The following is a 72,089-nucleotide window of genomic DNA, read 5'->3' as shown; positions in this document are numbered from 1 at the left end:
TGTATAACAGTGCAAAAATATTGCTCATTTGTAGTCTTTCTTGAACTATTTGGAAAAAAAGATATAAAAATAATTAAGAACTTGTTGAAAAATAAACAAGTGATTCAATTATAAATAAAGATTTCTACACATAGAAGTAATCATCAACTTAAAGTGCCCTCTTTGGGGATTGTAATAGAGATCCATCTGGATTCATGAACTTAATTCTAAACATTTCTTCACAAAAAAAGAAATCTTTAACATCAATATTTATGGAACATGTCCACAAAAAATCTAGCCATCAACACTAAATATTGCATTGTTGCATTTCTTTTCACAGTTCTTTTTGACAGACATTTAAAAAAAAATCTCACGTACCCCTTGGCATACCTTCAAGTACCCCCAAGGGTATGCGTACCCCCATTTGAGAACCACTGCTCTAGTATACTCTGGACTGAAGCTGTGTGCCTTCATTGTTTTTGTAGCTGTTGTTTTGAGGCATGTTTAAAAAAAAATAATAAAAATAATAATGCACTTTGTGAAAGTCAAAGTATTTCCCATAGTTGTAGTGGGTATTAGGATTATCTCAGGGAAAGCATGTCCCAAATTCCAAGCTGCTGTTTTGAGGCATGGTAAAAAAATAAATAATGCATTTTGTGACTTCAATAATAAATATGGCAGTGCCATGTTGGCACTTTTTTTCATAACTGGAGTTGAAGTTGTTCTCTTATTTTGGAAAACCTTGTTGCATTGTTTAATGCATCCAGCGGGGCATCACAACAAAATTAAAATTAGTGTGGCAATGGAATAAGGTCAGTTTGGAAAATTTTTAAAAAAACTGCCATACTCTCGAGGTGACGTTTGCCGTTTTATTGACCATTTTTTAGCTCTCTGCAGCACTCATTTTTACTTTCTCTTCTCACTCCACGCAGAGAATCAACAGCAAGACAGCTAGATGGCGCGACCAAATTTGATAGTTGATACTGGTATGTGATTGGCTGTTTAGTGTCCCTCCCATTGCTCACGGATCACTTCCTGTTTTTCTAGCATGCTAGACCACGAGTGCTTTTGTTCATGTAGCCAACCATGCTTTATCCTTTACGATTTTATCCAACCAAAAAGAAATATATACATCAAAGGTATTTTATATTGATATTGATTATGTTTTCTATCCCAATGTATATTCATATTCTTTATTCTCCCCAATCCTATTCTGGACTGTTCATAATTGTAAGTGAATCAAATCATTATTTTCCCCACTGAATGTACCATGTGAATGCCACTGTACTTGTGATGTTTTACCTTGACAGTGGCATCCTGGTATTCAGTGGGCATCGGTGAATGAGCAATCTCTTTGTCCATCTGATCCCAGTAGTCCTCCATGTTCCAGGCAGAGTGCATACAAAGAGGGCAGCGATACGCACTACAACAACGGTGAAAGTAATACAAAGTTAGTATACACCTAATGGGGAAATGATTTTACCAGGAACAAATACACATACTTAGTCTTGACCATGTCATCAAAACAGGTCCTGCAAAAATTGAGAGACAAATCTTATTTTGATGTTTGATGATAAATGTGTACTTAATGATCCTATACACAAATACAGTACGTACCTACACACTCAAAGTTCTTACATCCACACGCACATTCACTGTACAAACATACATATACACATACATGTACATATACATTCACTGTACAAACATACATATACACATACAGTACATACACATTCACTGTACAAACATACATATACACATACATGTACATACATACACTCATGCATATAATCACGTTTCATCAAACATATATTAACGTTGTTGCCCTAGGGCAGGGGTTGGCAACCCGCGGCTGCCTCTCGCAGAAAACTCCCGGGATTAATATTGTCCGATTTTCACCCTTACATTAATAATAAGGGTGTGCCATGATGGCACGGCATTTAGCATCCTCTACAATCTGTATAAACAGCGTGCCAGCCCAGCCTCTTGTTATATGCATCTTCTGCTTGCACATGTAAGTGACAGCAAAGCATCCTTGGTCAACAGCCACACAGGTTACACTGACGGTGGCCATTTAAAACAACTTTAACACTCTTACTAATAATGCGCCACACTTTGAACCAAAACCAAACAAGAATGACAAACACATTTCGGGAGAACATCTGCACCTTAACACAACATAAACACAACAGAACAAATACCCAGAATCCCATGCAGCCCTGACTCTTCCGGGCTACATTATACACCCCTGCTACCACCAATCCCCGCCCCCGCCCCCACCCCAACCCTGCTCCCTCACACATCAAACCCCCCCCTCTGTGCGTCGGTTGAGGTGGGCGGGGTTTGGTAGCGGGGGTGTATAATGTAGCCCGGAAGAGTTAGGACTGCATGTGATTCTAGGTATTTGTTCTGTTGTGTTTATGTTGTGTTACGGTGCAGATGTTCTCCCGAAATGTGTTTGTCATTCTTGTTTGATGTGGGTTCACAGTGTGGCGCATTATTAGTAAGAGTGTTAAAGTTTTTTTATACAGCCACCATCAGTGTAACCTGTGTGGTTGTTGACCAAGTATGCATTGCTGTCACTTACGCGAGCAAGCAGAAGCCCCATACAACGTGTGGCTGGGCCGGCACGCTGATTTTAGTGGGCGCTAAATGCTGTACCATCACGGCACGTTCGAGAGAACAGTTGCCTTGACAATCGAAGTCTGCCGGAAAAATCGGGAGGGTTGACAAGTATGACGCTGTCAAGCGCCATTCATATAAAACCCGCGGGCCGCACTGACATTCAATTTTCATATTAAGGTGTGGGCCGCGTGTCCGAGACCCTTGGTTTATACATCGCACAAAGCAAGAAAAAAACCTTTGTATGCAGTGTTACTTCATTTTAAATTTCAAAAGAATTTTGTGGCTCCCATTGTTTTCTTTAATTTGTGAAACTGGTCAAAACGGCTCTTTGACTGGTAAAGGTTGCCGAACCTTGCCCTAGGGGAAACTGGGTAACACATGGCACACTGACAAAGCTTACGGTAACCTATTGTTACTATAACAATCTACAAGATTAATACAGTTCGCTTTGCCTTCTTCCTCTCCATTTATCTGTTTTCTTTTGTATTTCAAGTTATCATTACATATACCGTATTTTTCAGACTATAAGTCGCAGTTTTTTTAATAGTTTGGCCAGGGTTGCGACTTATACTCAGGAGCGAATTATGTGTGAAATTATTAACACATTACCGTAAAATATCAAATAATATTATTTATCTCATTCACGTAAGAGACTAGACGTATAAGATTTCATGGGATTTAGCGATTAGGAGTGACAGATTGTTTGGTAAACGTATAGCATGTTCTATATGTTATAGTTATTTGAATGACTCTTACCATAATATGTTACGTTAACATACCAGGCACGTTCTCAGTTGGTTATTTATGCCTCATATAATGTAGACTTATTCAGCCTGTTGTTCACTATTCTTTATTTATTTTAAATTGCCTTTCAAATGTCTATTCTTGGAGTTGGGTTTTATCAAATAAATTTCCCCAAAAAATGCAACTTATAATCCAGTGCGACCTATATGTTTTTTTCCTTCTTTATTATGCATTTTCGGCCGGTGCGACTTATACTCCGAAAAATACGGTATGTATTATTGCATTTGAAACAATTGTATTGTTGATAATAGATGTAATTATTATTATTCATTATTAATAGTGATATTTCTATTGGTATTTGTATTGCTCCATTTGTAGTGCAATAATGCTCATTGTTATTCCTGTGTTAACAATATTTATTTCACTAACTGCTTCTTTGCTATAATTTTTACTATCATATTTGTACATATCCTATTTGCTGATGCTATTCTGTTGTTGTTATTGTCTCTTTGTCTTCTTGTCCCCGCAATTTCCCCCTCTTGTCTTCTTTTTTTCCCTCTTTCTATCCCCTCCTGCACAAAATATTATACGATAAATACATTTAATAAAGTCAAATACAAATAAGGCAACAAGAAGTATCCCACACTTCTCTTTTGTAAAATAAATCTGTACAGCCGATATTGGCATCTACATCAACTATATGATTTGCCTGAGTAGCTGGACAGGACAAAAAAAAGATCCTATTGATATTGTTTATGTAATGTCACTGATGGACTGTAACAAGTTATACTTATGGAGAAGATGACCACAGGGAAGAACGTGAGCTCCAATTCGAGATGTGTGGATATCCTGTATGCACACACACACAAAATGAAAAGTGTGTAAATCAACATGAGAAGCACATATTCAACACCGCTCTCCATCCTACATCCGTTGTATAGCTTTCATTACCTCCATGCACACTGGGCAGTTCTGCCGCGAAACGTTCTCGACACACTGAAACATAGAAAAAGGTAACAAAAAGCAAGTGAATACGCAGTTCCTCGTGGCAAAAAGGGTTTTAAATATACAAAGAAATGCACACTAATCACCTTGTGGTTTCCCTGCAGATCTTGCGCTAAACATAAATTGCATTTGCTACAGTGAAAATATTTCTCTCTTGGCCCAATCCTGAATGGATCAAAATAAAACATGTATTCAGTACATGAAAGAACCCTATCACCTCCAATGTATCTTGTAGTTAATGTTACACGCCAAATATTTATGCATATGTTAATGTGTGAAATGGAATACAGTAAATATTTTGTGTGGACCCACCTGCATATTCCACAGGGATGACAGTGGTACTGTTTCTTATTCTTGTCAAACAAGTGGCAAATGTCACAATAATACTCCCCAAACTGTATGTGACACTGCTGGCAAGCCTGTTGAACCTTGATGGGTGAGAAACATACAAATTGTTATTCCTCCTGTATTACTTCATGTTACAGTCAGTACACAAATGTAGATATTGTTAAATGGAGGTGAATAAACACAACATTTATTTTGGTTCACAATTTTTAATCATCTGCTCCACAGAGGAAAAACCGGAAACACTCAATCCCCACTTCCCGCCCACAAACACTGCGCATGCGTTAACCCAGTATATGGAGAAACATGTTAACAATCTCCCTATCTTTTATAAATAAAACAATTAAATAGCACATGTTTCTTGAGAACTAATACATGTCTTTTTAAACAACAGAAACAATAAAATCAACTTAGGTAAGAACTAGAGATGTCCGATAATGGCTTTTTTGCCGATATTCCGATATTGTCCAACTTTTAATTTTCGATACCGATATCAACCGATACCGATATATACAGTCGTGGAAATAACACATTATTATGCCTAATTTTGTTGTGATGCCCCGCTGGATGCATTAAACAATGTAACAAGGTTTTCCAAAATAAATCAACTCAAGTTATGGAAAAAAATGCCAACATGGCACTACCATATTTATTATTGAAGTCACAAAGTGCATTATTTTTTTTTTAACATCCCTCAAAACAGCAGCTTGGAATTTGGGACATGCTCTCCCTGAGAGAGCATGAGGAGGTTGAGGTGGGCGGAGTTCGGGGGGTGAAGGGTGTATATTGTAGCGTACCGGAGGAGTTAGTGCTGCAAGGGGTTCTGGGTATTTGTTCTGGTGTGTTTATGTTGTGTTACGGTGCGGATGTTCTCCCGAAATGTGTTTGTCATTCTTGTTTGGTGTGGGTTCACAGTGTGGCGCATATTTGTAACAGTGTTAAAGTTGTTTATACGGCCACCCTCAGTGTGACCTGTATGGCTGTTGACCAAGTATGATGCATTCACTTGTGTGTGTGAAAAGCCGTAGATATTATGTGATTGGGCCGGCACGCAAAGGCAGTGCCTTTAAGGTTTATTGGCGCTCTGTACTTCTCCCTACGTCCGTGTACACAGCGGCGTTTTAAAAAGTCATAAATTTTACTTTTTGAAACCGATACCGATCATTTCCGATATTACATTTTAAAGCATTTATCAGCCGATATCGGCAGTCCGATATTATCGGACATCTCTAATTTTAAGGTAGATTTTTTTGGGGGCGGGGGTCTCTTTTTTTTTGGAAAATGCAATTTAGAGGGATCAGGATACTTTATACAGTCGGCAACACTCATCCCTTCTCCTGCTATGTCTTCTTATTATCTGGCAGACCAGAGGTGTGTTAAGAAGCAGAGTTTAGGGTTTCCCCCAGATTGCATATTTACTAGTGGCGTGGGGGCAAGGTCAATATGACGCTATCATATAATATGCATAATCGGCGTTGAGGCCTATTTTTTCTTAATAAAGTAAAAGCGAAACAATTTTATACATACATTTAAAACAAATCATTGTCATTGTTAATCAGTATTAACATATATATATATATATATATTTTTTTTTTTTGTATTGTTTTGCTCTACTTCTCAATTGTACAATGTCATTTGTTCAGAACATTTCGTGTTTCTAGAGACTTCACAACCCTGCGACTTTTTTAAAATGAAAAACGACTTGCAAAGAATTTTGCATCTTTTTCTAGTGTTATTGGAGACTAATTGTGTTTAGAGACTTTACTTCTGTCTCCCCATGTACGCGAAACAGCGAGAGCTGCAGCGAGCCTGATGTCACACTTGCTTTACGCTTCTGCTACAGCTGCACTTTGTATCCTTGAAAAAGCTTCACTGTTCTCTTCATATTTGCACATTGCACATTTTTTCAATCGCGGTTCGCTGGTATATTTCCGTTATATCAAAAGTACATAAACATTGTAGGCGGCAGAAAGGCTGCCTCTGCTACAGACTAGCTATGTGTAATATTTGTTTTTTACATATGCATAGACATTTGTTTAGCCTTTTCAAAGAAAACGTATGCATCATTGCAAATCAAAATGATCATGTCATGAATGATGATGTCATATCGACCAAGCCTCTTGCCACGCCCCCACATATATAGTGGCAATCTAGGGGAAACCCTGTTGTTGTCTACTTGCTTGCTTGTATCCATATATCATTCATGCCTAATTCCCTTACAAGAAATAACAGGAATATAGGAAACATCAACTGTAGTGTCCAGTATCCCGTATTTATTTTTTGCTAAAAAGTTACTGAATTGATTTAAACTCACTGATTCGTTTCGGATCTTATCGTTCTAAAAAAAAAATATCGTCCCCGAGTCGGACTGACAACCACAAATTCTGAATCTAATCGTTGTTAAAACGAATCGTTGCACCCATAGTAAACAACATACAGCATTTTACCCATTTAGTGTAGATAAGAGTAAAAGATAGATACCTGTTGCAATGTTTGACAGTCAATACACTTCACCTCTTCCACTTTAAATCGATCCATTTGATGACCCTCCTCTGCATCATGACACAGCCGACACACGTAGAGTTTGCCACAGCAAGGTGCCTACACAAAACACAGCACAATAAAAAGCAAGCAGATTAGTAATGACACTTGAATCACTGTACTGCAGTGGTTCCCAACCACTGGTACCGGTCCGTGACGCATTTGCTACAGGGCCGCAGAGAAACATTAAATAATTTTCTCCAACTTAACTTTGGCCTGTTCCACGAGACACACCAATAAGCTTGTTTATAGATGTACAATAAAACTCCTCATCGGAAGTTGCCATTTGTTATAACTTTGTGAGATGATACAATGCACATTAATGAACATGTAACATATAAATGTGCCAGATTGTAGCCAAAGGTTGATTACTACCATATGCAGTCCCTAGCAGGTTGCCAGCTGGGGATCTCATTGCAAAGAAACAAGCCCAGGGCTCCCACTAATTAAAGTTAAAGTACCACTGATAGTCTCACACCACACCTAGAAATTACCCTCTGCATTTGACCCATCCCCTTGTTCCACCCCCTGGGAGGTGAGCGGAGCAGTGAGCAGCAGCTGTGGCTGCGCTCGGGAATCATTTTGGTGATTTAATCCCCAATTCCAACCCTTGATGCTGAGTGCCAAGCAGGGAGGTAATGGGTCCCACTGTAGTGTCCAGTATCCAGTATGTATAGTGTTTGGTATGACTCGACTCATACTTGCCAACCCTCCCGGATTTTCCGGGAGACTCCTGAAATTCAGCGCCTCTCCCGAAAACCTCCCGGGACAAATTTTCTCCCGAAAATCTCCCGAAATTCAGGCGGACCCTGAGTGACGTGTCGACAGCCTGTTTTCACATCCGCTTTCCCACAATAAAACAGCGTGCCTGCCCAATCACGTTATAACTGTAGAATGATCGAGGGCGAGTTCTTGGTTTCTTATGTGGGTTTATTGTTAGGCAGTTTCATTAACGTCCTCCCAGCGCGGTAACAACACACAACAACAGCAGTCACGTTTTCGTCTAACATAAAGCAGTTCGTCTGCCGTAAACAGCAATGTTGTGACACTCTTAAACAGGACAATACTGCCATCTACTGTACATGCATATGTGACAATAACATATACGGCTTTTAAAGAGTGCACATCTGCGCACACAAGGAGACGAATCAGAATGCATCATCAGAGAGGGTGTTCAGCATGGTTAGAAAAATAGTGACGGAGAATAGAACAAGGATGGACAATTCAACCCTTAACTCAACAATGAGTAGATGAGTGTTATGTGTGTGTATATGTGTAAATAAATGAACACTGAAATTCAAGTATTTCTCTCTCTCTCTCCATATATATATATATATATATATATATATATATATATATATATACACAGCTAGAATTCACTGAAAGTCAAGTATTTCTTATATATATATACATATATGTATATATGAAATACTTGACTTGGTGAATTCTAGCTGTAATTCTACTCCTCCCCTCTTATTCACGCCCCCTCGAAATCGGAGGTCTCAAGGTTGGCAAGTATGGGGGGAGGGGGGGTGTATGGTGTGTGGTTATTAAATATGTATTCTGATATTAAATATGTATTCTGATATATATGTTCTTCACAGAAAATGAGCCAAAGTCAGTGAGTCTCAGTTTGAAAAAATAATTAATTGTATAATTTTTCTTTTAATAAAAAATTATATCGGGTCCCACAGACCCGAACACCACACAATTCTAACTACGTAGCAGGAAAAGCGCAGCACAAGTAGTGATGGGATCGGCAGTTCTTTTGACTGTACTGAATCACTAGAATCAGTTCCTTAAATTGAGTCGTTCAAAAAATTCGTTCACCGAAAATTCGGTTCAGTACGTTCACTCAAAAGATTCGTTCGTTCGAACGAATCGTTCGCGAACGACACAACATTAAGCACAAGTACAACGCAGCTCATTCAAAATGAATGCATTAGAACATGTTAAAACATTTCCCACTACTAATTATGTATTTTTTTTAACGTTTGACTACAAAAGGACGGTGGAATTGATAGAACACAATTGAATGTTTCTAACGTTATATATGCCATTTTTGTAGGCGGAAAGCGAAAATGGGAATTCAGGCGTTACTCAGTCCGACAGAACTAAGTATTGTACAATGGGTTGCTTTCGTGTAGGTCTAATACTTTTGGATACAGGCAGACATATAAAGGTAAAGAAAAAGCAATATTTTCATAACTATAACTTACTTTGAGTAAACAGCTTCGTGTGTAATGCTGACAGCCTACACCTTCCGCCATGTTTGGCTGCATACGCTTCTCCTTTTTCTTCTTCGGTGGTTTAATGGCTTCTTCTTCTTTTGTTAAATGGCGGTTGGCAAGCAACCTTCTGGTGTGCGTTTCCGCCACCTACTGAAATAGAGTGTGGACCGAGATGGAACCATAGACATCTTATAAGTAGACGCAGCATTGGCTGCTGTGACGCGAGAATTTCGGCCGCCATCTTGAAGTGGTGATGAGGAGCCGGCGAGCAGCCTAAACTGACAGTTGACAGGTAGAAAACAAAGTTCAGCGTTTTCCTGCTCAAATGAGCGGACTATTGAAAATAGGAATCGGGGGATTACTTTTCACGAGTAAGATTTAACATTAACGTACAATTGGTTGTATTTTGTGAAAATAATATTATCACAGAGTTGAGAAGGAGCAAAGATCTTCAATAGTACTGAAATCGTAGCCGCCAGCAAACAAGAGTACGACCATAATAGAATTGCTTGTCAATAAAATTAATAACATTTAAAAATGTCATACTTTAGATAAAAGTGTTTAATTGTGAGGCATCATTTTCTCGCACATTTGACCCTCTGATGTTCTGTGTACCTACACTCTGTCCTCCTCCTGTCTAGGCCTGCTGTGTGTGTGTGTTTTTGTGGTGTGTGGTACACAGAACATCAATTTTCACACTTCTATTAGCCCCGAACATCTTCTGTGTAATAGAAATGTGTAGGGCGGGTGTATGGTGTGTGGTCATTAAATATGTATTTTGATATATGTTCTTCACAGAAAATGAGCCAAATTCAGTGAGTCTCAGTTTGAAAAATTAATTAATTGTATCATTTTTCTTTAAATAAAAAATAAAAACGGGTCCCGCAGACCGTGAGTCCATGGTTCTCGCCCTGAAAAGGGTGGAGTGCCATCTCTGTGAGGAGACCCTGCCCCAAGTGGAGGAGTTCAAGTACCTAGGAGTCTTGTTCACAAGTGAGGGGAGAGTGGATCGGTGCGGCGTCTTCAGTAATGCGGACGCTGTATCGATCCGTTGTGGTGAAGAAGGAGCTGAGCCGGAAGGCAAAGCTCCCAATTTACCGGTCGATCTACGTTCCCATCCTCACCTATGGTCGTGAGCTTTGGGTTATGACCGAAAGGACAAGATAAATGATAAATGGGTTATACTTGTATAGCGCTTTTCTACCTTCAAGGTACTCAAAGCGCTTTGACAGTATTACCACATTCACCCATTCATACAACGATGGCGGGAGCTGCCATGCAAGGCGCTAACCAGCAGCCATCAGGAGCAAGGGGTGAAGTGTCTTGCCCAAGGACACAACGGACATGACTAGGATGGTAGAAGGTGGGGATTGAACCCCAGTAACCAGCAACCCTCCGAATGCTGGCACGGCCACTCTACCAACTTCGCCACACCGTCCCAGATCACGGGTACAAGCGGCCGAAATGAGTTTCCTCCGCCGGGTGGCGGGCCTCTCCCTTAGAGATAGGGTGAGAAGCTCTGCCATCCGGGGGGAGCTCAAAATAAAGCCGCTGCTCCTCCACATCGAGAGGAGCCAGATGAGGTGGTTCGGGCATCTGGTCAGGATGCCACCCGAACGCCTCCCTAGGGAGGTGTTTTGGGTACGTCCAACCGGTAGGAGGCCACGGGGAAGACCCAGGACACCTTGGGAAGACTATGTCTCCCGGCTGGCCTGGGAACGCCTCGGGATCCCCCGGGAAGAGCTGGACGAAGTGGCTGGGGAGAGGGAAGTCTGAACTTCCCGGCTTAGGCTGCTGCCCTCGCGACCCGACCTCGGATAAGAGGAAGAAGATGAATGGATGGATGGGTCCCACAGACCCGAACACTACACCACCTTTCACTGTGTTTACTAATTGACTTAAATATTTTCCAGGACAGAGCATGTTTGTACCGACGTCATTATTCTAACTGATCTTTTTTTGTAACACCGTTAATGAATGAAGTTTACTTTTGTAGTTATTTCCCCATATTTCTACACAATAACCAGTGTTGGGTTAGTTACTGAAAAACAGTAACTAGTTACAGTTACTAGTTACTTTATTTCAAAAGTAACTCAGTTACTAACTCAGTTACTTACACCAAAAAGTAATGCGTTACTGTGAAAAGTAACTATTTAGTTACTTTTTCTACTTCTTTTTTTTAAAGCTCCCATTAATGCCCTTTTAGCCTTCATTTTAGTACTGTTATTGCACTGGAGAATAATACAATCTGTTGATCAACTTGACATACATTTGCATCACTGAACTCTGCTAAGCAATGTGCTCTACATACAACACACAAAGACAAAGATATGTTTCAAAGGGCCAATTTATTTCAGGCCAGAACAAATTGACAAAACTATTTTAAATAGCTGCAACATAACATACATAAGTAACAAACAGCATAATAACACTAACACTAACCACGTTAAACCCAGATTCCGAACTAATAAAGGTCTTAACTCATTCTCTTTCTATGCCACTTCAATATGGAATGCACTCCCAACAGGTGTAAAAGAAAGGGCATCTCTATCCTCCTTCAAAACCGCACTAAAAGAACATCTCCAGGCAACTACAACCCTAAACTAACACTCTCCCTTCCACATAATACCTCTTCGGATTGTAAATAATCAAATGTACCGGTAGACACTTTTTCTTATACTTTCTGATCTCTCTCTCTGTGTCCACTACTTGCTGTACATATCCTACCAAGTCAGTCCTACACTGTTTCAATGTCCATTTCTCTGATGATGCAATTGTTGATGACTGAAGTGTTGATACCAACCAAACCTAACCCCCCCCCTCCATATCCCACACCCCGGATTGTAAATAATGTAAATAATTCAATGTATATACCCTGATGATTATCTTGTGTGATGACTGTATTATGATGTTAGTATATATTTGATAGTATATATCTGTATCTGGACCCCGACTTAAACAAGTTAAAAAACTTATTTGGGTGTTACCATTTAGTGGTCAATTGTACGGAATATGTACTGTACTGTGCAACATACTAATAAAAGTTGCAATCAATCAATCAACAACATAGCTGTAAAGCTGGCTTCACCTAAGGAAGGCACACGTGACATACACAGAGCCTAACCAGGCAGATTTGAATTGTTGTTTTGGGCAGTAGACGGGATCTTTGATCCAAGACACAACTTACATTTAACTAAAATGTTCTTTTCTTTGGGCTCGACAAAAGAAAAGAAGTGAGAATATCTCATACTTGCCAACCCTCCCGAATTTCACTGCCTCTCCCTGGGACAACCATTCTCCAAATTTCTGCCGATTTCCAGCCGGACTTAAGGCACGCCCCCTCCCGGTCTGTGCGGATCTGAGTGAGGACAGCCTGTCGTCACGTCCGCTTGGCCAACCAAAAAGTAACCACAGAACACTATACCGTATAGGCGTATAGTGTTCTGTGGTTACTTTTTTGTTGGCCAACGGTTGTATTGCGCACCCCCCTCCCCTCCCCTCCCCTCCCCTCCCCTCCCCTTCCCACACTCAGACACACAGTCACACGCACACACAGAGAGCGCAGAGGAAGAATCAGAAGCACGTCTCTGCTTCGCTGGAATAAAACACACTCAGATCCTCAGTTTCTAGCCGATACTACATAAAAAGTAACGTAAAATAACGCAGTAACGCATCATGTAGTAACGGTAACTGAGTTATTGAATATAAAAAAATAACGCGTTAGATTACTAGTTACCGCCGAAACTAACGGCGTTACAGTAACGCGTTACTTTGTAACGCATTAGTCCCAACACTGACAATAACTCAGATATGGTAACACTAGCGAGCAGTAGGGAACATGAAGTGATTTTCGGTCTAGAACAGTGGTTCTTAACCTGGGTTCGATCGAACCCTAAGGGTTCGGCGAGTCGGCCTCAGGGGTTCGGTGGAGCTTCCGCTGTGGAGGTCAGAAATAAAAACATCTCCCTATTGGCGTATTATGGTTACCCCCAAACAATGTTTCCTCTAATTTTCCATATGCGTGGACCTACTCAGTGGCCTCGTGGTTAGAGTGTCCGCCCTGAGATCGGTAGGTTGTGAGTTCAAACCCTGGCCGAGTCATACCAAAGACAAAAAAAATATGGGACCCATTACCTCAGCATCAAGGGTTGGAATTGGGGGTTAAATCACCAAAAATTCTTCCCGGGCGCGGCACCGCTGCTGCCCACTGCTCCCCTCACTTCCCAGGGGGTGAACAAGGGTTCATGCATAGGACAAATTTCACCACACCTAGTGTGTGACAATCATTGGTACTTTAACTTAGATGTGCACACTGTGGTCACACCAGCAGCACACCTGTCCCAAACCTGACTAAATACCAAGTTAAATGTTTTATTACTATAATCAAATGACAGCAGTAATTTCCATGGGATTATTTTCTAAAATAAGTGTTTTGGCCCACTTACAATGACAGTAACACAACATAATGTTTTTCATGAGCTGTGTACTAGTATTGTATGTCTGGGTGGGGGTCCTGCTTTGGAAATAATGTGTACCCCTTTCCGATATCGCATTTAGTTCCCACTAAAACATTCACATGTTGCACAATGAGATGTAAACATGAGATCATGTGTACATTCCTGTAACTTTCAGTTTGTAAAATATATCTTTATTAGTATTTCTTTAATATAATAACATCATTTCATGATTAATATTTATAAATTAAGATCGAATTAAAAAAAAAAACATTAAATTTTTTACTAAAGAAGGGTTCGGTGAATGTGCATATGAAACTGATGGGGTTCGGTACCTCCAAGAAGGTTAAGAATCACTGGTCTAAACCAGTGGTTCTCAACCTTTTTTCAGTGATGTACCCCCCGTGAACATTTTTTTAATTCAAGTACCCCCTAATCAGAGCAAAGCATTTTTGGTTGAAAAAAAGAGATAAAGAAGTAAAATACAGTCATCATTTCTGATTTATTAAATTGTATAACAGTGCAAAATATTGCTCATTTGTAGTGGTCTTTCTTGAACTATTTGGAAAAAAAGATAAACAAATAACTAAAAACGTGTTGAAAAATAAACAAGTGATTCAATTATAAATAAAGATTTCTACACATAGAAGTAATCATCAACTTAAAGCGCCCTCTTTGGGGATTGTAATAGAGATCCATCTGGATTCATGAACTTAATTCTAAACATTTCTTCACAAAAAAAGAAATCTTTAACATCAATATTTATGGAACATGTCCACAAAAAATCTAGCTGTCAACAATGAATATTGCATTGTTGCATTTCTTTTCACAGTTCATTTTGACATACATTTTAGCAGTGACGTGCGGTCACTGGAGGGGGGGCCTCACCTGCCATCATGGAAAGAAAATAAATGTAAAAAGAAAAAAAATTAATTAAATTGGTATATGTATTCAGTGATTATACTATAAAGTTATTTTCCATTATCTTCACATGTTTTAGATTATTTTTCATTCAAAATCGCTGAATTTTCACATTTGCCGTTCAAATACTGAGAAGAGACGGTGCGGTGATCAGCAGCCAGTTGAGGCACGTCACTCAATTGTGCCTCAACATGGATTGCGGACTCGGCTAACTGCTGGCCTGCTGTGCAGTGAGACCGTATTGCTATATGAATTATATTATACATTTCCATAGTTTAGTTAGCTGAGGTATATAATGTACAGTGTATTTTGTCAACAACTGTATGTGTGTAAAGTATTTCTTGTGCTGAGCAATCATAAAACTGCTGCGAAGACGCACTGTGTGAGGCTCGCAGTAATCCCGCCTCCTGGTGGCGGTTAATGCACCCCCGCTGCAGAATGCACCCCCCGACGAGAGCGCCACACCAATTAAAGCCCACACCCAAACCCTCCACGTGCAAGGCCGAATCCACCCAAAAAAAGTCACTTAACAAGAAGCCAAAAAGTGCAAAAACAAAAATGCTCGCGCCGGAGGATCCGTGAACGACTGCAGGGACACAACATTAGGTACACCTGCAGACTGCAGCACGGATTTCATATTTCATTCATTCACAACTCCTCCAACACGAACACCACTTTTCCCGCACTTATAAGTAAAGGTAAGACCATAATAACGTTTTTTTAAATAAATGTGCTTTTTTGTGTGCTACAGTTTGTATGTGTAAAGTTAAAGTTAAGTTAAAGTACCAATGATTGTCACACACACACTAGGTGTGGTGAAATTTGTCCTCTGCATTTGACCCATCCCTTGATCACCCCCTGGGAGGTGAGGGGAGCAGTGGGCAGCAGCGGCGCTGCGCCCGGAAATCATTTTTGGTGATTTAACCCCCAATTCCAAGCCTTGATGCTGAGTGCCAAGTAGGGAAGAATGCTGGTATGAGCTTTTAAACATAACCCGTTAACTGCTGCCAATCAAATGGTGAATAAGATACTCTTTAGGGTTCATATGTTTGTAAATCTGACTGAGATGAAGTCAGTGCCTCACCAGCCAGCCATCAACCTCACCACACATCACTGCATTTTAGTGAGGGTCAAACCATCATGGCATGGGGGAAACTCTGGGTTTATGGTAATGAATGGAATAGCCTACTTGATTTGATGTTCAGTTTATGAACTTACATTCATATTTTGTTGAAGTATTATTCAATAAATATATTTTTAAAGGATTTTTGAATTGTTGCTATTTTTGGAATATTTAAAAAAAAATCTCACATACCCCTTGGCATACCTTCAAGAACCCCCAGGGGTACACGTACCCCCATTTGAGAACCACTGGTCTAGACCAGTGTTTTTCAACCTTTTTTGAGCCAAGGCACATTTTTTGCATTGAAAAAATCCAGAGGCACACCACCAGCAGAAATCGTTAAAATAATAAACCCAGTTGACAGTAAGAAGTCGCTTTCGCAATTGTTGGATATGACTTTAAACCATAACCAAGCATGCATCACTATAGCTCTTGTCTCAAAGTAGGTATACTGTCACCACCTGTCACATCACGCCGTGACTTATTTTGAGTTTTTTGCCGTTTTCCTGTGTGTAGTGTTTTAGTTCTTGTCTTGCGCTCCTATTTTGGAGGCTTTTTCTCTTTTTTTGGTATTTTCCTGTAGCAGTTTCATGTCTTCCTTTAAGCAATATTTCCCGCATCTACTTTGTTTTAGCAATCAAGACTATTTCAGTTGTTTTTATCCTTCTTTGTGGGGACATTGTTGATTGTCATGTCATGTTCGGATGTACTTTGTGGACGCCGTCTGTGCTCCACAGTAAGTCTTTGCTGTCGTCCAGCATTCTGTTTTTGTTTACTTTGTAGCCAGTTCAGTTTTAGTTTCGTTCTGCATAGCCTTCCCTAAGCTTCAATGCATTTTCTTAGGGGCACTCACCTTTTGTTTGTTTTTGGTTTAAGCATTAGACACCGCTGTTTCCGACGTCTACAAAGTAATTAACTACTGGCTGCCACCTACTGATATAGAACTATTACGGCGTGTAAGTGGGATAAAACAAACAACATGTTTACTTGACCCACTTCCTGGGAAACTTATCAAGGAGCTTTTTGTATTATTAGGTCCATCAGTGCTAAATATTATAAACTTTTCACTTTCCTCTGGCACTGTTCCCCTAGCATTCAAGAAAGCGGTTATTCATCCTCTGCTCAAAAGACCTAACCTTGATCCTGACCTCATGGTAAACTACCGACCGGTGTCCCACCTTCCCTTTATTTCGAAAATCCTCGAAAAAAATTGTCTCACAGCAGCTAAATGAACACTTAGTGTCTAACAATCTCTGTGAACCTTTTCAATCCGGTTTCAGGGCAAATCACTCTACGGAGACAGCCCTCGCAAAAATGACTAATGATCTACTGCTAACGATGGATTCTGATGCGTCATCTATGTTGCTGCTTCTTGATCTTAGGGCTGCTTTTGATACCGTCGATCATAATATTTTATTAGAGCGTATCAAAACACGTATTGGTATGTCAGACTTAGCTTTGTCGTGGTTTAACTCTTATCTTACTGACAGGATGCAGTGCGTCTCCCATAATAATGTGACCTCAGACTATGTTAAGGTAACGTGCGGAGTTCCTCAGGGTTCGGTTCTTGGCCCTGCACTCTTTAGTATTTACATGCTGCCGCTAGGCGACATCATACGCAAATACGGTGTTAGTTTTCATTGTTATGCTGATGACACCCAACTCTACATGCCCCTAAAGCTGACCAACACGCCGGATTGTAGTCAACTAGAGGCGTGTCTTAATGAAATTAAACAATGGATGTCCGCTAACTTCTTGCAACTCAACGCCAAGAAAACGGAAATGCTGATTATCGGTCCTGCTAAACACCGACATTTATTTAATAATACCACCTTAACATTTGACAACCAAACAATTACACAAGGCGAATCAGTAAAGAATCTGGGTATTATCTTCGACCCAACTCTCTCGTTTGAATCACACATTAAGAGTGTTACTAAAACGGCCTTCTTCCATCTCCGTAATATTGCTAAAATTTGTTCTATTTTATCCACTAGCGACGCTGAGATCATTATTCATGCGTTCGTTACGTCTCGTCTCGACTACTGTAACGTATTATTTTCGGGTCTCCCTATGTCTAGCATTAAAAGACTACAATTGGTACAAAATGCGGCTGCTAGACTTTTGACAAGAACAAGAAAGTTTGATCATATTACGCCTATACTGGCTCACCTGCACTGGCTTCCTGTGCACTTAAGATGTGACTTTAAGGTTTTACTACTTACGTATAAAATACTACACGGTCTAGCTCCGTCCTATCTTGCCGATTGTATTGTACCATATGTCCCGGCAAGAAATCTGCGTTCAAAAAACTCTGGCTTATTAGTGATTCCCAGAGCCCAAAAAAAGTCTGCGGGCTATAGAGCGTTTTCTATTGGGGCTCCAGTACTATGGAATGCCCTCCCGGTAACAATTAGAGATGCTACCTCAGTAGAAGCATTTAAGTCCCATCTTAAAACTCATTTGTATACTCTAGCCTTTAAATAGACCCCCCTTTAGACCAGTTGATCTGCCATTTCTTTTCTTTTCTCCTCTGCTCCCCTCTTCCTTGTGGAGGGCGGGGGGCACAGGTCCGGTGGCCATGGATGAAGTGCTGGCTGTCCAGAGTCGGGACCCGGGGTGGACCGCTCGCCTATGCATCGGCTGGGAACATCTCTGCGCTGCTGAACCGTCTCCGCTCGGGATGGTGTCCTGCTGGCCCCACTATGGACTGGACTCTTACTATTATGTTGGATCCACTATGGACTAGACTCTCACAATATTATGTCAGACCCACTCGACATTCATTGCATTCGGTCACCCCTAGAGGGGGGGGGCGGTTACCCACATATGCGGTCCTCTCCAAGGTTTCTCATAGTCATTCACATCGACGTCCCACTGGGGTGAGTTTTTCCTTGCCCTTATGTGGGCTTTGTACCAAGGATGTCGTTGTGGCTTGTGCAGCCCTTTGAGACACTTGTGATTTAGGGCTATATAAATAAACATTGATTGATTGATTGATTGACTTTGTGGACGCCGTCTGTGCTCCACAGTAAGTCTTTGCTGTCGTCCAGCATTCTGTTTTTGTTTACTTTGTAGCCAGTTCAGTTTTAGTTTCGTTCTGCATAGCCTTCCCTAAGCTTCAATGCATTTTCTTAGGGGCAGTCACCTTTTGTTTGTTTTTGGTTTAAGCCATACTTGCCAACCTTGAGACCTCCGATTTCGGGAGGTGGGGGGGTGGAGGGTGGGGGGCGTGGTCGGGGTTGGGGGGCGTGGTTGGGGCGTGGTTAAGAGGGGAGGAGTATGTTGACAGCTAGAATTCACCAAGTCAAGTATTTCATACATATATATATATATATATATATATATATATATATATATATATATATATATATATATATATATATATATATATATATGCACCTGGGGATAAGTTGATTGGCAACACTAAATTGGCCCTAGTGTGTGGATGTGAGTGTGAATGTTGTCTGTCTATCTGTGTTGGCCCTGCGATGAGGTGGCGACTTGTCCAGGGTGTACCCCGCCTTCCGCCCGATTGTAGCTGAGATAGGCTCCAGCACCCCCCGCGACCCCAAAGGGAATAAGCGGTAGAAAATGGATGGATGGATGGATATATATATATATATCCTGAAAATATGCAAACAAAACTATGTTTAGATAATTGATACTTCAAACTTGCACAAATAAATCTTAAGGAATATAACATAACTTGGCTTCTGAGAGCTTCAAAATGTAATGAATAAAATGATAAAGTTGATAAACAAGCAATTATTTTAATAATTAAATATGGTCATTTTAAATGAATTATTATGATAATTTAAAATGAATTATTTCAAATATGTTTATTTTAATTCTATGGCTGGATGTAATAAGGAGTCAGAAAAAATACAAATAAAAATACAATTAATTTTGATGTTTTTAGCAAAATATAGTAAAAATGTATTTAGTTTTTTTTTTTTTTTTTTTTTTTAAATTCCATCCATCCATTTTCTACCGCTTATTCCCTTTTTGGGGTCGCGGGGGGCGCTGGAGCCTATCTCAGCTACAATCGGGCGGAAGTTAATTAATAAATATATTTATTTTTAGGTAAGATAAACATAATAATACAATTTGTCTCTAGTCTGGATGATTTAGTTCTTGTCACCCTGTTGTCCTCCCGTTGTGAAAAAAGGCTGTCCTCACTCAGGTCCGGCTGAAAATCGGGAGATTTTCGGGAGAATATTTGTCCCGGGAGGTTTTCGGGAGAGGCCCTGAATTTCGGGAGTCTCCCGGAAAATTCGGGAGGGTTGGCAAGTATGGTTTAAGCATTAGACACCGCTGTTTCCGACATCTACAAAGTAATTAGCTACTGGCTGCCACCTACTGATATAGAAGAGTATTACATGGTTACTCTGCCGAGCTCTAGACAGCACCGACACTCAACAACAACACATCATTTGCAGACTATAATTACTGGTTTGCTAAAAATATTTTTAACCCAAATAGGTGAAATTAGATAATCTCCCACGGCACACCAGACTGTATCTCACGGCACACTAGTGTGCCGCGGCACAGTGGTTGAAAAACACTGGTCTAGACCATGTTTTGCTTTATTCACTATTGACGTGTTTCTTGCTACTTTACGTTGTATATTTTTTCACGTGACATTTCCAGTTGAATTTATCACCAACCATTATACTTAGAAATGTGGTTTCATTTACTCTTTCAATTTCTATCCCGTCTATTTGTATTTGTGTTTTATATCTGCTGACGCCGTCCCTCCGGCCTCCGCCATCTTCAACGTCCCCATTGTTTGCATCAGACTGCAGCCGCGCGGCGTGGACGTGACACACACACAGACATTTTTTTTTATAGCACATATCCGTAGCCCCAAACCCCTTCCCCTGTTTTTTGGTCGCTTGAGGTCAACGCGAGACATTTTGTATGTCCTTGATTTAAAGGGTGCTCTCTGGACAGTGACCGCCAAACCTTGACGATGGACGACGACCAGCCGAGAACCTTGTGAGTACAATGGCCCCGTCTATGTCCTGGGAAGGGAAGTATTTCTGAAATGCCTCCACGTGTAATTTAAAAAAACCTAGTAACTATTATCCATGCCACGCTGACGTAAAAAAAAAACATGATATATTCTATTAATCGTGTGTGGAAAACTTTACATTCTACAGCCATATGAGGCGTTTGGAATCATGGGTTTTTAAAAACATGGTTGGCTAGCCGACGTAGTTATAACGTTTTATTTTGTACAGCGGCTGCCACATTTAAATGCGTGTTAAGTTCAACATTTTTCACATAAATAACCTCACTTAGTTATTGACTCGAAAACCAACCGAGTTCTTATGGCAGGTATTGTTTTTGTGACATTGTCGCTGTCAACTGTCGGAAGCATGAGGCCCGTTCGAGCCGGCTAAGCGAGCTGAAAGACGAGCCACGTCAACGCTGGTAGAGGCCAGTCCAGAACAGCTCAAGTAAAGAGATAATACTCTTTTTTTTATGGGGGGACTCAATAATGTCCACCCGATGTTATGAGAAACCATTATTGTGGCTTTCAAAATAGCAGCATGCGTTTGTTATTGAATTAAACTAGCCAGCTTCCTAGCCTTTGTTTAAATGCTACACTTCCTGTTTGACAAACACTTCTTACACTGCAAATACTGAAATCTAAGAAAGATTAAATATCTCAAATAAGGGTGACATTTGCTTATTTTCTGTCTAATAAGATAATTCTTCTCACTAAGCAGATTTCATGTTAAAGTGTTTTACTTGTTTTAAGTGTTGTGGTCCTAAATGATCTCCGTAAGATATTACAGCTTGTTGCTGAGATTTGATGACCTATTTTGAGTAAAACATGCTTGAAACTAGAATATCAACTGTTGCAAAGCTGTGTCATCAACACTCACAAGTATAAAACTGCTTTTTCAAAGTAATAGTTTCTTATTTCAAGCATGAAAAAACAAATCATGATTTTGACACAATTGTGTCTCATAATTAAAAGAGATGACAGCCAAATGGACTTTGCTGTTTTATTTTCAATGAAACAATAGAAAATATGTACTCATATAGTAGTACAGTTGGCACAGTACAGTAAACTCCATCCATCCATCCATTTCCTACCGCTTAATCCCTTTGGGGTCGCGGGGGGCGCTGGAGCCTTTCTCAGCTACAATCGGGCGGGAGGCGGGGTACACCCTGGACAAGTCGCCACTTCATCACAGGGCCAACACAGATAGATAGACAGACAGCATTCACACTCACATTCACACACTAGGGCCAATTTAGTGTCGTCAATCAACCTATCCCCAGGTGCATGTCTTTGGAAGTGGGAGGAAGCCGGAGTACCCGGAGGGAACCCACGCAGTCACGGGGAGAACATGCAAACTCCACACAGAAAGATCCCGGGCTGACAGTTCATATTTAAACATTTAACATGTGACATTTAAAACAATTTTGAACAGAAATAGTTCATGCACATTCAGATACATTCTTCAAAATTACAATAAAAAAATTGATTGGGGGCCAGGCTGTAAAAAAAAAAAAAAATAAAAATAAAAAAAAAAAAAAAAAATAAATAAATATATATATATATATATAAATATATATATACATATATATATTCCTTGCGCACTAGTTGACTGAAAGAGCAAGCAATTGGCGCGATGATGTCATGTTATCGCTGGGAAAATGCAAGACATGTAATGCCGAGCGCATATCATTATGTCAAGATAATGGCACTAGCAGTTACTTAATTTAAAAATATTTTTCAACGTATTGAGAAAAAAGGTCTTATTTCTTTTTTCTATCAAGAAAAGTGCACTTGTTATTGGTGAGAAAATACTTATTTTAAGGTATTTTTGGGTTCATTGAGGTTAGCTAATTTTACTTGTTTTGGAAAGTCTTGACAAGCCACATTTTCTTGCTATGTAAAGGAAAAGGGGCAGGATTAAGTAAGCTCTGCTTCGTCCTACTCATTTTTGAATCGAGAAACTGGAAATTGTGATGTATCATGTTGTATGCATGCATGTTGGAAATAAACTCAAACTCAAACTTTTGCTTGTAGGTATGTGGGGAATCTGTCCAGGGATGTTACCGAGCCCCTCATTGTGCAGGTCTTCACACAGATAGGACCCTGCAAAAGCTGTAAAATGATTGTTGATGTGAGTGGCAAGTATTTTTACAATGGGCAAAGTGCCATTACAGTGTATTGTCTGCAGCTTTTAAAGGTTTTCAAGAACAGAAGCGTTCTACTGCTGTGCACGTACAGTATAGTATTGTGAAATTAATGTAATTTGTTTTCTCTATTGACAGACATCTGGAAATGATCCATACTGCTTTGTGGAGTTCTATGACCACAGGCATGCTGCCGCCTCATTGGCAGCCATGAATGGAAGGAAAATAATGGGTAAGGTAAGCTATCGTAACTACAGGGTGAGTGGAGATGGGTGGGCTTGGGGACTCGACACGTGAATAAGCACGCACACAAACTAGACATCGACCAATATGTTTTTTTCAGGGCCAATACCGATTATTAGTCAAGATGACAACAGTATTTAGAGCTGATATACATTTGCTGTGAAATTAAGCTAAACATGATTAGTGTATGTCAGCAAGCAGCTGTACAAGGCTTTAAAATAGAGTGGAAAAACAAGTTGCCTCTATATTGAAGCTGTTCTTGTATATATTTGGTTTATGACACCAAAAGACTTCCAAAGTTTGCGAATAAATAGATATGATCAAAATAGTATCAATCTCACAGAGATTTCCGAGCCATTTGAGAGATAATGAGGAAGCCAGTCACGTTTTCGCATGACATAGTAGTAGTACCGGTAGTAGTAATCAAGCAGACTTTGTGACAGCCAACAACGACTGATTACTTTGGGAAAAATTATGATCCAGGACCTTATAATTTTGAGCCCGAACCCACATGTAGCTTTATTGTGACCCAAGCATCTGCAGCATTGCTGGGTGCTAAACATACAAACTAACTGTATTAAACCATAATAAAACAAATATTCACTGTAATATCTCCACTCTCGACAATTAGGAGAGGTCTGAATAAAGTTAAAGTTAAAGTTAAAGTACCAATGATTGTCACACACACACTAGGTGTGGCAAGATTATTCTCTGCATTTGACCCATCACCCTTGATCACCCCCTGGGAGGTGAGGGGAGCAGTGGGCAGCAGCGGTGGCCGCGCCCGGGAATCATTTTGGTGATTTAACCCCCAATTCCAACCCTTGATGCTGAGTGCCAAGCAGGGAGGTAATGGGTCCCATTTTTATAGTCTTTGGTATGACTCGGCCGGAGTTTGAACTCACAACCTACCGATCTCAGGGCGGACACTCTAACCACTAGGCCACTGAGTACTCTCAAAAATAACCATAAAGTTGCCAAGGTGGCAACACTGATCCTCATGCTCCATTTATTCTGTGGCAAACCAGGTGCGTAAAGATGTGGAGTCGCGATGCATACCGCCACTGGCTGTATGGCAATGTAACGACAAGCTACATTTACCTACAATCCCATACTGAAGTGTGTATAAACTAGGGCGAACAGGTATCACCAAAATATTTTGTCGGGTTGCAAAAAATGCAGTTGTACGCAGCGAATAAATGAATAAATAGGAAAGAAACACTGTAGTATAAGTATTAGGGATGTCCCGATCCGATATTTGGATCGGATCGGCTGCCGATATTTGCCAAAAATTGCGTATCGGCAAGGCATGGGAAAATGCCGATCCAGATCGAGTTTAAAAAAAACAACTCCGGTCCGTGTTTTCCAACGCACCTATTTAAATAATACATTCCACTTTTCTGCTGCGCCGTAATTTCCGTTCCGCATTTTCCAGCACACCTTCAATACATCCACAATTCTCACACAGTTGCTTTTAGCTGCTGGCATTACACGACAGGCTCTTCTCACTCTTTCCTGTGTCTCCCTCTCACAGACAGCGAGCGCACCTTCTTACACACGTCACATACTGTCACGTCATACGTCACATACTGTCACGTCATACTTCACATACGTATACGTCCTCTCCCAGCAGAGAGCGAGGTAGCGGCATGGCTAACGTTAGCTGTGATGCTAGCGCAGCCGCTAAGGTGCGCGCCTGCTCAAGCGTCCTCTGCGCACGGCAAATCTATGCCACGCACAAAATCAAATAAAAAAATAAGCGCATAACAATTTTCGACACACGGACACGACAGAGACAACAGTTTTCGTCATCATTGTTCAAATATTGTGACGTCTGTCGAGACGCTTATCTGCATTCGGTGCCACACGTCCAGACTCCACACCATCAAAATGGCAAAAATTTCCACATCAACACCGTATGAAAAAATTAGTGATTTTTTTAGTTGTGATTTCCTTCTCTGCATGAAAGTTTAAAAGTAGCATATATTAATGCAGTATGAAGAAGAATGTTTTAATGTAGACATGCAAGCCTTGAAAGAACATTTTTAAAATCAAGACTACATTTCCTGCAAATGGGTGCATTTCTACCCTATATTTTAACTTTAGATTTATTCTCATATCAAACTCTTTTGGCTGTCTTTTTGACACTTACATCAGGCGCCCCCCTCCACACCCTGGATTATAAATAATGTAAATAATTCAATGTGATTATCTTGTGTGATGACTGTATTATGATGATAGTATATATCTGATAGTATATATCTGTATCATGAATCAATTTAAGTGGACCCCGTCTTAAACAAGTTGAAAAACTTATTGGGGTGTTACCATTTAGTGGTCAATTGTACGGAATATGTACTTCACTGTGCAACCTACTAATAAAAGTCTCAATCAATCAATCAAAACACATAGAATCATCATACTGCTGTGATTATATGCATCAAGTGTTCATTCAAGGCTAAGGCAAAATATCGAGATATATATTGTGTATCGCAATATGGCCTTAAAATATCGCAATATTAAAAAAAGGCCATATCGCCCAGCCCTAGTTTCAATGATGCCATTTCTGTTTGTCATGTATAATTTTGTCTATTTTGTGTTTATCCTTGAATAAACAGGTCAGTTTCTTGTTACCAACCATTGTGTAATATTCACACTCCCCTAATTCAGCTGGCTAGTTGTTATCAAGAGTACTAAAACCCTTTTCAACATGATTCTGACAACTAAGTAGGCTAAATAACTTTAAACTTTAATACATGCTCGGATAGGCCAGTATCGGTCAGTATCGGTATCGGATCGGAAATGCAAAAACAATATCGGTATCGGATCGGAAGTGCAAAAACCTGGATCGGGACATCCCTAATAAGTACGTATGCAGTATAAATACCGCCTGTGTTAAGAGGACTGCTATTAATGTTGCTGTCTTAGCTATAAAATTGTGACGCCAGAACATGACCGTTGATTTAAAATTCACAATATGATGTCGTCCAAGCATGTCTACTCGTTGAATAATTCTTGTTGTAAATGGTGTAAACCTACCCCATCTGGCCTTTTCTTTGTCTGTCCATCCCTGCAGGAAGTCAAAGTCAACTGGGCCACTACGCCAACAAGCCAGAAAAAAGACACAAGTAGTAAGTACAACAGTTATCCATTGGGTGAAAGCAGGTACAAATTGGGGCATAACGGTTTACCAATTTAGGGTGTTTTAGTGCAGTGGTTTCATCGTACACAAACACTGAAGCCGTGTTTTCCAAAAGCTGGGTTTTTTAAATGACAAATTTTTTTATTTTTTTGACATGTCCACATATGCGTGGACATTCAGTACATTTCTATGCACTAAATTAGTCTGATTCCTCAAATAATTCGGTTTAAAATAAGCTTTCTTAAAACACTTTGAAACACCATAATCTGATTGTGTTTAACTTTAAAAAAATTAGATTAACACTCCTACATTGTGCAATTGGAAACCAGTTTTTCTGGCATGTAGATGTTAACAGTGCGGCAGTCTCAGTGGAGGACTACAACGCCGCTCTTTACTAAATAATTAACAAGCGAAGAACAACAAGCGGGTTAGCGCAGACCTGGGCATATTACACATGCGGCCCGTTAAGCTTTTCAATCTGGCCCGCCGGGCGTTCCCAAATAATTTTTCTAGATCTTTAAGATGGAAAGTGTAGCTGCCATTATGTTGTGCAGTGATGTTTTCTAATGACCGTAAGTCTTCAACTATACCAAGTATTTCAATGGTTGGAATCTGTACTTTTGCTCTATATACTAGTTACTATGGTAATTTAATCAGTTACTATGGTAATCTACGTCACAGCAGCTCAGACGAGGCACCAAGCAGTGTGGGTGGGGAGCGTTTCCACAGAGTGTTTCCAGAGCGGCCAGCCTGAAATGCGGGTGTCAGGGACAGATGCGTAAGGAGATTTTTACAACAAAGTTCTAAAGCTTAGTGATATATCACATATATCAGATTGTAGGTGGGGGTATTTTTACCCTTCGCGTTCATATTTTGCTGTTTGTTGCATTTTTGTTGCGTTTCGCTTGATTGTAAAATATGTCAATGGAGAGGGGGTGTCACGTTCATATGTTGTCAATATTCAGTGTTTTATCGTTCATAGAAAAGTGTAAAATTCCATTAAATGTTTTAAGGCGGTCTGTCATAACGTTTTTAGCATTCAATCAGACATTATTGAGAGGTTTTGTATTAGTGTTCCTAAAAATAGATACACCGGACCCCAGACACATTTTTTTCTCTATATTTGGCCCCCGAGTAAAAATAATTGCCCAGGCCTGGGTTAGCGAGTCGGGGAGAACTGTTTACAGCAACAAGCATACAGAGTAAATGAATAGAAGCTGAAATAAGTCAATATTTTCAAATAAATTATATAAAAACCTACCCTTTTTAATAAGTGTCATGATCTTAAACCAGCAATTAAATATAATTCACTGCGTAGTTGGTATTAACAGTAAATAGTCAAAGCAGTTCACCCAAAAATATTGATCTTTTTGTATGTCTGATCATAATAACCACAAGTGTCATTTGAACACATATGCATTACCAATAACACCAAATGGAAAGTTGTATTTATGACTTAGATCTGGAGTTTGATATCGAGTAGCTCTTCCATGTAGCATTGCCTTCTTTAATTTACATTCCCACATAGCCAAACAAGCTGATATGACCAAAATCGCCCCCTAGTGTACGAGAGGCATTAGAGGGAGAGCATGGGAACTCAATCAATCAATCAATCAATCAATCTTTATTTATATAGCCCTAAATCACAAGTGTCTCAAAGGGCTGCACAAGCCACAACCACATCCTCGGTACAAAGCCCACATGAACTGCCACTCCACGTGTTGGTGAGAAAATGGAAGAAACCGAATTATCTGAGAAATCAGACTAAGTTAGTGCATGGAAACATACTGATTGACGTAATATCCAGAAAACGTCCGTATGGACCAAGACTTTATGCTACGCTCCAATTTCCTTACATAGAGATGGAAATAAACAACTTCTTAGCGGCCCAGTTCAGAGTTTATATTTTTTCCTTTTCAGATGTTTATCCATCTTTCTAACGGTCACTTCTATCCATGCGTCACTCATTCTAAATTCACTAATTATATCGCGCGATCAACAAGATCTTAGCTACTTGCGCTCACTGACTTTTCACAAGTAGCACTTAAAATATTTTAATACAATCCATCAAATCTTTATTTTCCTTTGTTGTAAAGGGATTTAAGGACACATCCTTGAAAGTTTTGTCATGTATTACGAGTTAGTGGATGTCAATACGTCACGACCGCTGCCCATCTTGCAGGTATCTGCCGCCCTTTGCATCGGTCAAAATAATTTCGAACATTTTCAAGCCGCATTGCTGTGTCTCACTAGTCACAAGGAAATTGATATAGCCACAAAATGATATTCGTTTTTTTTGTTTTTTTAGGACAATATTTTTAAAGACTCTGCATTGATTGCTGCCTGCATGTGACCGCAAACATTATGTATTTAAAAAAATATAAATACATATTCAGTAGCAATGTGTAGAATATGTAAGATAAAATAATGGCAATGTGCAATTTGTGGGTTGCATGTCAGACTTGCGAGGGGCAAACAAGTGTAGTAGTCAAATCGACAGGTCAAGGGCCCAATATTTAATTCTAAACCTTTTATAATACTCCGACATCTTCTCAGCATGAGGTATGTGAACGCTGGCTATTTTTTAAAGTTTTCCCCCTTAAGGGAAAACCTGAAGTGAGGCGGACTGCCTCTCAGTCACGTGGTTGTAACCAAGCTATACACACCAGTTTATGGAATGGGAAAGGAGATCAAGGAAAGCACGAAACACTGTTTTAATGCAACATACTTGAAGGAAATATTTGAGTTACAAGCTCTTGTATTTTAATGAGTTGTGCAATTGTTGTATACTTCTTTAGTATTTTCTATTATTTCTATTATTGGGGACGGCGTGGCGTGGTTGTGAGAGTGGCCGTGCCCGCAACTTGAGGGTTCCTGGTTCGATCCCCACCTTCTACCAACCCCGTCACGTCCGTCGTGTCCTTGAGCAAGACACTTCACCCTTGCTCCTGATGGGTCGCGGTTAGGGCCTTGCATGGCAGCTCCCGCCATCAGTGTGTGAATGTGTGTGTGAATGGGTGAATGTGGAAATAGTGTCAAAGCGCTTTGAGTACCTTGAAGGTAGAAAAGCGCTATACAAGTATAACCCATTTACCATTTACCATTATTTCTGGACTTCTGGTTTACAAAACTATAGCTCTCTGTTACACTTGTTTATAGAAAAAAATGTGTGTTGGTAAATATAAATGATTGGACTCGCATACAAATGAAAAGAAATAAAATACTTTTTGTGACCAATATTGAGAGACGCTATGATAAATGGTATTGATGATAAACTGCAGTAAAACTCTCAAAGGTTAGCATTATCGTTTTTAAATTAAAATTAGCGTAAAAAACGTGATTTATAACCGGCGCACTGTGCTTAAACTCATTGACCAGTGACACTTTACTGGAGAATAGGTGTGTCAAAATAATAGATTCTCGAATGAATCATGATTCTTACTTACCGAATCTTAATGGATAAAAAAAAAATCAATCGATTTTTAAGGGGGGGGAAATATATATATATATATTTTTTAATCTGTCCTGTCTAACCACTCGGGCAAATCATATTGTTGATGTAGATGCCCATATCTGCTGTACAGATTTACTTTAGAAGAGTGTGTTGGATAATGTTGCCTTATTTGTATGTGACTTTATTAAATGTTTGGATGGAATTTTATTAAAGAAAAAACTAATTTCTTTTGAGTAATATATACATTTATCAGAGCTGTAATTTCTTCTATTGAGGAATGAAGTTAATAATATAACTGGCACCCTATGTTATTAAAAAATATTGACTTTGAATCGAGCATCATTTTGAATCAAGAATCGATTATGAATCGAATCGAATCGTGTGGTGCCCAAAGATTCACAGCCCTACTGCAAAATAGCGCTGGATTGCTTAAATGCTAACCTAAATACAAGATACAATAATGTATTTCCCCATTAAGGAACGTTATACCCCAATTTAAACGTGTATAAACACATTGCAGTCTGAGCTACTATGTTATTCAATTGTGTACATTGGACCTACAGGTTGTGCACACTTAGTTATCGATCTATGCTCGGAGGAGTAATGCCACGGAGGTGTCTTCAACAGGAAAAGCAATGGCGTGACGTCACATACACCGAAAGGGATGCGCACAACATCCCATTTTGCTTTTATCATAAAAAAAAACCCCACTCTAAAACCCTTACAAATCGAAATATAAGATATTTAAATACACATGTAATAATATTATGGCTCTTGGGAAGACCGAACAATAGTTAACGTTTTTTCTGCCCAGGAAAGTATGTTGTTTGTGTCATTATTTTTTTATGTATTTATTTAAAGAAAAAAATCCTTGGTTAATGTATTATTTATTGTCTGTGTGTGTAAGTATTTTTTGAGCACATTCAAACGCGATACTAATGACCTTGATATGAAATGTTCATATTGTTACATTCCCTACTAATATTGAATATCATATAAATATAATCAATATCAAACATGTGCAAGAACACGCATACTTGTGTTTTAAAATGTTGCTTTCTCCGTCTAAGATCACTTTCACGTCTTTGTCGGAGACCTCAGCCCTGAAATAACTACAGAAGATGTCAGAGCTGCCTTTGGCCCCTTTGGAAGGATATCGTAAGTAACAGTTATTAACACGATTATCACAGTAAATATCTGTTCATGGAAAAGGCCTGTGTCACAGAGATGTCATTATTTATGTCTGAGCATTATTGTTTATCTACAGTGATGCACGTGTGGTGAAAGACATGGCTACAGGGAAATCAAAAGGCTATGGCTTTGTGTCTTTCTTCAATAAATGGGTAAGTAGTGATCTTGGATCCCTGTTCCAATAATTGTTGTTAGTGCTGAATGATAGTAATTAGGGCTAGGTACTAGGGGTGTGGGATAAAATCGATTCAAATTTGAATCGCGATTCTCACGTTGTGCGATTCAGAATCGATTCTCATTTTAAAAAAATCTATTTTTTTAATTTTTTTAATTTTATTTTTATTTATTTTATTTAATTAATTAATCCAACAAAACAATACACAGCAATACCATACCAATGCAATCCAATTCCAAAACCAAACCCGACCCAGCAACACTCAGAACTGCAATAAACAGAGCAATTGAAAGGAGACACAAACACGACACAGAACAAACCAAAAGTAGTGAAACAAAAATTAATATTATCAACAACAGTATCAATATTAGTTACAATTTCAACATAGCAGTGATTAAAAATCCCTCATTGACATTATCATTAGACATTTGTAAAAAAAAGTGGCTTACACTTGCATCGCATCTCATAAGCTTGACAACACACTGTGTCCAATATTTTCACAAAGATAAAATAAGTCATATTTTTGGTTCATTTAATAGTTAAAACAAATTTACATTATTGCAATCAGTTGATAAAACATTGTCCTTTACAATTATAAAAGCTTTTTACAAAAATCTACTACTCTGCTTGCATGTCAGCAGACTGGGGTAGATCCTGCTGAAATCCTATGTATTGAATGAATAGAGAATCCTTTTGAATCAGGAAAAAAAATCGTTTTTGAATCAAGAATCGTGTTGAATTGGGGGAAAAAAAAAAATCGATTTAGAATCGAATCGTGACCCCAAGAATCGATATAGAATAGAATCGTGGGACACCCGAAGATTCACAGCCCTACTAGGTACCATGGTCAATTTCTCAAATTGATTGAATTTCAATGGAATTTAATGTCTTTGCATGCATGACCTATTCCTGAACTTTTAACTGTTGATCTTGTTCCCATAAATAAAGACTTAAATGAAAAATTTTTTTTAGAGTACCGGTAAATATAGTTAATTATCGTTTTTAAGAAGCTTTGCGGGAGCTTTCTGCTGCATTTCTAATTTTGTAGCTGTTAAGTGTATCAATGTTGGCTGTATTGTTTTATCTCTTAGCTGCTGCGAAGGCGTCTGGTTTTGCTTTTCTGATGCGTCTTTGCATCATCACATTTTGTCCATGTTAAGTTATAATTATTCGCATAAAAATATAGGTTTTGTTTAAAATGTTGAATTGGTAATTTTTAAGGCTGCAGCTAACGATTATTTTTCTATCGATTAATCTATAGATTATTTTTTCGATTAATCGGTTAATCTATAGATTATTTTTTTCGATTAATCTATAGATTATTTTTCCTTTTACCGATTATTTTTTTTATTTAAAATGAAGATGAAAAAAATAAATGTAGGCCAGTTTTTTCAAAAAGCATGGCTTTTATTTACAAAAAAAAAAGTATGGCCACTCAGTCAACATTGACAATAACATGACAAAATATTCTGTAACAATGTAAACATTTAAAACGTTTAACATTTAACAAAATTAAAAGTAGCTTATTTGCTTTTTAATGTGCAAATATAAAAATAAACATACAGTGCAAATCTTAATATTCTGCAATAGTATAAGCATTTCAAAAGTAAAAGTATTGCTTATTTTGCTTTAAAATGTGCAAAAATAAAGATAAACATCCAATACAAAAAAGTGCGTATTTACTTGAATTGGCGCCGGGTATATAGTATTCGCATGCCTCGAATTACTGCCGGGTCAAACTCGTTTCGCAAAATAATTAGCGCATGCTTGGCCTTACCGCCGGCTCAGGATTAACGCCGGATCAAACTCGTTTCGCAAAATATTAATTTTATTAGCGCATGTCTGGAATTTTCGCCGGGTCAAACTCGTTTCGCAAAATAATTAGCATATGTCTAGATCTTCCGCCGGGTCAAACTCGTCACGTCATGAGTGACACTTCACCTGTCATCATTTTCAAAATGGAGGAGGCTGATTTCAATAATTTGAGATCGCATAAAGGGAAGAAGATTAAGAGCTATTCAGTAGGATTTAAGGTCCAAGCTATTGAATATGCTAAAAAGAATAGTACCGGTAAGCAGCTATGTTTTATTAATATACAGTAGCTGCGTGTGTCAAATATGAGTCATTAAATGACTCCCGCCTCCTGGTGGTAGAGGGCGCTAGTGATCCTTCTTGCGACTACCGGTACTGCAGAAGACCGGTGCTGCAGAAGAAGACAACAAGCCACAAGAGTGAGCAGCGATCGTTTGCTTGCACTTTTAACATGGAGGATTACATATCTAAAATAAAACAGTTTTCTAAACTGGACTTTCAATCGAAGCAGGATGTGACAATTAAAGGAATATCTCCATCGAGACAGAGAGACTTTTAAAACTGAAGAAAGATAAGGAAGACTTCTATAAACAAGTTATCGATGCTTTTGATCAGAAGCAGCTGCGCATGGACTCATAAGTAAAGGTAAGACCATAATAACGTTTTTTTTAATTAAATGTGCTTTTCATGATGGTATCCTTACATCACTCAAATTTATAAGCGCAAGCCTAAATTTACCCCACGCCTTTTGGTAAGCGCAGGAGTGAGAAGAGGTTTTAAATTAATTAGCGCCCTGGCGGCTATTCAAGGAAATACGGTATGCGACGCGTCGACGCACAAAAACGGCGTTGACGTATTTACGTAATCGATGACGTCGACTATGTCGACGCGTCGTTTCAGCCTTAGTAATTTTACACCTCCGAACCGAACCGGAACCCCCGTACCGAAACGGTTCAATACAAATACACGTACCGTTACACCCCTACGTAAAACAGTGATAAGCGGCATGGTAGGAAAGCCAAGCAGAAGAGCCAAGCAGACTACACCTTCATACTTTGCTCCCACTTTTTTTCTAAAATGTAATAGTGTTTTTCACATTTTGTCAGTGCTAGCCGTGGCAAATCTGTCGTATCCAAGAACGCACGGACGAGTCAGGACTGTCTGCACAAACTTTGTTTACATCAACTGATGCAATCACACGTACGTGTGAGATAGCTCCTCACAGCACTGCAATGCCTCCACATTTCCACAGCATTTTGTTACATTTGGCAACTTTCTTTTGGCCCTGTGTTGGGTTATTTTGCAGCCAAATTCAATAAAGCACTTGCCCTACTTTGCACTTAAACGCCTTATGTCAGCTGCGAATGACAGCGACCCAGCACACCATAGGAGGCAGAGAGGAGACAGATATGGAGTTTTGCATTGTTTGGTTATTGTTCTAGGATCAAATAAACCGCCCACACACGCACATCTATGATCAAGATGATTAAAGGATTACTTGGCTAGAAATTTTTGTTTGTGTCTCAACTCTAAAAAATACATTATTCATTCCCCACAAAGACTGAGTTACTAATGTGTGGAATTATTTAAGGCACTCATTCAGTGAAATGATACATCGGAAAACCGATGATAACCGAGATGTATTTGGCAACAATTTTCATCAAAATCCAAATCATGAAAACTTGGTGCGTGCGAAAACCGAGGTATCACTGTGTTACCTACACAGACTTGAAAGTAAAGGCTTAAAGTATTGTTTCTCTCCTTAGTTTGAACTATTCCAAAAGGCACTATAAGCAGCAAGACCTTGGTTCTGAAACCCAAATGAGACCAAGAAATCATTGAGATCCAAGTCCTTTTTTACCAGCTCGTCCTGTTCACTCTTAGTCATGTTTACTGTAAAAAGCTGCTTATGTTGCATTTTGTTCAGAATTCCGGTGTTTGTACAGGTGACGAGGACTGTGTAGTTGTTGCTAGTGTGGAGTAACCTGACTCTCGCCAGATCCTTGTAGTTCTGGGACTTCTCAATAGGAGATGTATTTCAGAAGGCAAGGCCTTGTAAAAAAAAAAAATCATTGTATGTGATTGGATAAACCACTTGTCCGTTATCTTGAATGACGTGCTACTTCAACCACTCGCATTGAAATCAACCCGTGACGCTGATGAGAGCGACGCTGGGAAATCCAAAACAGAATAGCCGACATATTGGATAACGACAGAGCGAAAAGTTACAGAACTTTTACTGAAACAACGCAGCAATGTCAGTAGACGATCGATGTCGTTTGTGCAAAGAAAATATGCAGAACAGTGTTTCCCCCAGAAAATATGTTAGTTATGGTGGTGTCTCTCCGGCGGTGGGTGTATGGATCGGTGTAACTCGGCCTGTCGCCATCACGTCTCCACGTCGTTGCTGCCACAAAAGCCTGGGTCAGACTGCGGTGAAGTAGGCCGGCTTCGTCACATGAAGAAGCCTACAATTTTTGGTTGTGTTTTCCGCTCCATTTGCTGAACGGCGATATACGATATATATCTCAATATTTTTTTCGTAAAGTAAAAACAAAACAGTCCTAGTTACCTTAGATACTGAGTACCGTATTTTTCGGACTATAAGTCGCAGTTTTTTTCATAGTTTGGCCGGGCTCCAGTGCGACTTATATGTTTTTTTGTTTTTTTATTATACATTTTCGGCAGGTGCGACTTATACTCTGGTGCGACTTATACTCCGAAAAATACGGTATGTCATTATTATGACTTAGTAAGTCAAAATAATGACTTACTAAGCCAAATTAATGACTTATTGTAAGTAAGCGTTTGAAAAAAAGAGTTAAAAGTGAGGCCACATGCTGACATTTGTTCAACTCATCATGCTTAATTTATTACAGCATTTGGGAAGCCTGTAGTTGATTTTTATTATGTAAATGTTATATTTTTATCAACATGTGATAGCAGGGACCCTGCCATTCACAACTAGGCTGCTACATTACTAATGATTGATGTAACTATAGCTGAAAAAATAGTACAATAGCAATAGGAGAAACTAGTCATCCCTGAACACCATGGAGTTCATGTAGGCTTTATGATGCAGTTACATTATTATATCAACTATCAGAGACAGAAACTCTTCATTTAACATCCTGATTGGTTCATTATTTTTTGCTATCTTGAAGGAGTTTGCAATGCGCTCGAGCCCAGATCCTTGTGTGGAGCTCAACGAACTACAAGGATCTGGCGAGAGTCAGGTTAGGTGTGGAGGGCCAATGTGTGGGAGTTGAAACATACGTTGTTGGAACGGAACACTCCGGTCTGCGTGTTGAAGATGCTGTATGTCACTCGCTAAAAATAACATTTTCCCAAAACAAAACAAATATAAGAACACCGGCTAGCATATGTTGTAATAAGTGGTTTAATTATAGATTGCGATAATGCATCAGCAAGCATTATCACGATTTAATCAAAATCTCTATCATAGGCTAAATTTATCCCGTTTCTATTGCATATTCATAGGGTTTATCCCTAATATATATTTGCAATCAAGTCTGCTGCAAATGTACATTTTGAGGTTGTCAACCTTACATTAAAGCAATTTGCATTTTGCACTTCAAGTATCGAAATAGAAATTAAGTTTTATTTGTATTTTGTTTATTGCAGGAAGCAGAAAACGCCATTCAACAGATGGGCGGGCAATGGTTAGGAGGGAGACAGATCCGAACTAACTGGGCCACGAGAAAGCCTCCCGCGCCAAAAACCACATATGAAAGTGTGTGCTCATAAATGATGGCAAGTTTTCCTGTTCACATTAGAAGTTGGATATATGTATGAAGATGTCTGTCTCCTCCGGCTAGGTAACTCCAAGCACCTATCTTTTGATGACGTAGTGAGCCAGTCAAGCCCCAGTAATTGCACTGTGTATTGTGGTGGTGTCAGCACAGGACTGACAGGTGAGAATGTGTCCAGCAATATTAGGAAATATTCATAAGCCGTTTTTCACATGACTGCACAGAAAAGACCAGAGGGGCTACATGGTAGTCTTCAATAACTAGTTTACTTGGGAAAATTTAAATAATTAGATCATTTTCCTCTTCTGTCTTTGGTTTGCAGAACAACTAATGAGACAGACCTTCTCCCCTTTTGGGCAAATTTTGGAAATCAGAGTTTTCCCCGATAAAGGTTATTCATTTGTAAGGTAAGTAGAGGATATTATTGCGCAATCTTACTCTGCAGCAAGCATTTTTCATCAGACACATGAAACGTTCCTAAATTATGACATTTTACTACTGTAATTTCCAGCTATAGAGCGCACCCGTTTATAAGGCCAGGGATATCCCAGATGCGCTCTGTTTAGCGGAACTCCGCTGTTTTTCTAGCCAAAGTGCACATTTTTTTCGATTGTCAAATAAAACGGCTAAAACAATGCGTAATGATCTAGTCCAGGGGTCGGCAACCTTCAGCATACAAAGAGCCAATGGAGCCCATTTCCCCCCAAATAAAACCCACCTAGAGCCGCGAACTCTGTTAGATTCCTAAAATGACGATAACGCCACTTATAGTTTCTTTACACTTGTGCTATAGGACTTATGAAAATAAACACGTATTTGATGTATTTCTGGGTATAACGAAGCAAATCATCAAATTATTTTGAACATTAGAAAAAAATACACTGTTCCTTCCCTTATTAATGAATAAAAAAATAAAAATCAACTCATTCCAATGTTCTGAAGGCATACGACTGCGGAATATTCATTTGACGAAAAATTTAAAACAACTACCTAGTCATCAATAAAAACAGCAAATTAATAAAAATATAAATAAAATGTTTCTCTTTTTTGATCCGTCCATTGCTAGGGGTTGACCGCTAAAAACAATACAATTGCATGGCAGCCAGAGATGTCGGATAAGGGCTGTGACATACATTTCCATCGACAATATATTAAAATGTGTTTTATTTTCATATGACAAGATCCCAGAACTCTCCAAAATAGCAACTGTTAAATTAAAATACCGTATTTTTGGGAGTATAAGCCGCACCAGAGTATAAGTCGCACCGGCCGAAAATGCATAATTAAGAAGGAAAAAAACATATATAAGTCGCACTGGAGTATAAGTCGCATTATTTGGGGAAATTTATTTGATAAGTCGCATTCCCGGGCCAAACTATGAAAACAAACTGCGACTTATAGTCCGAAAAATACGGTAAAATAAATAAAATGAAATATAATAAATCAAGTAACAATTATTTGTTGACATTCGGTTTCAAAGCCAAAGGGAGCCACGGCGGAGGCATGAAAGAGCCGCATGCGGCTCCAGAGCCGCGGGTTGCAGACCCCTGATCTAGTCAGATTGCTTCAGTGGTGTAGCGGCTGCAGCTAATGGCTTTGACTGGGGGTCGGTATTTCCGGGGCAAAGACGGGGAAGTGACGCGTTTAGTGGGGTGAGGGTTTGTGTGGCTTTTGCAGGGAAAGGGGAGTTGTTGTACCAGTGTGTGGCTTTTGTCAAATAATTTGTTTGAGTCCCCATTCTAGGAACATTACAGTATGTTTTGGTGTTTGTCGGTTGCTTCCGTTGACATTTGGGAATGCTCAGAAGTGAAATAGTGTGGGAGGAAGGAACATAAAGTCAGCGGCTTCGCTGCGTTTTTGCTAACTAACGTGTCCTTAACGTCTTCGCATGTTTAGGTACTTGTGTGTTTAATGTGTTAATAGTGTAGGGGTGCATGTCTGATGCAAGGGCTGTTTAACACCTTTCTTATGTCACGACTGGAGACCGATGAGCGTTGTCAGCAGGTTTATTGACATTCAAAAGGGTGAAACTAAAAAGACAAACAATACAGTCAATACATATGTTATGCAAATGTATTCATATATATGCTGTAATGCTACCTTACAAGGCATAAGAAGGTAAACAAAAGTGAATTTGTACTACGACGCCATCTTAGATGACATCGCAAATTATCGCTAATGAGCATGACAAAGATCTCATTATACATCATAAATTTAGCTTGAAATATTTTAGACAAGAACCAAGTTTCAAAGTTCAATTTATGATACATACCGGCGATGCAACCTTAAACAGAAGATATATGCAGTATTTCTTGGAAAAGAACGACCATAAAGTACGTGCTGGCACCGTAGATTTCTCTGCTTGGCTTATGCAACTTCCGGTCAGTAAAGTTGGATTCGAAGTACACACTTCTCAAAGATGTAGTAACTGCCCTGACCACATGATGGCGACAAATACACATGTAATGTTTAATTAAATAACAAGCAATAAACACAACACACTTCAACAAGAGTTTACAACTTTTAGTTGTAACAGAACAGTAGGATTGGTAAATATTGTGTCGTGATTTAGTTTTAAAATAACATACATGTTTCGTAATTGCTTGCTCTGACGAGCTAACAATTTTTTCAAAATGTCGTGGTACGGTGTCTCGGATAAATAATTTTTGGGACTTTCATGCACGTTGGCGGTTGTGGATTTGTATTCCTTGCGGCTGTCGTTTCCTTGAACAATGAGTACAGCCGGCGCTCCTGCAGCTGCTTCAAGGACGAAGTCTACCTGGCGCAGGGCGATTGCGTTCAGTGGATCGTGAGCATCTTGTCATGTCTCCTCCAAGATGCGGCTGACTTTATAACGCGCTAAATGGCTGATTAAATATTCTTGTGAGTGGTTTGATTTAATGTGAACTATTTAGTTGGTCCACCGTGACCAGTTTGGCAAACATTGATCTGATGTGATCAGGGTAAATTTATTGGCGGCATGTGAAGCTTTGTGAAACCAGGAATAATCCATAAATTAGCCCCAGAGTTTAAAGTGTGGGGAAAAAGTAGCAGCTTATAAACCAGACATTACAATAGTTATTTGCTAAAACTACATTAAAATATTAAAACTAAAACATCTCTTCAATTAGTGTTATTTTTGACAACAGTTTTAGATTTATTTTTAGTCAGTCTTTTGACGAAAACATTTAGTCATCTAAAATGATTTTAGTGGATAAAATTCTCAATATTTTAGTCAACTAAGATTACAGTAAATTTTGTCGACTAAAACCAAGTATAAAGGATAACCCATCTTTGAAGTTGTCTTGAAACCACTTTTATTATTATTGCCGAGCATCTCAAAAAGAGCTACACTCCATGAATATATCTAAGTAAATTTCACACTACCTTTACTGTTATTTCATCTGAAATTAAGCTTTTTTTTCCAAATGTTGAATAGTGTATGACTAAAATGGTCATATGATTAAACACATTAGATTTATTCTAAATTGTGTATAACTACATTTGGCGTCTTATCCACTGTCCCGTTTAAATACAGCAACCAGTGTTACAGCTTTTTCTTGTTTTGTCTAGGTTTAGCTCCCACGATTCAGCAGCCCATGCCATTGTGTCTGTGAATGGAACTTCATTAGAGGGCCATATAGTCAAGTGCTACTGGGGTAAAGAGAACCCAGACATGATGAACCCGGTGCAGCAGATGCCTGTGCCTCAGGTAATAACTCTGTAAATATCTGGACCTAAATACTACAGTATATGGAATATATCCTGCTCAGATGCATTCGATCTACATTGTTTGTCTGCTGTAGAGGTATTTGGTGACATCATCTAATTTTGTAACTGAGCTACTGTGTGGAACAATTTCCCTTGTGGATCAATAAAGTTTGTCTCAGTCTAAGTCCGCAGACTGCTACTTTAAAGGGGAACATTATCACAATTTCAGAAGGGTTAAAACCATTAAAAATCAGTTCCCAGTGGCTTATTTTATTTTTCGAAGTTTTTTTCAAAATGTTACCCATCACGCAATATCCCTAAAAAAAGCTTTGATTTTAACCATCGTTATATACACCCGTCCATTTTCCTGTGACGTCACATAGTGATGCCAATACAAACAAACATGGCGGATGGACAGCAAGGTATAGCGACATTAGCTCGGATTCAGACTCGGATTTAAGCGGCTCAAGCGAAATTGAAGAAAAAAATGAAGCTATTGAGCCATATCGGTTTGAACCGTATGCAAGCGAAACCGACGAAAACGACACGACAGCCAGCGACACGGGAGAAAGCGAGGACGAATTCGGCGATCGCCTTCTAACCAACGATTGGTATGTGTTTGTTTTTAAGTGTTGTAATGTTTTTAAGCTAAATTATTGGTAAACACAGTTTATGTATAATAATTTACGTAAAACCGCGAGTAATGAATAAAGTTTTCATCAATTAATATATTCTGTAGACATACCCTCATCCGCTCTCTTTTCCTGAAAGCTGATCTGTCCAGTTTTGGAGTTGATGTCAGCAGGCCAGGGAAGCTAGGGTCGATATTCTTCTCTTGATCATCTTCGGTGGCATAAGGGACGGTAGAAGCGGTGTGAGCCAAGACATCCAGGGGGTTTAGCTCGCTCGTCTGCGGGAACAAACCGCCATTGCTTGCCGTGTTACCGAGGACCTTTGTCCCTGAATTGCTCACACACTCCGGCAGATTTCTGGCGGCAGATTTCTTTGACTTTATCGTTGGAAATGCATCTGCTTTGAGTGTCGCAGGATATCCACACATTCTTGCCATCTCTGTCGTAGCATAGCTTTCGTCGGTAAAGTGTGCGGAACAAACGACTGACCATTTCGTCGGCTTTCACCACATCCTCGTATTTTGAACAACATTCGTCCAATTTCTTGCCACTTTCGCATCTTTGGGCCACTGGTGCAACTTGAATCCGTCCTTGTTCATGTTGTTACACCCGACAACACACCGACGAGGCATGATGTCTCCAAGGTACGGAAAACAGTCGAAAAAACGGAAAATAACAGAGCTGATTTGACTCGGTGTTTGTAATGTGTTTGAGAAAATGGCGGATTGCTTCCCGATGTGACGTCACCAGTGTTGGGTTAGTTACTGAAAACCAGTAACTAGTTACAGTTACTAGTTACTTTATTTCAAAAGTAACTCAGTTACTAACTCAGTTACTTACACCAAAAAGTAATGCGTTACTGTGAAAAGTAACTATTTAGTTACTTCTTTTTTCCCCCTTTTTTTAAGGCTCCCATAAATGCCCTTTTAGCCTTCATTTCAGTACTGTTATTGCACTGGAGAATAATACAATGTGTTGATCAACTTGACATGCATTTGCATCACTGAACTCAAAAAGCAATGTGGTCTACATACAACACACAAAGACAAAGATATGTTTCAAAGGGCCAATTTATTTCAGGCCAGAACAAATTGACAAAACTATTTTAAATAGCTGCAACATAATGGCACTTTAACTTTAACTTTAAGTAGATAGGATCTTTGATCCAAGACACAACTTACATTTAACTAAAATGTTATTTTCTTTGTGCTCGACAAAAGAAAAGTATTGAGAATGTCTCCATGTTAAAAAACTCGACTTCTGGCTTCGCCATGATGTCTTGTTAGTTGTTATGAGAGTAGCGTATGTTTTTGTGTGTGTGGCCCTTTAAGATATGACAGCATGTGAGGTGAGTGACGTCAGTGAGTGAGTGGGCGAGAGAGGTGAGCGAGCGGCGACAGTGAGTGCGTGCAGGTGCTCTAGCTTGGTGGATGGCTGCGTCCAATAAAGTCACAAAGTTGCAACAAACCGCCGGTCTCGTCATTCACCCTCAGCTGTAAAGACCCACTGCCGGGTAAAGTGAAGGTTGTTAGCCCCGAAGACGTACATAGGCCCTGGAGGAACGTCTTCCCTGCGCCCCTCAACTACGGTCTGGAACTTTGTAACGCGTTAGTCCCAACACTGGACGTCACGTTGTGACGTCATCGCTCCGAGAGCGAATAATAGAAAGGCGTTTAATTCGCCAAAATTCACCCATTTAGAGTTCGGAAATCGGTTAAAAAATATATGGTCTTTTTTCTGCAACATCAAGGTATATATTGACGCTTACATAGGTCTGGTGATAATGTTCCCCTTTAAGCTTCAATCTTATTGTTTTTTTCCCCATTTTTGTAATCTAGCATCATTTTAGCAAACTAAACTAGGAACAACTACCGGTACTCAACTATTAGGGAAGAAAGGCCTCAAGGCTCTTTTGAACTTTACTAAATTTTTTAAACATGTAGTGTTGGTTTCAACTTCTCGATGTAAAGCTATCACCGCTGAATGTGCCACTTCCAGCCATTCTAAATCTACATTTTTCCTGTTTGTCCTACAGCAGAACAAGGTGAGCTTCCCGGCAGCTCAGCCCTACAACCAGTGGGGACAGTGGTACAGCAACGGGCCTCAGATTAGCCAGTATGTCCCAAACGGGTGGCAGGTTCCCACTTACGGTGTCTATGGTCAGGCCTGGAATCAGCAGGGCTTCAAGTAAGTAGTACGTCATTCAAAGGGCCTCCCTTCACCTCCTACTTTTACTCAAGCACCACCAAGATTGGGTCTTCACAAGCCAATTGTGGCCGTAGGAGGGGAGCTGTGACACCTCTCTCTTTCTGTCAAATCCACATCCACCCACTTTCCCATCAGCATCTTGCCTTTTCAACTTGTGGAGGAACTTTTTGTTTGTTGGATCATCCCTGATTCATTCACATCTGAATCAAGTGTTTATTTTTTTTATAGCGTTGTAATTCAGTTTTTGTCATTTGATTTGGAAGTTGGGATTTAAAAACATTTTTGGAAATGTGAACATTTGAGTTTCATTCACTGTCCATGTCCCGAGGCGGGTTAATGATTGCAATGAAGGTTCACTGCCTTTTAAGACTGTTCATATACACTGCTCCATACCAAGGGAACACCTAATCACATATGAGACCCTGTTGATTCAAGTTGATATTCTAGCAGTCCGGAGTGTCTGTGGATAAAAGGCATAATCCATCAAGGAAATCCAGTTGAGGCCAAAAACAACCATCGTATGGTGCAGCAGTATGTTAATGTATTCACCCCGGACTATGTCTCTGTGCCTGAACACTCTACCTTGGTTTTTGTTAGACGTTCTAAAAGGTCCTACCAAGTTCAAATCGAACAAAAAACTTAACAAGTTTCCTTTAAGAAATCCTTTTAATCCAACACATTTTATATAGAAGAGTCATAGTTTTACAGGCAAGAAACAACTTAAAATACTTTACAAATGATGATTGCAATTGATAAATTAACTTTTAACATCACTCTTATCTTTTATTGAAGACTCTTGTTGGTGAAGACAGTAAGGAGGGTAGAGGAGAGATACCTTTGTACTTTGTTCTTCATTTTAATAGTGTTTCTCACCTTATCAAAGTGCTGGCACTCTCAACTTTCTTTGGCCCCGTAGTGGCTTGTTTTGCAGTCGTATACAATAAAAACAAAGTACAGAGATTTAGTCATCAATGCGTGGGTTTCTTTGTTTGGGCACTCGATTTTGCGGAATGATACACTGGCAAACGGACTAGTTTGTTATATGTAATGTTTGACCGTGCAATAACCGAGACGCTTTACTCTTTGAATCATACGAAAAGTGGGACATTTTTAGTGTAATGACCAACATTTGCCATGTTAAGGTTGATGCGCTTTGCAAAATCACGTCAATTAGTTTTGCAAAACTCCACGTTTCCTTTTTGTCTAGACTTACAGCAGTGGTTCTTAACCTTGTTGGAGGTACCGAACCCCACCAGTTTTATATGCGCATTCACCCAACCCTTCTTTAGTGAAAAATAAAATGTCTTTTTTTTTCAAATTCAAGACAAAATTATATGTTTTTGGTAACACTTTAGTATGGGGAACATATTCTAAGTAACAAAGACTTAATTTAGAGTTATTTGGACACTAGGGGAACATATTCTAAGTAATAAAGACTTAATTTAGAGTTATTTGGTAAGGGTTAGAGGGTTAGGGTTATAATAAGGCCATGCCGAATAAGGCATTAATAAGTACTTAATAATGACTAGTTAAGAGCCAATATGTTACTAATTTGCATGTTAATAAGCAACTAATTAATGGTGAATATGTTCCCCATACTAAAGTGTTACCATGTTTTTTTTTACTGGTGCATAAAATGAACCGTGCATGAACATCACCTTGTTCAAACAACAAAACCAACACAGTGCATAAACTCACAACAAATTACACACCTGCAAATCAGTATCGTATAGGGAACCGTTTGTATTTACACGATGAGTCGGGTGTGTTTTGACCTCCGCCGAACCCCTGAAGCCGACTCACTGAACCCCCAGGGTTCGATCGAACCCAGGTTAAGAACCACTGACTTACAGTAAAGAACATCCTGTATAATGTCCTGGAGAGGATTTGTTGGAGTCAGGTTTGATTAACGTGATCTAGAAACTATGGATAGGATAGACTTTTATTTATCCCACAATGAGGAAATTACGTTGTTGCAGTGCAGGTTTTTACATACAGTGACAGAAGTCAAGTGTAATGTAAAAGGAAAAACTACTACATATTGCTCACTAATATGTATAGATGGAAGATAAAATACAACAAAAAAAACACTAACATCTACTATTGTGTCTTCTTTGCCAACCTGGTGCTACCTCATACTACCAGGGACACTGCAAAACCAAAGCATAACAATCCGAAACAAGCGATGCTACGTTCCTATCATGTGACAAATATTTTTTGTCGATCGTCCTGTCACCACAATAGACAATTTGCCATTTTCAGTTGCAACAGCTTTGTTACACAATTGGATTTACACAAATAGCTGGTGCAGCACAGACAAATATCCCTGCTTTTCAATTGTGACGATTAAGTGTTCCCTATAAACTTCATGTGGTCTTTTTTTTTTTTTCTGTGACTCATGTCATTGTTTTACCCACCCAATTGATTTGCTCTGACTTTCTTCTATCAATAATAAAAAGCACCTGGAAGTTTAAATTTGTACAGGAATGTCAGAAAGATGTTTAAAAAAAAAATGTATTCATATTCTTGCCAATGTACAGTGACGTTTTGTGCAGCCCCATCAATAAACCAACCGTTTGTTGTACACGGTCCAAGTTGTTGAGCATCCATACAAAATTGTGAGGTTGATTTGTGTAGTCGTTGGTTAAAGTTAGAGATGTCCGATAATGGCTTTTTTGCCGATATTCCGATATTGTCCAACGCAATCGATCCTGTCTCAGAGCCAGCCAATGAGGTGTCAAGTTTGAAGTCACGTGACACAGGTCTTTCATTACAAAAAGGCAGTTAACTGGGCTACCTTGGCATAATACAATATCATTAAAATTGGATATTTTTAACCTATAAAAATGATTCCAATGGTTATAATCTTTTGAGTGACATATGGGTATACTTGCCAACTCTCCCGAATTTTCCGGAAGACTCCCGAAATTCAGCGCCTCTCCCGAAAACCTCCCGGAACAAATATTCTCCCGAAAATCTCCCGATTTTCAGCCGGAGCTGGAAGCCACGCCCCCTCCAGCTCCATGCGGACCTGAGTGAGGACAGCCTTTTTTCATGACGGGAGGACAACAGGGTGACAAGAACTAAATCATCCAGACTAGAGATAAATTGTATTATTATGTTTATCTTACCTAAAAATAAATATATTTATTAATTAAAAAAAAAGAACTAAGTACATTTTTACTATATTTTGCTAAAAACATCAAAATTAATTGTATTTTTATTTGTATTTTTTCGTGACTCCTTATTACATCCAGCCATAGAATTATACATTCAAATAAACATATTTGAAATAATTGATTTTAAATTATCATAATAACTCATTTAAAATGACCATATTTAATTAAAATAATTGCTTGTGTATCAACAACTTTAGCGTTTTATTCATTACATTTTGAAACTCTCAGAAGCTAAGTTATGTTACATTCCTTAATATTTATTTATGCAAGTTTGAAGTATCTGTTATCTAAACAGTTTGTTTGCATATTTTCAGGATGTAGATATATATATATATATATATATATATATATATATATATATATATATGAAATACTTGACTTGGTGAATTCTAGCTGTCAATATACTCCTCCCCTCTTAACCACGCCCCCAACCACGCCCCGCCCCACCCCCGACCACGCCCCCACCCCCCACCTCCCGAAATCGGAGGTCTCAAGGTTGGCAAGTATGCATATGGGTTACTACTGGAGATGTCCGATAATGGCTTTTTTGCCGATATTCCGATATTGTCCAACTCTTAATTACCGATTCCGATATCAACCGATACCGATATAAACAGTCGTGGAATTAGCGCATTATTATCCCTAATTTTTTTGTGATGCCCCGCTGGATGCATTAAACAATGTAACAAGGTTTTCCAAAATAAATCAACTCAAGTTATGGGAAAAAAAATGCCAACTAATTAATGAAGTCACAAAGTGCATTATTTTATTTAACATGCCTCAAAACAGCAGCTTGGAATTTGGGACATGCGCTCCCTGAGAGAGCATGAGGAGGTTGAAATGGGCGGGGTTGGGGGGGGAAGGGGTTGAGGTGGTGGGGTAGGGGGTAGCGCACCGGAAGAGTTAGTGCTGCAAGGGGTTCTGGGTATTTGTTCTGTTGTGTTTATGTTGTGTTACGGTGCGGATGTTCTCCCGAAATGTGTTTGTCATTCTTGTTTGGTGTGGGTTCACAGTGTGGCGCATATTTGTAACGGTGCTAAAGTTGTTTATACGGCCACCCTCAGTGTGACCTGTATGGCTGTTGACCAAGTATGTTGCATTCACTTGTGTGTAAAAAGCTGTAGATATTATGTGACTGGGCCGGCACGCAAAGGCAGTGCCTTTAAGGTTTATTGGCGCTCTGTACTTCTCCCTACGTCCGTGTACACAGTGGCGTTTTAAAAAAAGTCTTACATTTTACTTTTTGAAACCGATACCAATGATTTTGAAACCGATATCGATAATTTCCGATGTTACATTTTAAAGCATTTATCAGCCGATAATATCGGCAGTCCGATGTTATCGGACATCTCTAGTTAAAGTGGATCATTGTGTAACGTCTGATGCTTGTTGGCAGTTTGGAGAGGGAGTACAAACAACCATTTTCTTATTTTATGTTTTTTTAATCACCACCACTTTCTATTTGTTTCTGCCTCTAATCCTCGTTTGCTTTTCTGTCCTCCATTCAAGCTTGTCCAGACTCTAGTAACTCTTAAGTGTCTTTGGTGCCCCCCCCTCACCTCATCTCTTCTAACCTGCTGGCATTTTGTCTTCTCTTGTCTTGTCTCTCTCTCTCTTTACCCTCCTTTTCCGCAGTCACTTACCGGCCAATGCTGGGTGGACTGGCATGAGCGCCATCAGTAACGGTGGGGTTATGGAGGCCGCACAGGGATTGAATGGGAGTATGTTGGCCAACCAGCCCGGTATGGGAGCCGCAGGATACCCCACACACTAATAAGGGGGATAGAAACAGAGATATGTCAACAGTCAGCCTTTTTGGGGGGGCATTAAGATGCCCTGCAGGGCTGCGTTATCACCACCTCCCCTTTTTGGCTGGACTAAGTCTTACTAGGATGTGGCTCTGAACGGGAAGGTTGACTTCTATTGGAGATGTAAATGGGACTTCTTTGAGGGTAACGCCAGCCAGGGAGGATTTTGAGCCACACGGGTTTTACACCCCCTGTGTTAGCCAAGACTGGCTGAGATCCAGGGCTCTTACTGTTTTTAAGTTAACTGCAAATGACTTTTTCCCCCCCAGGATTTTACAAATTGCTTCCACTTTGCGTTTTTTTTAAAAAAAAGTGAATTTTGCTAAGTTCTTTGAGGAATGAAAATGTCTATTGCAGGGATTGTTGCCACTGCCGTTTCTCTGTAAAGGCAGATCAATATTGCACAGGTTTCCCCTTTCTTCTTCTTGAGCAATCTACCAAAATATATTTTTTATTTTGGACAGCCTCAAGTCTCTTTTAGCCTCGTGTAAATAAGTCTTCAATCGAAAATGATGTAAGTAAAATACTACTGTTGACTGTGGGTGCTTGCTTTCATTTAGCTTGGCACAACTTTGCAGTGAACTCCCATAATGTGCGTAGCAGAACGGCACAGCCAAACGTGACAAAAGGATTCTTCCATGCAGGGACTCGGATAGCATTGCCATGCAGTGCAGGCTTCAAACGTTTTGACACAATCTTAATGTAAAGAAACATGTTGGACTCTTGTTTTTTCTATGGATGCCAGTATTTTATATCAAAAGTCAGAGGATCCTTCAACCTTTACACCTGCTCTGTTTGTCATAGAGAAGAGAGGCCTACATTGCTGTTGCCTTATGGAGCTGCTTTCTTTTAGCTAATAAAATACTTAGATTTTTTTTGTATTAGGCAGTGCCTGCAGTTTTCTTCAGACCCTTTTGTCTCGGAAGGAGTTAGCCCTGAGAACTGATGACTCTGCTACTGTATTCTGTGTTTTTCTTGCTTTTGTCCTATTAAAATGCGAATGCACACAGCTACACGTTTTTCCATTTATTCTCACATTAGTCTGACTTTGCTAAATATTTGCCAGAAGTATTTATTTTTCTGTATGGTTGTCACATAAAAAATAAGGTACACAATCCAGAATTGAATTCAAAGTCTCCTTACTAACCCACCAGGGCCTCCATGGAAATGCCCCCCTCTACCTCAAAGAACTACCGTATTTTTCGGAGTATAAGTCGCTCCGGAGTATAAGTCGCACCGGCCGAAAATGCATAATAAAGAAGGAAAAAAAACATATATAAGTCGCACTGGAGTATAAGTCGCACCGGCCGAAAATGCATAATAAAGAAGGAAAAAAACATATATAAGTCGCACTGGAGTATAAGCATACTTGCCAACCTTGAGACCTCCGATTTCGGGGGGTGGGGGGCGTGGTCGGGGGCGTGGTTGGGGGGCATGGTTAAGATATATATATATATATATATATATATATATATATATATATATATATATATATAAGAAATACTTGACTTTCAGTGAATTCTAGCAATATATATATTTTATTACATATATATATATATATATAAAATAAATACTTGAATTTCAGTGTTCATTTATTTACACATATACACACACATAACACTCATATACTCATTGTTGAGTTAAGGGTTGAATTGTCCATCCTTGTTCTATTCTCTGTCACTATTTCAGAACACACACATTATACAAATATACATTATAAAATCTATAAGAAAACGGGAGCTCTAATTTGGGAGTCTGAATTAGGATCAGAAGTTCCTATATAAACATTGCGCACTCACGTCGCCTTTTTGTATTGCTGTGCACTGGATTCATTCACAAATACAAACTACAACTCACAAACACTTTAGAGTGAGGCTCCACCATCAGAATGTGTACTTAAACTTATAAAGATCACATGGATATTATTCAGTGAGTTGATTCACCAAAACTAACCTGTTATACAGGAGGAAAATGCACACAGGACGTTTCAATTGTTCACAGACTGGTCGCGCTCATCATAATGACAAGACACTTCCGGTCTGCAGGTGATAGCATTCAATTGGGAATAAACGCCCTACTGCCCCCTACTGACCAATGTGAATACTGATAAATGTGTAATGACAGCTCTAAAAACGAATTCAAACCACAAAATAAAATAAATAAATCAACACAAAAATGTGACACATTATGGGTGGGTCACATATGCATGTACAGTAGATGGCAGTATTGTCCTGTTTAAAAGTGTCACAACATTGCTGTTTACGGCAGACGAACTGCTTTACGGTAGACGAAAACTTGACTGCTGTTGTTGTGTGTTGTTACCACGCTGGGAGGACGTTAATGAAACTGCCTAACAATAAACCCACATAAGAAACCAAGAACTCGCCCTCGATCATTAGCTGTTTATATTATGGGAACGCGGACGTGTGAACAGGCTGTCAACACGTCACTCAGGTCCGCATGGAGCTGGAGGGGGCGTGGCCTCTCGCGCCGCCTGAATTTCGGGAGATTTTCGGGAGAAAATTTGTCCCGGGAGGTTTTCGGGAGAGGCGCTGAATTTCGGGAGTCTCCCGGAAAATCCAGGAGGGTTGGCAAGTATGAGTATAAGTCGCATTTTTTGGGGAAATTTATTTGATAAAAGCCAACACCAAGAATAGACATTTGAAAGGCAATTTAAAATAAACAAAGAATAGTGAACAACAGGCTGAATAAGTGTACGTTATATGAGGCATAAATAACCAACTGAGAACGTGCCTGGTATGTTAACGTAACATATTATGGTAAGAGTCATTCAAATAACTACAACATATAGAACATGCTATACGTTTACCAAACAATCTCACTCCTAATCGCTAAATCCCATGAAATCTTATACGTCTAGTCTCTTACGTGAATTAGCTAAATATTATTTGATATTTTACGGTAATGTGTTAATAATTTTACACATAAGTCACTCCTGAGTATAAGTCGCACCCCCGGCCAAACTATAAAAAAGACTGCGACTTATTGTCCAAAAAATACGATAAAAGGTGCTGTCCACGCATGTGGCCACTAAGGCCTTTAGAGGTATAATGCGCCCTATATATGAAAAAAGATAGAAAATAGACCATTCATTGGCAGTGCGCCTTATAATCTGGTGCGCCCTATGGTCTGGAAATACAGTATACATATGTAAGCATTTTTTTTAGCTTTTTAAAAAAATATGAAAATTATTTTATGGCTCCTACAGCCGCAAATAGATTGACAATCTGTGAGAAACACGATTGCTGTACATTGCTTGGTCTTTAACTTTTCGCTACTGATTTTACAATGCTATTTTGGCTCGCCTAAAACAAAGACGCTTGTTCATTTTTATGGCGTTTGTTCTACAGGGGCGGCATGGCGTAGTGGGTAGAACAACCGTGCCAGAAACCTGAGGGTTGCAGGTTCGCTCCCCGCCTCTTACCATCCAAAAAAAAAAAAAAATCGCTGCCGTTGTGTCCTTGGGCGGGACACTTCACCCTTTGCCCCCGGTGCCACTCACACCGGTGAATTGAATGAAGAATGATAGGTGGTGGTCGGAGGGGCCGTTGGCGCAAATTGCAGCCACGCTTCCGTCAGTCTACCCCAGGGCAGCTGTGGCTATATAAGTAGCTTACCACCACCAGGTGTGAATGATTGATGGGTTCTACATGTAAAGCGACTTTGGGTACTTAGAAAAGCGCTATATAAATCCCAGTTATTATTATTATTATTACAATGAACATCCCAGCTGTCTATATTGTCACCTGGTCTCCACCTTGTTATATTAAGCATATATTCTGCGACTTATAGTCCGAAAAATACGGTACTCACCCCCAAATCCTCCACACGGCACCTCCGCTCCGGACAGGCTAACCTCCTCCAACCTCTGAGGACAAAGCTACGAACAATGGGAGACCGGGCTTTCTGCGCCGCCGCTCCCAGTCTATTGAACGCTCTCCCTGACCACATGAGGGCACCACAGACTGTGGATGCTTTTAAAAAAGGCTTAAAAACCCTTCTTTTTAAAAAAAGCGTTTTTTTTTTTTAGATATATGCATACTAGTTTTAGCTATTTGGCTGTTCTAGTTTTTATTTGTATTTATTTTTTATCATCTTTTTCTTTTTCTTTTTTTTAATGCACTGTAGCACTTTGAGGTTGTTTACTCAATGTAAAGTGCTTTTCACAAATAAAATCTATTATTATTATTATTATTAGAAACAATGTAAAATCTGGTCTTTCCGCCGAAATGTGTAAATATTTGGAAACCAGCCGCGTCACCAGACAGATTTTTACTGGGGCATGTGCCCCAGTAAAAATCTGCAGTGCCCCAATAAAAATGTCACCAATAAAAAAAAAAGAGTTTTAAGTCTACATAGCATAGACTACAGCGCACATACTTCTTGTATGGTAATTGATTGCTACGTAAACAATGCGCACATGGTTAATTAAAATGGTGATTTATTTACGTGTAGCATCTTCAGCTGATAATACTTTCGCTCTCGAGCGAGAGAGAGAGGCGATGACAATCACTGCGTGAGGTAAGTAACGTTAGCCGACAACTTGTTAATTATACTATTTTGATTTTTATTTGACTCAAACTGTAACTCCTAGATGGATATCAGAAAGTTCTTCGCCCGCAGCAGGGATAAAGCAGCGAGGAACGAGCGAGGTAAGTGAAGTCCTAGCTAGCTCGGCAACATACACTATATTGCCAAAAGTATTTGGCCACCCATCCAAATGATGAGAATCAGGTGTCCTAATCACAGGTGTATAAAATCAAGCACTTGGGCATGGAGACTGTTTCTACAAACATTTGTGAAAGAATGGGCCGCTCTCAGTGATTTCCAGCGTGGAACTGTCATAGGATGCCACCTGTGCAACAAATCCAGTCGTGAAATGTCCTCGCTCCTAAATAGTCCAAAGTCAACTTTATTATAAGAAAAATAAAGAGTTTGGGAACAACAGCAACTCAGCCAACAAGTGGTAGGCCACGTAAACTGACAAGAGAGGGGTCAGCGGATGCAGAAGCGCATAGTGCAAAGACTTTCTGCACAGTCAGTTGCTACAGGGCTCCAAACTTCATGTGACCTTCCAATTAGCCCACGTACAGTACGCAGAGAGCTTCATGGAATGGGTTTCCGTGGCATCATCTATGGTAACCTAATAACCTCTCTACGCAGGAGAGGGGGGCAGCGCAGAAACGAGACGGCAGATCAACTGGTCTGAAAGGGGGATCTATTTAAAGGCCTACTAAAATGCGATTTTCTTATTTAAACGGGGATAGCAGGTCCATTCTATGTGTCATACTTGATCATTTCGCGATATTGCCATATTTTTGCTGAAAGGATTTAGTAGAGAACATCGACGATAAAGTTCGCAACTTTTGGTCGCTGATAAAAAAGCCTTGCCTGTACCGGAAGTAGCAGACGAGTAGCGTGACGTCACAGGTTGTGGAACTCCTCACATCTGCACATTGTTTACAATCATGGCCACCAGCAGCGAGAGCGATTCGGACCGAGAAAGCGACGATTTCCCCATTAATTTGAGCGAGGATGAAAGATTTGTGGATGAGGAGAGAGAGAGTGAAGGACTAGAGGGCAGTGGGAGCGATTCAGATAGGGAAGATGCTGTGAGAGGCGAGTGGGACCTGATATTCAGCTGGGAATGACTAAAACAGTAAATAAACACAAGACATATATATACTCTATTAGCCACAACACAACCAGGCTTATATTTAATATCCATCCATCCATTTTCTACCGCTTATTCCCTTTTGGGGTCGCGGGGGGCGCTGGAGCCTATCTCAGCTACAATCGGGCGGAAGGCGGGGTACACCCTGGACAAGTCGCCACCTCATCGCAGGACCAACACAGATAGACAGACAACATTCACACTCACATTCACACACTAGGGCCAATTTAGTGCCACAATTTAATCACGCATAACAAACACCTCCCCCCTCCCGTCCATATAACCCGCCAATACAACTCAAACACCTGCACAACACACTCAATCCCACAGCCCAAAGTACCGTTCACCTCCCCAAAGTTCATACAGCACATATATTTCCCCAAAGTTACGTACGTGACATGCACATAGCGGCACACACGTACGGGCAAGCGATCAAATGTTTGGAAGCCGCAGCTGCATGCGTACTCACGGTACCGCGTCTGCGTATCCAACTCAAAGTCCTCCTGGTAAGAGTCTCTGTTGTCCCAGTTCTCCACAGGCCAATGGTAAAGCTTGACTGTCATCTTCCGGGAATGTAAACAATGAAACACCGGCTGTGTTTCAACAGTCAAGGGGTGCATTCTACGGCGGGGGTGCGTTATCCGGCACAACACCTGCCACAATACACCGCTTCCCACCTACAGCTTTCTTTTTTGCTGTCTCCATTGTTCATTGAACAAATTGCAAAAGATTCACCAACACAGATGTCCAGAATACTGTGGAATTTTGCGATGAAAACAGACTACTTAATAGTCGTCAGACTGCGTGGTCGGTAGTAGTGGGTTTCAGTAGGCCTTTAAAGGCTAGTGTATACACATGACTTTTAAGATGGGACTTAAATGCTTCTACTGATTTTGATTTTGAATATCGATGGCAGAAATACAAAACCTCCCGTATGAGGAAAAAACTATTTTTTGGGAAAACAAAAACCTGTCAGTTTCTTACAGGATGCTTTTTGGTCAGGTGACTTTGTTGTCACAAGGAAGGGTGGGATAACTTTGTAAACAGTTCCTATAATCCCATGTGAAAACCGAAGAGCATAAAAAATGCAGATAGGAGACTTTAAACTATGTACATATTTGCAGGAAGTTGATGGGCCTCAGAGAGAGATGACACTGAGAACCAAATGCATTACCGCAGTAAATTTCAGATGGTTAATCAAAGATCTAGACGACATAGTCTGATATGATTGAATATTTTAAAGAACTATTTGTTTTTTTATGATAAATAAGTGTTGAATGTCTCGCACACTTTGCACGCTCTCATGAATTCTTTGTGCCCCAGTACAGTATTAGGTCTAGTAAAGCCCCTGTTGGAAACATTATCAGGAATATTAAACCTATACGGTTTGCATATCTGTCAGCATTTGAAACAAAGGTGAATATTCTCAAAAATGGTTGGGAAAGTTAGTCCTGCTGCCAGAATTTCTAAATATTTGGTTAATTTAGAATTATTCAAAACTTTCCCTGTACAATGTTTTTGGTAACACTTTAGTATGGGGAACACATATTCACCATTAATTAGTTGCTTATTAACATGCAAATTAGTAACATATTGGCTTTTAATTAGTCATTATTAAGTACTTATTAATGCCTTACTTTGCATGGCCTTATTATACAACCAGTAAGCCACTAACTAAGAATCTTCCCTCAATAACCTCAGAATTATTGCTTATTAGTAACCCTAACCCTTATATGTTCCCCTAGTGTGCAAATAACTCTAAATTAAGTCGGTAACACTTTAGTATGCGGAACATATTCACCATTAATGAGTTGCTTATTAACATGCAAATTAGTTACATTGACTCTTAATTAGTCATTATTAAGTACTTATTAATGCCTTATTCTGCATGGCCTTATTATACAACCAGTAAGCCATTAACTAAGAGTCTTCCCTCAATAACCTCAGAATTATTGCTTATTAGTAACCCTAACCCTTATATGTTCCCCTAGTGTCCAAATAACTCTAAATTAAGTCGGTAACACTTTAGTATACGGAACATATTCACCATTAATGAGTTGCTTATTAACATGCAAATTAGTAACATTGGCTCTTAATTAGTCATTATTAAGTACTTATTAATGCCTTATTCTGCATTGCCTTATTATACAACCAGTAAGCCATTAACTAAGAGTCTTCCCTCAATAACCTCAGAATTATTGCTTATTAGTAACCCTAATCCTAACCCTTATATGTTCCCCTATTGTCCAAATAACTAAATTAAGTCTTTGTTAATTAGAATATGGGGTTACCATGTTTTTTTTTTATAGCTTTTTTAACTAAATATGTAACAACTAAAAGTGTCCCCTGCTTTCCTTAAATTGCCTGTAATGTGAGTACGGTACATTTGATTAAATGTAATGCTGTCTTGTGCAGCAGATGGCGCCCTAAGCCTATTTTTCATTTTAGGAGGTGGTTGTTTGCTCCAGTCAGTGGTTGGTTGGTACTATAAAACCTTCATTCATGCATCTTGTCATATAGGTTTTTTGCCCTTAAATAGATTTTTTATATGTCTTTAATACCTAACAATTATTTACATATTTAAATCAACCCTGCAGTGCATTATTAGGTCAAACAGTCTGGTTGGCCAAAGAAGTGGAGGGCAAGACCTGACAGAGACTGATGAATGTGTTTTAGCTTCCTATCAGGCTTCACTGAGTCTGTCATAGAATGAGCAATGAGCAGATTAGAGCTGAAATCAGGTGAAGTGTTTAGGCTCCTTTTTTTTATTTGTCCCTTGTTTTTTTGTTCTCCACTAATAGCACCAACACACGACTGCACACCTCTGCCAGTGCTCAGGCATCATGTCACGTGTTAAAAGTGGCTGCAAAAGTTGCTATCGATCTGTCTGATACAGGGCAAGTGTTGCTGACGTCCATCCGTTCATCTATTTTACTGCTGGTCCCTTTCCCAGCTACACCTTGGACAAGTCGTCAATACGATAATGGCTTTTTTGCCGATATCCGATATTCCGAGATTGTCCAACTCTTAATTACCGATACCGATATCAACCGATACCGATATATACAGTCGTGGAATTAACACACTATTATGCCTAATTTTGTTGTGATGCCCCGCTGTATGCATTAAACAATGTAACAAGGTTTTCCAAAATAAATCAACTCAAGTTATGGAAAAATATGCCAACATGGCACTGCCATATTTATTATTGAAGTCACAAAGGGCATTATTTTTTTAACATGCCTCAAAACAGCAGGTTGGAATTTGGGACATGCTCTCCCTGAGAGAGCATGAGGAGGTTGAGGTGGGGGGGTTGAGGTGTAGGGGGTAGCGGGGGGTGTATATTGTAGCGTCCCGGAAGAGTTAGTGCTGCAAGGATTTCTGGGTATTTGTTCTGTTGTGTTTATGTTGTGTTACGGTGCGGATGTTCTCCCGAAATGTGTTTGTCATTCTTGTTTGGTGTGGGTTCACAGTGTGGCGCATATTTGTAACAGTGTTAAAGTTGTTTACACGGCCACCCTCAGTGTGACCTGTATGGCTGTTGACCAAGTATCCCTTGCATTCACTTGTGAGTGTGAAAAGCCGTAGATATTATGTGATTGGGTTGGCATGGAAAGGCAGTGCCTTTAAGGTTTATTGGCGCTCTGTACTTCTCCCTACGTCCGTGTACACAGCGGCGTTTTAAAAAGTCATACACTTTACTTTTTGAAACAGATTCCGATAATTTCCGATATTACATTTTAAAGCATTTATCGCCGATAATATCAACAGTCCGATATTACTTGACATCTCTAAGCATTACTATCAATAATATTAATAAAAATAATATCAACAATAGTTGTTTCATGTTAATCTAAAAATTAATTCTTAAAAAAAACAACACTTGACTTTTAATTGACTGAATTTTGTGAATTGATTGCAAATAGGAATAAATACAAATTGTGATTTGGTTGAAATTTTTTTTGAGCACCCCTATTAAATAAGGGCCTGGTCCAGTATAAATATTCGTGTGGACTTTCTACTATAACATGGCGCAGGCTCAATTAGTTTCCATTGCTATCTCACTCTGTTTCAGATACACAATTTTTACATCAAAAAAACAACAAACAAACAAAGCGACAAACGATACTGAGCAGCGGTCGCAGGTTACCGCTGTGCACCTGGGAAACTGCTTCATATCAACTTCTAACGCGAGACAATCAAAAGATCTCTTGGATCGTTCACAAGATTTTGGAGTGGCATACAAATTAAAGCACGGTTAACTTCAAAAGCCATCAACTTTCATGATGTGACACTTCTACATAATTATGTACGACACTTTAAAAATGTGTGCATTCTAAAACTAGATGAGGCAATACCTGAAGGAATTGCGTGTTAATGAAGTTGAAGTGAAATGCTGACAGAATGTAGTTTGAATGTAAAAATAGTTTGAATGTTGAAGAGTTTGAATTTCCAGGAAAAACTGAATTTGGTTTGGAACTTGGGAATGTGTTAGTTGGATGACTGGGATGTGTTGATGTTGGAATGGTTAGAATCGGTTGAAAAATGTGCGAATTGTGGAAGTTTAAAAAAATGGACAATTAATTTTAAATGGGGAAAATGTCCCTGAAAACTGGGAATTCTTGGAAATCTGGGAATTTTTTTTAAATTGTTGAAACAGAGCACACAATTTTGAACAGGCTGAATATTTTGGAGTTGGAACGGTTTGAATCGGATGAAAAATGTGGGAATTGTGGAACTTTGAAAAATGTCTCATTCATTTCAATGGGAATTTCATGGACATTTGGGAATTTTTTGGGAAAATGTTATAAGACTTGAAAGTTCTGAATGGTTGGTGTTGGAATTTCTCAAATCGGTCGAGAAATGTTGAAGTAGTAACATTTTTAATTGAGAAATGGTATCAAGGAATTTCGGGAAAACCGGGAATTTTTCCAGTTCAAAAAACAACTTTCTTGTTTGTCCTGATTAAGAGGAATGTTTGCACGGTGGAACGGTTGAAGTGGGTTAAAAATTGTGGAAGGAGTAGTCGCCAGAAAAAAAGGGCAAAAAAGTGTTTGGGGAATCCTGGAATTATTTTGAACTTGAAAAATTATAGTTTGAATTTCCAGGATGAGTGGAATTTGTTGAAGGTGGAATGGTTTGAATAGGTTAAAAAATGTGCGAATTGTAGAAGTTTAAAAAATGGACAATTCATTTTGAATGGGAAAAATGTCCCTGAAAACTGGGAATTCTTGGAAATCTGGGAATTTTTTAAAAATTGTTGAAGCAGAGCACACACTTTTGAACAAACTGAATATTTTGGAGTTGGAACGATTTGAATCGGATGAAAAATGTGGGAATTGTGGAACTTTGAAAAATGTCTCATTCATTTCAATGAGAATTTCATGGAAATTTGGGAAGTTTTTGGAAAATGTTATCAGACTTGAATGTTCTGAATGAGTTGAAATGGTCGGTGTTGGAATCTTTCAAATCGGTCGAGAAATGTTGAAGTAGTAACATATTTAATTGAGAAATGGTATCAAGGAATTTCGGGAAAACCTGGAATTTTTCCAGTTCAAAAAACAACTTTCTTGTTTGTCCTGATTAAGAGGAATGTTTGAACGGTGGAACGGTTGAAGTGGGTTAAAAATTGTGGAAGGAGTAGTCGCCAGAAAAAAGGGGCAAAAAAGTGTTTGGGGAAAAAAGAGAATTCTGGCGAATCCTGGAATTATTTTGAACTTGACAAAAACATAGTTTGAATTTGTTGAAGGTGGAATGGTTTGAATCGGTTGAAAAATGTGCGAATTGTAGAAGTTAAACAAATGGACATTCATTTTGAATGGGAAAAATGTCCCTGAAAACTGTGAATTCTTGGAAATCTGGGATTTTTTTAAAAAAATTGTTAAAGCAGAGCACACAATTTTGAACAGACTGAATATTTTGGAGTTGGAACGATTTGAATCGGATGAAAAATGTGGGAATTGTGGAACTTTGAAAAATGTCCCATTCATTTCAATGGGAATTTCATGGAAATTTGGGAATTATGGAAAAAAATTGAATTTTTCTGGAAAATGTTATAAGACTTGAATGTTCTGAATGAGTTGAAATGGTTGGTGTGGGAATTTTTCAAATCGTTCGAGAAATGTTGAAGTAGTAACATTTGTAATTGAGAAATGGTATCAAGGAATTTCGGGAAACCGGGAATTTTTCCAGTTCAAAAAACAACTTTCTTGTTTGTCCTGATTAAGAGGAATGTTTTGACGGTGGGACGGTTGAAATGGGTTGAAAAATGTGGAAGAAGTAGTCGCCAGAAAAAAGGGTGGAAATAGGGCTTTGGAAAACGAGGAATTCTGGGAAATCCTGGAATTTTTTTGAACTTGGAAAAAAAGGTAGTTTAAATTTCCAGGATGGTGGAATGTGTTGAAGGTGGAATGGTTTGAATCGGTTGAAAAATGTGCAAATGGTGGAAGTTTGAAAAATGTCCAATTCATTTTGAATGGGAAAAATGTCCCCGAAAACCTGGAATTCTGGGAAATCTGGGAATTTTTGGAATTTGTCAAGGGAAAGCCCGCGATTTACGAATAGGCTGAACAGTTTGAAGTTGGAACGGTTGGAAGGTAGAGCGCGCCAAAATCTGGAGAAGAAGAAGAAAAACCACGTGTGAATGTTTTGGAGCGTTCACACAATTACGTTGATATTTATTTGAGCTAAGCAACGTTTCCTGCTCATTTTTAATAGATATAATTTTAAAGACTAAATATAAACTTCCTTTAACATTGGAAAATGGCATTTGTTGCATGTCCCTGCTTGCTAAATTACCAAATTTGCCATAAAATGTAAACATTAACTCTTCAGAAATGTTATTTTTTTTACATACAGTATTTGTTTTAATCCTTATTCCAACAATACGTTTGTTTTATGTTTTTAAGGAAAATAAACTTGAACAAATGATGTTTTAAGAAGAGGTCCCCCGTTGCACCACACAGGCTATAAGTAAAAATGTCTGTAAGTACCGTATTTTCCGGACCATAGGGCGCACCGGATTATAAGGCGCACTGCCGATGAATGGTCTATTTTCTATCTTTTTCATGTATAAGGCGCACCGGATTATAAGGCGCATTAAAGGAGTCATATTATTTTTATTTTTTTTCTAAATGTAACAGACTTCCTTGTGGTCTACATAACATGTAATGGTGGTTCTTTGGTCAAAATTGTTGCATAGATGATGTTTTACAGATCATCTTCAAGTCGCTTCTGGATGCGCCGTTTTGTGGGCGGTCTTATTTACGTTCGCAAATTTTCAGGACTTATGCAGATCCCAAATACAGATCAGCAGGTACCAGAAAGTAAGAAAAGTGGCTTTTGCGTAATATTGCGAAACAAAACGCCAGACAATATGTTTTACCTTATACACACACCATAATAATACTCCTATGTTGAAGCACAGTACAATCCATCAAGTGGTGCGGCTTACCAAAGTCGTACTAAAACATTTTTGATAGATTTTTGAGCGCCGTGCGTAATGTTCAATGTTTTCAATGGAACATATACAATGTTGGTGTTGTTTACTTGAGTCATATTACTAAAACGGCCTTCTTTCATCTCCATAATATTGCTAAAATTCGTTCCATTTTGTCCACTATCGACGCTGAGATCATTATCCATGCGTTCGTTACGTCTCGTCTTGATTACTGTAACGTATTATTTTCAGGTCTCCCTATGTCTAGCATTAAAAGATTACAGTTGGTACAAAATGCGGCTGCTAAACTTTTGACAAGAACAAGAAAGTTTGATCATATTACGCCTATACTGGCTCACTTGCACTGGCTATTATGTAAGATCCACTATGGACTGGACTCTCACACTATTATGTTAGATCCACTATGGACTGGACTCTGACACTAATATGTTAGATCCACTATGGACTGGGCTCTCACACTATTATGTTAGATCCACTATGGACTGGACTCTCACAATATTATGTTAGATCCACTATGGGCTGGACTCTCACTATTATGTTAGATCCACTATGGACTGGACTCTCACACTATTATGTTAGATCCACTATGGACTGGACTCTCACTATTATGTTAGATCCACTATGGACTGGACTTTCACACTATGATGTTAGATTTACTATGGAATGGACTCTTGCTATTATGTTAGATCCACTATGGACTGGACTCTCACACTATTTTGTTAGATCTACTATGGACTGGACTCTCACTATTATGTTAGATCCACTATGGACTGGACTTTCACACTATGATGTTAGATTTACTATGGACTGGACTCTTACTAATATGTTAGATCCACTATGGACTGGACTCTCACAAAATTATGTTAGATCCAGTATGGACTGGACTCTCACACTATTATGTTAGATCCACTATGGACTGGACTTTCACACTATGATGCTAGATTTACTATGGACTGGACTCTTACTATTATGTTAGATCCACTATGGACTGGACTTTCACACTATGATGCTAGATTTACTATGGGCTGGACTCTCACTATTATGTTAGATCCACTATGGACTGGACTCTCACACTATTATGTTAGATCCACTACGGACTGGACTCTAACTATTATGTTAGATCCACTATGGACTGGACTTTCACACTATGATGTTAGATTTACTGTGGACTGGACTCTTACTATTATGTTAGATCCACTATGGACTGGACTCTCACATTATTATGCTAGATCCACTATGGACTGGACTCTCACACTATTATCTTAGATCCCCTATGGACTGGACTCTCACACTATTATGTTAGATCCACTATGGACTGGACTCTCACACTATTTTGTTAGATCCACTATGGACTGGACTCTCACACTATTATGTTAGATCCACTATGAACTGGATTCTCACACTATTATGTTAGATCCACCATGGACTGGACTCTCACACTATTATGTTAGATCCACCATGGACTGGACTCTCACACTATTATGTTAGATCCACTATGGACTGGACTCTCACACTATTATGTTAGATCCCCTATGGACTGGACTCTCACACTATTATGTTAGATCCACTACGGACTGGACTCTCACTATTATGTTAGATCCACCATGGACTGGACTTTCACACTATGATACTAGATTTACTATGGACTGGACTCTCACACTATTATGTTAGATCCACTATGGACTGGACTCTCACACTATTTTGTTAGATCCACTATGGACTGGACTCTCACACTATTGTTAGATCCACTATGGATTGGACTCTCACACTATTATGTTAGATCCACTATGGACTAGACTCTCACACTATTATGTTAGATCCACTATGGACTGGACTCTCACACTATTGTTAGATCCACTATGGATTGGACTCTCACACTATTATGTTAGATCCACTATGGACTGGACTCTCACAATATTATGTTAGATCCACTATGGACTGGACTCTCACACTATTTTGTTAGATCCACTATGGACTGGACTCTCACACTATTGTTAGATCCACTATGGATTGGACTCTCACACTATTATGCTAGATCCACTATGGACTGGACTCTCACAATATTATGCTAGATCCACTCGACATCCATTGCACCGGTCGTCCGGTGCAATGGACCCTCCAAGGTTTCCCATTGTCCCATTGGGTTGAGTTTTTCCTTGCCCTGATGTGGGATCTGAGCCGAGGATGTCGTTGTGGCTTGTGCAGCCCTTTGAGACACTCGTGATTTAGGGCTATATAAGTAAACTTTGATTGATTGATTTATATTCTACACATATCTCTTATGTTTGACTGCCATCTACTGGTCACACTTATCAGTACACCATGTACCAAATAACCAGAATTATTCCGTCCATTAGGCACACCGGGTTATAAGGCGCACTGTCGAGTTTTGAGGGGAAAAAAAATATATAGTCTGAAAAATACTGGTGGCCTCTGGCTTTAGTTGATAAAATAGTCAATGGTAGCTTGTTTGTATTTCAGGGGGCTGACAGAACACAAAGTGCACCGTCGCAGAACCAAATGAGCTGAGAAAAGTATGTAGGAATTGGGAGTTGTTTGAGTGAGTGTCGTGTGTGTGTGTGTGTGTGTGTGTGTGTGTGTGTGTGTGTGTGTGTGTGTGTGTGTGTGTTTGCACGGCGAGTGACAGCGTGCAGTAGTGGCTGACAGCAAATAAACACGTTCCAGTAATTAACCTTGACAGGCCTGACGCGGTGCCAACCGCAGAGACCCGCTAATGACACAATTAATCCACAATTAAGGCGTTCTGTCACACGGACGCCACGCAGTCACTGAAGGGCCGCGTTTACAGAGGTGAAAATCTGCCAGAGCAAAAAACGTTAATGTGTGACCTGACCAATGTTCTTCTAGATGAGCGGACAACAATTCACTCAAGACAAAGACAATCAAGTTTAGAACATCAGCCTTCTCTGTTTTAGTACCTGCACTGCAAAAACTGAAATCTAAGTAAGATTAAATATCTCAAATAAGGGTGATATTTGCCTATTTTCTGTCTGATAAGATAATTCTTCTCACTAAGCAGATTTTATGTTAGAGTGTTTTACTTGTTTTAAGTGTTTTGGTCCTAAATGATCTCAGTAAGATATTACAGCTTGTTGCTGAGATTTGATGACCTATATTGAGTAAAACATGCTTGAAACTAGAATATCAACTGTTGCAAAGCTGTGTCATCAACACTCACAAGTATAAAACTACTTTTTTAAAGTAATAATTTCTTACTTCAAGTATGAAAAAAAGAAAATCATGACTTGACACAATTGTGTCTCATAATTAAAACAGATGAGATTTTATTTTCAATGAAACAATAGAAAATACATACTCATATAGTAGTACAGTTGTTATTAGTGAGAATATACTTATTTTAAGGTATTTTTGGGTTCATTGAGGTTAGCTAATTTTAGTTTTTGTTCTATTTGTCATGTCTGTGTAATCATGTTTTGTTTTAGTCATGTTTTTAGTTATTGGACTCTTTAGTTTCTGGCTTTTCACTCCCTTGTCTTGTTTCCATGATTACCCATTAGTTTCACCTGTTCCACGTTTGGACTCATTGTGCACTTTTGTTTGTCACCATAGCAACCCATTAGTTTTCATCTGTCACGTCACGCACCTGTTTCACGTTTTGAGTCACACACCTGTTTTCGTTAATCATGTCTGTAGTATTTAAGTTCAGTGTTTTCAGTTTGTCTTTCTGGTGACATCCCCACATTTATGCTCTGCACATTTCTGACTCTTTTTTCATGTCCATCGTTCTCGCTACTCCTTTTTGTCCATGCCAAGTAAGTTTTGTTTATTATTGCCACAGTTGGTGTTTTTTGTTGTTCATAGTTTTTGCCTTTGTGCAAGTGTTTGGTTTCATAGTTTGTTCTCCGCCATTGTGCGCGCCTTTTGTTTACTTCCTTGTTTTGTATTTATAGTGTTTAAATAAAAATGTACCTGCATTCCCGTCTCGCCCGAGCCAACTTTCCGTTGCATTCCGGAAAAGCAAGCACCCAGGACCTAGTCATGACACAATTGGCAAATAATTTTGCTTAGTTCAAATAAAATACCCCTGATTTTTGTATTTTTTGTTCTTGTTTTTGAACACTGACTTTTTGCAGTGTAGTCTTGCAGGTGTATGGAGGTTAATTTGTCTCTTTATTACCAAAGTATTTTTTTTTTTGACACTGAATGTTTTTGTAACTGAATGTTTTGCGTTTGAATTTTTCAACCAGTTATGCTGACAATTTAATTGGAAAAAAAAAAAAAAGTTCACAAAATGTGTTTAAAAATTCAGTGTTTTTTAAATTCAATGTTTAAAACTTTCAGTGTAAAAAATGTCAGTGCTGAAAAATTCCGTGTAGAATACTTAGCTGCTTCAAAAAGCAATACGTTAAAGTAACAATGATTGTCACACATACACTCGGTGTGGCGAAATTATTCTCTGCATTTGACCCATCACCTTTGATCACCCCCTAGGAGGTGAGGGGAGCAGTGGGCAGCAGCTCTGGCCACGCCTGGGAATCATTTTTGGTGATTTAACCCCCAATTTTAACCCTTGATGCTCAGTACCAAGCAGGGAGGTAATGGGTCCAATTTTTTTATAGTCTTTGGTATGACTTGGCCGGGGTCTGAACTCACAACCTACCGATCTCAGGGTGGACACTAGACTGAAGCAATCAATCCTGTCTTAGAGCCAGCCAATGAGGTGTCAAGTTTGAAGGCACGTGACACAGGTCTTGCATTAAAAAAAGGCAGTGACCTGGGCTACCTTGGCATAATACAATATCATTAAAATTGGATATTTTCAACCTATAGAAATGATTCCAATGGTTATAATTAGAGATGTCCGATAATATCGGACTGCCGATATTATCGGTCGATAAATGCTTTAAAATGTAATATCGGAAATTATCGGTATCTGTTTCAAAATTATCGGTATCGCTTTCACAAAGTAAAATGTATGACTTTTTAAAACTCCGCTGTGTACACGGACGTAGGGAGAAGTACAGAGCGCCAATAAACCTTAAAGGCACTGCCTTTGCGTGCCGGCCCAGTCATATAATATCTACGGCTTTTCACACACATCTGAATGCAAAGCATACTTGGTCAACAGCCATACAGGTCACACTGAGGGTGGCCGTAAAAAACAACTTTAACACTGTTACAAATATGCGCCACACTGTGAACCCACACCAAACAAGAATGACAAACACATTTCGGGAGAACATCCGCACCGTAACACAACATAAACACAACAGAACAAATACCCAGAACCCCTTTGCAGCACTAACTCTTCCGGGACGCTACAATATACACCCACCGCAAAGACAAGATACTTAACATTCAAACTGGTAAACTTTGTCATTTTTATTGCAAATATTTGCTCATTTGGAATTTGATGCCTGCAACATGTTTCAAAAAAGCTGGCACAAGTGGCAAAAAAGACTGAGAAAGTTGAGGAATGCTCATCAAACACTTATTTTGAACATCCTACAGGTGAACAGGCTAATTGGGAACGGGTAGGTGCCATGATTGGGTATAAAAGCAGCTTCCATTAATGCTTAGTCATTCACAAACAAGGATGGGGCGAGGGTCACCACTTTGTCAACAAATGCGTGAGCAAATTGTCCAACAGTTTAAGAACAACATTTCTCAACCAGTTATTGCAAGGAATTTAGGGATTTCACCATCTACGGTCTGTAATATAATCAAAACGTTCAGAGAATCTGGAGAAATCACTGCACGTAAGCAGCTAAGCCCGTGACTTTCAATCCCTCAGGCGGTACTGCATCAAAAAGCGACATCCGTGTGTAAAGGATATCACCACACGAGCTCAGGAACACTTCAGAAAACCACTGTCAGTAACTACAGTTCCTCGCTACATCTGTAAGTGCAAGTTAAAACTCTACTATGCAAAGCCAAAACCGTTTATCAACAACACCCAGAAAGGCCGCCGTCTTCGCTGGGCCTGAGCTCATCTAAGATGGACTGATGCAAAGTGGAAAAGTGTTCTGTGGTCTGACGAGTCCACATTTCGAATTGTTTTTGGAAACTTTGGACGTCGTGTCCTCCGGACCAAAGAGGAAAAGAACCATTCGGATTGTTCTAGGCGCAAAGTTGAAAAGCCAGCATCTGTGATGGTATGGGGGTGTATTAGTGCCCAAGACATGGGTAACTTACACATCTGTGAAGGCGCCATTAATGCTGAAAGGTACATACAGGTTTTTGGAGCAACATACGTTGCCATCCAAGCAACGTTATCATGGACGCCCCTGCTTATTTCAGCGAGACAATGCCAAGCCACGTGCTACAACAGCGTGGCTTCATAGTAAAAGAGTGCGGGTACTAGACAAAGGTTTACTGAGTGTTGTTAAAAGGAAAAGCCATGTAACACAGTGGTAAAAATGCCGCTGTGACAACTTTTTTGCAATGTGTTGCTGACATTAAATTATAAGTTAATGATTATTTGCCAAAAAAAACAAAGTTTCTCAGTTGGAACATTACATATCTTGTCTTTGTAGTCTATTCAATTGAATATAAGTTGAAACGAATTTGCAAATCATTGTATTCTGTTTTTATTTACGAATTACACAACGTGCCAACTTCACTGGTTTGGGTTTTTTAGAACATAATTCTTTACTATTGGGAGAAAGAATATGGAAGAGGTCTGAGGGCTTTCTAGTAAATATGCAATTAGATCTAAAATACTTTACAGTGAATTCATACATTTTATTTCCTGGGTACACACATTTGATAAGGTTAAATGCGACATGTAAGAGTGTCTTTCAGCATATGTCGAGTCCTTCACAGAGATGTGTGTGTGCCACCTCATCATTCAACTTGTCAGCGCTACTGACGGACACGAGGACTTGGGAGTCTTTGATCGAGGACGCTGGAAGTAGTTTCATGCTAAATCGCTTCCTGTGTGCACAAATGCGTGATTTGAGGCCAATCTGGAATAAGTCTTATGTAGGACAAAGACAGCCTGCAGCTAAAACCCCACTACTACTGTGTGTAATACTTGACATTGACTCATCTCTAAGGAGAAGCTCCACGGATCAAAGATTCAATGTCACATTCCCACCCCTTTCCCTGAATTCTTCAAAAGTAAAAAAAAAATTCAGAGTTAGGTTCTGTGCGTGTTGTGCGAAAGGGGGAAAGTCTGCCGAGCTGCTTGAACTTGAAGCATATTTATGTCTGCTGTCACTCAGCAACATGAGATGTGTAAATCCAAATGTCAGCAAAGAGGAGATTTTTGACAGGACTGAGCTTCACATTTCCCGTGTTTTTTTCTTGCTTCTCCTTCTTATTCACGTACTTTTTGGTGTCCTGGCTTTAGAAAGAATAGAAGATAACGTATGAACACTAACGGGAAAATGCTGTCTAAAATAGATCCACATTAGAGATGCGCGGTTTGCGGGCACAACCGCGGAGTCCGCGGATTATCCGCAAATCGGGCGGATGAAATTTAAAAAAATTAGATTTTATCCGCGGGTCGGGTCGGGTCGGGCGGTTGAAATAAAAAAAAATTAGATTTTAAATAGATTCAGGCGGGTGGCAGTTAAACCAATTGGGAAATATATATACATAGTTAAATGTTGTTACCCACATACGAAAAACGAGCAGGCACCTGCAGCATATGCCACAACAGAAGAAAAAAAAAAAAAGAGATGGACACTTTTACGGAGCGGAGAAGGGACGCCTCGCCGGGGTCCGGGACCGAGGCCCCTTCCCCCGAGAGGGCCCCACCGGGAGCCGTAGCTGAGGCGATCCGCGAGAAGGGCCCGACGCACGTCCAGGGTCACCACCGCGCCCACCGCACCGACACCCCGCCTCGTCCGCCTTCGCCGCGGCCGGCGTCACGCGCAGCAGGTAAGCAGCTTACCTGCCCGCCACCCCCGTGGCCGGGGGCTCCTAACAGGGGTCACTCCGCGCGCTCCGCCCGCGCAGCTTACCTGCCCGCCACCCCTGTTGCCGGGGGCGCGTAACAGGGGTCACTCCGCGCGCAGTGCGCTCACGAAAGGGGTGGGGCTCACCCTGGTTGATATAGACAGCAGGACGGTGGCCATGGACGTCGGAACCCGCTAAGGAGTGTGTAACAACCCACCTGCCGAATCAACTAGCCCTGAAAATGGATGGCGCTGGAGCGTCGGGCACATACCCGGCCGTCGCCGGCAGCGAGATGCGCTTGGAGGTGCGCTCAGCGCGGCTCCCATATGATTGCGCACTGGTGTGCGTCTGGGTCGTGACAGCGTGGCACGCGAATGTCTGTGCTGCATTGGATCAGTCTCCTTTCTTTAAAAGGCAAAAGCTTTATAACCTCACTAATGCCTTGCATCGTCTATATTAGATATATAACAACGGGCGGGTGCGGGCGGATGGCGGGCGGGTGCGTTTCTGATCAAATGTTACATCGGGTGGATGGCGGATGGTTGACGACTTTCTGATGCGGTTGCGGATGAAATAATTGCCTATCCGCGCATCTCTAATCCACATACAAATACTGTAAAATAAGGTCTGTGTGCGATATACCGGTATTAGTATAGTACCGTGATATTAATGTATCATATTCGGCACTAGACCACTTCTAAAAAGTAACGGTCCTAAATTGCAATAATAAACATATGTTTAATGTACTCTAAGAGTTTTTGTTAAAATAAAGCTAATAATGTGGTTTTCGTCCTGGTCGTGGAACTGTGGACCAGCTCTATACTCTCGGCAGGGTCCTTAAAGGGTGCATGGGAGTTTGCCCAACCAGTCTACATGTGCTTTGTGGACTTGGAGAAGGCATTCGACCGTGTCCCTCGGAAAGTCCTGTGGGGAGTGCTCAGAGAGTATGGGGCAGGGGTCGGCAACCCAAAACGTTGAAAGAGCCACATTGGACCAAAAATACAAAAAATAATCTGTCTGGAGCCGCAAAAAATAAAAAGCCTTTTATAAGTGATATAATGAAGGCAACACATGATGTAAGTGTCTATATTAGCTAAATTAGCCTACTATCAAAATGACTATGTGTCGGAGGCTGACACAAATCTTCGCTGACAGAAATTTTGACATCGGAAAACATTAATCAAATGCAGGCTTCTTAGAAGGAGAGATAATTCCTGGAAATTACTGGCTCAGAATGGCCAAAGGTATAGATGTGTGTGTCCAAGTTAAAGGAAATGGCGGGCTGTCTTCTTCTAATGGATTTATAACAAACTATGCAAGCTGAGTTACGTTTGCTGTGGTCTGGAACAACATGGCACACAAACAACTATCAGAAATGCAGCCAATATTACATACAGATACTGTGTCATGAGAAATGTAGATATAAATTACATACACAGAGGACATAGGAAATTAAATGAGCTCAAATATACCTACAAGTGAGGCATAATGATGCAATACGTACATAAAGCTAGCCTAAATAGCATGTTAGCATCGATTAGCTCGCAGTCATGACCAAATATGCTTGATAAGCGCTCCACGCAAGTCAATAACATCAACGAAGTTCACCTTTGTGCATTCACGCACAGCATAAAACATTTGGTGGACAAAATGAGACAAAGAATGGGTGGCATAAAACACGTCTTTCTCTGGCATCGTTGAAGAAAGTTATACGTGTAAACAAACTACGGTGAGTTCGAGGATCACCAAAATTAGTAGGACAAAACTGCGCTCGCCAAATATTCTCAACAGAGAAGCATGTTTAATAAAAACAATGGGATTTGTAACAATTAGGGAGGTTTGTGTCATGTTGTCCTCCTATAGAAACCCTATTAAAACAAAAATATATTTCCCCCCTAGCCCCATCTTTTTCTTTTTTCATACATTTTTGAAAAAGTTCCAGGGAGCCACTAGGGCGGCACTAAAGAGCCGCAGGTTGCAAACCCCTGGTATGGGGTATCGGACTGTCTGATTGTGGCGGTCCGCTCCCTGTACGATCAGTGTCAGAGCTTGGTCCGCATTGCCGGCAGTAAGTCGGACACGTTTCCAGTGAGGGTTGAACTCCGCCAAGGATGCCCTTTGTCACCGATTCTGTTCATAACTTTTATGGACAGAATTTCTAGGCGCAGTCAAGGCGTTGAGGGGATCCGGTTTGGTGGTTGCAGGATTAGGTCTCGGCTTTCTGCAGATGATGTGGTCCTGATGGCTTCATCTGGCCAGGATCTTCAGCTCTCACTGGATCGGTTTGCAGCCGAGTGTGAAGCGACTGGGATGAGAATCGGCACCTCCAAGTCCGAGTCCATGGTTCTCCCCGGGAAAAGGGTGGAGTGCCATCTCCGGGTTGGGGAGGAGATCTTCCCCCATGTGGAGGAGTTCAAGTACCTTGGAGTCTTGTTCACGAGTGAGAGAAGAGTGAATCGTGGGATCGACAGGCGGATCGGTGCGGCGTCTTGAGTAATGCGGACGCTGTATCGATCCGTTGTGGTGAAGAAGGAGCTGAGCCGGAAGGCAAAGCTCTCAATTTACCGGTCGATCTACGTTCCCAT

At 39.7% G+C, this 72,089-nt stretch overlaps 2 protein-coding genes across 2 annotated transcripts in view; one reads left to right on the top strand and one right to left on the bottom strand.

Moving 5' to 3' along the window:
- Positions 1-9,585, bottom strand: part of LOC133622910 (RING finger and CHY zinc finger domain-containing protein 1-like) — a 13,007-nt gene extending 3,422 nt beyond the window's left edge. Inside the window, exons 1-8 of the mRNA XM_061985761.2 lie at positions 9,462-9,585; positions 7,183-7,302; positions 4,669-4,784; positions 4,443-4,521; positions 4,303-4,347; positions 4,142-4,200; positions 1,482-1,511; positions 1,282-1,402 (exon numbers count right to left, since the gene is read on the bottom strand). Of these exons, the coding sequence (XP_061841745.1) occupies positions 1,282-1,402; positions 1,482-1,511; positions 4,142-4,200; positions 4,303-4,347; positions 4,443-4,521; positions 4,669-4,784; positions 7,183-7,302; positions 9,462-9,524 (633 nt within the window). The 5' untranslated portion in view covers positions 9,525-9,585. The remainder of the gene's footprint in view (positions 1-1,281; positions 1,403-1,481; positions 1,512-4,141; positions 4,201-4,302; positions 4,348-4,442; positions 4,522-4,668; positions 4,785-7,182; positions 7,303-9,461) is intronic.
- Positions 9,586-20,668: 11,083 nt separating this feature from the next.
- LOC133623038 (cytotoxic granule associated RNA binding protein TIA1-like) lies at positions 20,669-49,476 on the top strand. Its single transcript, XM_061985954.2, has 12 exons — positions 20,669-20,972; positions 23,026-23,122; positions 23,274-23,372; positions 26,455-26,509; positions 31,045-31,132; positions 31,242-31,317; positions 36,798-36,906; positions 36,992-37,087; positions 37,248-37,332; positions 40,499-40,637; positions 43,304-43,455; positions 48,291-49,476. Exons 1-12 carry the CDS (start codon positions 20,947-20,949, stop codon positions 48,427-48,429), a joined length of 1,161 nt encoding a protein of 386 aa, XP_061841938.1. The 5' UTR covers positions 20,669-20,946; the 3' UTR covers positions 48,430-49,476.
- Positions 49,477-72,089: the final 22,613 nt, after the last annotated feature.

This window comes from Nerophis lumbriciformis, linkage group LG12, assembly GCF_033978685.3.
Source record: "Nerophis lumbriciformis linkage group LG12, RoL_Nlum_v2.1, whole genome shotgun sequence".
NCBI lineage: Eukaryota > Metazoa > Chordata > Actinopteri > Syngnathiformes > Syngnathidae > Nerophis > Nerophis lumbriciformis.
Note: the sequence above shows the minus strand (reverse complement) of the source record. Positions and strands in the feature narration are given on the sequence as shown.

Bases quoted from the DNA above. Each gene is read 5' to 3' on its own strand.
- LOC133623038 (XM_061985954.2), top strand. From the start codon at position 20,947: ATGGACGACGACCAGCCGAGAACCTT. The intron at 37,333-40,498 runs GTAAGTAGAGGA...TGTTTTGTCTAG, and splicing joins AAAGGTTATTCATTTGTAAG to GTTTAGCTCCCACGATTCAG. The intron at 40,638-43,303 runs GTAATAACTCTG...TTTGTCCTACAG, and splicing joins AGCAGATGCCTGTGCCTCAG to CAGAACAAGGTGAGCTTCCC.